Source organism: Hyalella azteca, unplaced genomic scaffold (genome assembly GCF_000764305.2).
Source record: "Hyalella azteca isolate HAZT.00-mixed unplaced genomic scaffold, Hazt_2.0.2 contig679, whole genome shotgun sequence".
In the NCBI taxonomy this organism is placed as follows: domain Eukaryota; kingdom Metazoa; phylum Arthropoda; class Malacostraca; order Amphipoda; family Hyalellidae; genus Hyalella; species Hyalella azteca.
The window spans coordinates 17135-89223 of record NW_025931018.1 but is presented as its reverse complement, the minus strand read 5'-3'; the positions used below and the strand labels follow the sequence as shown (position 1 = coordinate 89223).

Here is a 72089-nt window from a genome sequence, read left to right as displayed (position 1 = left end):
TATTCATTGCATGTATTTGCCGCATCGTGCAGCACATTGTACATACTAGACAATGCATGTTATTCAATTAGGAAAAATTTGCGATTGAAGGTAAGATTACATTTTATGGAAGGATTCAAGGTAAGATTACATTTTAGGGAAGAATTGAAAGTAAGGATTGGGAAGGTAAGGAAGGATTGGGAATAACTGAAATGATATTTTCAAGTTTACCTCGAGTTTTCAAGTTTACCCAAGTTTACCTCAAGTTTACCTCAAGTTACCTCGATTTTGCCAAGGCATTTGACAGTGTCCCACATGAGCGGTTGTTGCGTAAATTGAAGTCTTTGGGAATTGAGATATTTATCTTTCACTTACAACTTATCTTCTGTTTACTTTGGTTAGCAGCATTGTATTATGTTCAAAAGTATCCAGGTTTATTCAAGTGAAATAGTTTTCAATGCGAGCTATAAGTGTTTTTCGCTTTTCTCTACTGTGTTTTTGTTTGAAAATTGTTGAAAATTTTCGAATAATCAAAGAAGCCTAAAAATCAAACAATTTTTAATCTTCATTCCGAATTTTTGAGCAAAGCAAACTAAAGTTCTTTTAGTCACCCTGTTGAATAAATAATTTAAGTTGAAAGATACGAATATACAGTATAACCAGAGATCGGCTATCAAGGCGAAATAGAATTGAGTCTGAACGCAGTTAGCTTTTTAATTAAATAAACACGACAAATGTACGATTGGTAAGAAAAAGTTATATCAATCAATTTTTCCGTTTTGGTATTACAAATAATACAAATTTTGGGGTTGAAGTCGAACGCAGCGTATTTCCCGACACAGACATTGGGTGCGCGTAGAGGCATACCTCCGCCGCTATATTCAGGAGTTGCCTGGCTGTTTACAGATCAATCAGAGCCGCTCGATATCACAGCTTCATACATCCCCGACTCGAAATCTTCGCAGGAATATCGGTGGCCACCCGATGTATTATGGCGGCCACCGATCATTCAAATTTGGTATTCAGTTGTGCACATCAGAGGTCTGATGCTCTGCCAAACTTTGTTTTTGTAGAGATGAAAATATTTGGACTGAAAGCAGATCGCGCGAAGGGTGGAGATGGGAACCTTCAGTGATAAGGGAACCTTGATGATGCTAACACAACTTGGGAGAAAGATTATGTTGAAACAATGGTCGTAAAAACAATCTTGCTATTTTGATGCATGATAACTCTCAGTGGGTAAGAAGACACACTGTTTATTAGTAAATGAGTTACATTCGTTCCTTTATAGTGAGTTATAAACTGCGACAAACGGTAGCGTCGCTTCTGTCATAACAACTGCTATAGGTGTAAACTTCGAAGAACGTCGTCCATAGTTTCTCTTACGTCAAAAAGTCATGAATTACTCAAGCCGTTTTACTTTTTTACGCATAAATACTTCTAATTTCAGTCGACTAATTGAAATTCTTTCACATGAATGTCAATGCGTTAAAAAGTTTATTTTCATGCAATTAAGGCACTAGCGAATTTTATCGTCAACCTCAAAATAAATAATGCCGTAAGCTTGCGGACTCCCTCTCTTCAAAAATTAATCTTTGAACATTTAATTGTGCATGCACAAAACATTATTTTGCATAAAAATAACACGTAATTTAATCGATGGCGAATGATAGCAAATTAGCCAAGCTGAAGATACTGAATGGCTGTGATTAGCAGCCATTGATTAGTTCATTACGCTGGCATAATAGTTAGATAACTTATGTTAATAGAATCTTTAATAATTAGTTCATACGTTCCAATGGAAATCGACGAGTGTTTCATGGTTTAATGATGAAGAGCGCGAAAACTTGCGATCGCTAAACTAAAAACCCTCACTCTACTAACCTGATCACGTTACAGGAGTTCAAAACTGAAAATAATCAGATTTTATTTTAACAAAAAAACACTAAATGAAAAAAATTATGGCACGTCCTACATTAAACCGCATTCGGAAATAATTTCACTGTTACTTTATTGCCTCGTAGAAGTTAATCTTCAGGTAACCGGAATAGGGGCTTCGTTTTACGAGTACTAAATTAAATTGAGCTTTTATCTTAGGTTTAAACGCTACTGTGTGACAAGGCGGTGGGCACACAAACACACATATAACGCTGACGGCAAAGATTAATACATTGTATTCAATACATGTAGTTTCAAATGGCGTAATACATCCAGAAAAGATGGCCACAGATTGGATGCGAGCTTCAAGGCATATAGTAGTCATACATGATTATAATTGTTTAGTTGTTAGCCATGTTTGAGATAGCATATTTGAAACCTTATCGTTATCAAGTTTAAAATTCATGCTGGTACATGAGTATATATTGAGTTATCAAGTTTAAAATTCATGCTGGTACATCAATATAATGAGTTATCAAGTTTAAAATTCATGCTGGTACATCAATATAATGATTTATCAAGTATGTTCCCACCCCCATAAATCTTGTAATTCGAGTGGACAATATTTTATTGTTACTCCTTCCATTGCAACAAAACTTTTAATTCAGGTTGATATTTTATCATTATGAACCCAGCCACTACCACGAAATTAACAATTATTGCTGAAATTATTATCAATTAAATAAAGTTTTTTTTTATAATTCTAGGGTATGTTTTCCAGCTTGAATATGCTAGGGGAGCCAGAACAACAACTGAAGAGAACGAATTAAAATTAAAGTAAAAGGAACGTAGAAGGATGCTTCAGAAGTAGCAAATATTAAATTGATTACATTAAAAAATTAATTTAATTGATTGTTGAAATTAAATTGATTAGAAGAATTAATTAGTTGATTCGATTGCACTTCGACTGACAAAAATGATTATCCCTCATTGTTGCGCTAAATGGCTTAATTAGCTCGCTATTTATGTTAGAATATCTATTGTAATGAGCTACTATCATGAAAAAGCATTCTAAATATAAATGATGAAACCGACTGATGTAAACTCAGTCCAATATATCCTAGAGTAGCTTCAATCAATATCTTAGTTGATTCCAGGTACGCCTACGTAAATTTCACTTTAATTAGTTTGTTTTCTAAATAACGAGGTAATGTTTCGCGACCTGTACATTGTGCACTGTACATTGCGTACTAATGTTATGTACCATACATTGTGTATTGTAAATATTGTACTGTTAACTGAATACTATGCATTGGTGCATAATAATATTGTTCAGTAAAGTTATTACTGTGCATTGTACCTTATATTATATATTATCCAAACAGCAAAGTTATAAGCTTATTACTATACATTGTGGACCGTATATTTTGTATAATCCAAACTTACAAGGAGTAGAAATTGTCAACTCACACGACAAACGCTGCACACTCCCATGGGCAGAACCGGCGCCCCGCTGGATATCTGGAAAATTTGTGGGTTGGGTTGCACTTGTGCGTTGTGCATCCCGTAGCCCGGGTGGGGGGAGTACGCTGGTGGGGGAGGTGGGGGCGGTGGGGGAGGGACGCGCCCAAAAGGGTAGCCCTCGTCGTACTTCTCGCTCTCGGCCGCGGGCTCTTCAGACATCGCGCAAAAACACTGGCGAAAAGCAAAAAATCTTAATGTTAGATATTCGCTCAATCAAGATCTTCAAGTGATAGACTATGAGGGATTCACATCAATTATTAAAGAATAAAACTCGGAGCTGAGTATCTCGAAATGATGTTTATAGTTAAGTTAGCCCATATATAGACTGCGTTAGTTCATTGGGTGCCTTGTAGGGCAGCGGTGAGGCTATATGCAATGTCTAAAGTTAGTTATGGGCTAGTGAGAGGGAAGATAGTGTGAGGAAAGATAGAGAGAGGGAAGAGAGTGTGAGGAAAGATAGAGAGAGGGAAGTCAGTGAGAGGGAAGATAGTGTGAGGAAAGATAGAGAGAGGGAAGACAGTGAGAGGGTAGACTGATGGCGATGTTGACCTTTTTTGGCTTCAAACGGCTGCTGATCATTAACCAGACTCTTGCAAATCAAGTTATTTTTAACGGGCGCAAAGACAGATACATGAGGCGGGGCGCATGTCGGAGGCCAGCTTCGCCCATCTTTACCCTTTAATCATATTGCTCTACGTCGGTAAGAGCGCTAGAGGGGATAACAGCCTATGAAGTCTAGTTCTTGAAGCCATACCGCCTTATGCCCACAGCACCCTTTCAAGAATTCCCAAGTTTTGCATGGTCATACGGCATCTGACGAAACCTATTCCAGCTGAACCTCTTCTGGTCCAACCTACACACGCTGCAACATTTTGCTGCACAAAACGAGTCTGAGCGGACGTAACCTAACCTCATTGGCTGCTGGACGTTTGATAGGAGGAGCAAGTGAGTAGGTAGAGCCAGTCATCGGCTGTAAGAAGGTTGTGAGTCGGGGCAGCGTGTATAGGTTAGGCCAGAAAAAGTTAGGCCATAGTAGGTGAGGCTGGATGCAGAACTGGCTGTCATGAGCGAGCATGCATAAGTTTTGGCTGAAGATCTACGGCGCTATTATCTTTAATCAGTGTTTTACAGATGCGGATCACGGTGTTCCAGCGTAGACTGCGGCTTCTAATTCTAAGGATGACTAGAGTTAATGCATGCTGAGGCTGAGCGTTGGCTCCATGGCTTATAGTTGATGGTTAAATTTTTTGTTCACGGCTGTGCCCCAATGAGGAGAGTGATTACGATAAAGAGACAAGGATTTCATCGAGATAGGATGTGGGTATTGGAGGTAAGTGAGGTTTATAATATAATAGGACCTGAATTATGAGGTTAAAAATTAAAAAAAAATAATTTTCTCTGAATATTATATGCATAGAGGAGCCTTTTCATATAAAGCCACTAGCCAAAATCTTGCTACCGAGCATCAAGGCATTCCTTTGTTATGGACTACAAATCAATTAAGTTCTTTTATTTGATGTTTGGAAAAGGTGCCGAATAAAAACAATTGACAAATTAATACATGAACATCTTCAACGGTTTGAGTAATACTTATTTTTCTTTGTAGGTAAACAAATAGATAAACAAAGTACCTAGGTAATTAATTATCTGTAAAATTAACGAATTTGTAGGTAAACAAATTACCGACTTAACAAAAATAAAGTGGTTAGAAAGTTCTTAATTACTTGCAACATGAATAGGTCTAACAATTACAAATAAACTAGATTGAAACGAAACATTTCTTTTCCAATTCTCGTCTTCCATATTTAATGAAGAAATTACTCCTTAGATAAAGTAGAAGGTTTAGCCCGACTATCATACATGGCTGCATAACCTTGTCCATTTCAATAGAAATTACTAATAAAAAATTAATAAGATTTTAAGATTAGATTTAATAAGATTTTTCAGAATTCCACGGTAGGAGTTATTACCTCAAATAACCTGCTTTAAATTAAGATGTAGATTTCAAGTCAACTTGAATAATAAATTCAAGATCAGAAGCACCACAAGCAAAGATTCAACTCGTATAATTATTCGAGATTATTCGTAACTGAGCTACGGGGCCTGCGTCGATCTAAGTGGCCAGCGTAGACTGGAAGCTTGCTACGGACACAGCCTTAGAGCCCCTCGACTACACGGTAACGTTGACAACATCAACAAATATGTCCCTGGTATGCCAGGGCAGAGGGCGGAGTTCGTCAACGTCACAAATGAGATGAACGTTAACATATAAGTACAGATTTTCTCCTAAATTATACATTTGTTGTTTTTTTTTAGAGCAAATTTCATTATACGTAGATTAAAAGAAATAAAGTTTAATTTTTTGTATAGTTTAAAATCATTATATTGAATATAGTGCGAAGCAATGCGTGATAAAATCGTTATATTTTAGGGAGTTATAAAATGCCGATGTTGCTCACCCGTTCCCTGGCGACCGCGGCGCACAATTGATCGCTGCTGACGCTTATAGCTGCTCCGCGCGCACGTTACTAATTTTTTTGGCTCGTGCGAGTTTCTTGATCACGCAAATGCTAGCCTGGCAATTTACCTGCGATGGCAGCCTTTATAACCTTTGATGTGGATCGATGGATCCAAGTTCAAGCGTCAAACTTTGACCCCCATTAGAAATTCATTAGTTTGTGGTACCTTTATCAGTGAGTTGCGTTTCAGCTTATGAGTGAGCAAGATGAAGTAATGTCGTAAGTTTACGAGAAATATTGTTTTTTAGAAAAAATATATTTTAATCTTTTTACGATCTCACAGCGTCACTTTAGTGAAGAGTGCACGTAGTCCAGTCAATTTTAGAAATCTTCAATCGTACTGAATTAATTTATTTAATGGAGGATCCAATAGACGACTTGAAATTAAAAGTAAATATAATACCTTTTCTAAGGTCTGATTTATAATCACGAGACCGATATAATTTAATATAATTCAGGTTGGAATATCATAGCAAACAGGTTGGAATATCATAGCGCGAAATTCATCCTATTATGGGTTGAACGGAAATACAGTTAGTAATTGTATATTTATTATTACAAAAATTATTATTATTGACAGAATTTATTTATTTTGATTATTTTTTATGCGCTTGGTTAGCTAAAAGTTATTTCAGAGGTTCTTACCGAGAATTTACTTTTCCGAAGCAATATCATCGGTGATGAATGAATCATGAGAATGGCTTGTTAGATTCATTGGTTTACCTGTTTATTACTGGATCACACACTATTAACATCACGGATCACGGACTATAAACATCACAGTGCATGGTATTGCTATTCATTATGAATGCTGACTATTGATTTACGTGGATATCGTATCTCAACGAAATATTTATTCGTCGGTTACAAACGATTATTATTTTAGCTCTAATTCCTAAGAGCGACATATCGGCAGCCATAACAGAGGCTTTAACTTTGATATTGCGGAGGTTAGGCACTTTTAAAATAATTTTGGCACATAATAAGGTGGTACAGAGATGAATTCTGGTGCCTTCAGATAATTTGGCTTATGATTGAATTTATCAATGAATTTTAATTTATCCTTTAGAATCGCATAAATCACCAATAAACATTGGCTACTGACATTCAATTTCTTTCAACCAATCATTAAAAAAATCTAAAATTAAGAAAAGGCGGTATGACAAGCAGAAAAGGCTCACGCCCTCTCAACTCCCACTCGCAGAAAAGGCTCACACCTCTCAACCCCCACTCGCAGAAAAGGCTTACATCCTCTCAACCACCACTCGCAGAAAATGCTCATTCCCTCTCAACCCCCACTCGCAGAAAAGGATCACACCTCTCAACCCCAACTCGCAGAAAAGGCTCATTCCCTCTCAACCCCCACTCGCAGAAGGGATTATCACTCAAAAATTAATCGGTAACGCTAGCTTCTCAATATCTTCATCAATCANACCCCTGCCCCGCACCCCCTCCCCACCGAGGTTTACCGGAGAATTTCACTGTCGCTCGCGTCTCCATGGTTTTGTAGGTTATTTTTTTACTCTATTATTAAGTTAAAATGATATTCAGTGCATTATGTCGTATTTCAGCATTATTTCATCCACCGTCCGCCGATAAATATTACATTACAGATAGAGATGATATTTTAATTCAGTTACGCCACTAACAAATAAAACGGCTGGTTATTATCACGTCCACAATGATAACAGTTGTTATGATATTGAGATTTAGTTGTTTGTTGAACCTTGCAGCATTAGTGAGAAAAGGTTACCAACATTCTCTCACAAGGAAACAAACAGCCCAGGTGTGTAAAATATCTGTGTTTAAGCTATAACGAGAGAATAACAATTCTGGCCAATAAGAGTTCATCAATCAATTACCCAAATATTGATGTCAGTAGCTCAGCTGTTGAACTCTATTATGAAAATAGCATTAATCATTTGGGTGAAACTGTATTCGTAAAGTGAATCAATTACAACTTATTATTTAAAATATCTGGGATAGATATAAGATTTGAAGTTCAAAAATGCAACATCTTAAAATAAGAATGCGATGATTGTAAATATAACTCTCAGTTAACCTTTGATGTTTCTTACTACAGTTGGGACACCTACAAAAACGGTCCTGTAGTATAGAAACGAAGGTAAGAAGGTTTTTTAGAGAAAAAGGTGGTGGTTGCTAAGAAAAAAATTTTTATGGCCTTGCGACAACTGAAGAAATTATTTGTTTGGAAAATACATTGTAGGGGATTCTTTTGGCAGGCGTCCACATAAAAAAATCATAGTTGAATATCGAATTTTCAAAAATAATATTTTTCGGTCCACCCTACAGTGCAACTCTCGCGGATCAGATTGGCATTTACCACAATAGATCTTCTTTCGTGACTCTGCCGATAACTCGTTTACTAATCGTCACGTGAGCTTCTTGATTGAAAGAATTAACTTTTATGCGGTTGCATAAAAGTTTGCGACATTAAAAAATTCTTAGTTAGTGGTGTGGCGATTCCAAGAGTATTATTGAAGTAAAACAGTTTTTATGTATCCTGATGTCTTAATTTTGTATAATTTACCTGTGAACCCGTCTGAATGTCAACGTCAAATAGAGTAAATAAAAGGTAAATATAATCGACATTGTAAGCCAGTTAACTATGGCCAATTTAATATTTATTATATATGATAATTTTGTAATCATTTTAAGCTCTATTAATAATAAATTATAATTATGTAATTCGCAGTAGTTCTATTAAGAGCGCAAATTCTCACCCGGAACTCTGGTCTACGGCCAGAACAATATTAAGGCCGATTCAACTGTCGCCGCGTCCCAGTCAATTCGATTTATTCTATGTGGTGTTAATTCACTGGATGAGTAAATATTAGAACTTTAGGAATATAATAATTATTTCATGTAGAAGTGTATTCGCTCTGTTGTTAAAAGTCAATTGATAGGGATTGTAGTTATATTAAGATCGAATCAGAATAAATGGGGCCATAGTTCACATAGCTTATACTGACCCACTCCCATTGTGTTGTCACGAAAATGAATTATATTTTCTGATTCTGTTTAGTGAAAACAAAATGAATTTGGAGTATTTAATCTCAGTTGATAATTCTCTGGCTTGAGTGAAGTTTTCATCGAAACTATTTGTTATGTTAATTAGGGTTGGATTGAATCTCAAATTCATCGAACACCATTTAAGTTACTTTGGTAACCTTAATAGTAATAACATAACATAGTGATGTCGGCGCTGAAGTGTAGGCCTGATGTGACCTGTCGCCGATTCATGTACTTTTCGTGCCTTGTTCACAGAAGATCTAAACTCGTGTCATTTGACCGGATCTTTTCATGACTGACGATAGTTTGAAATAGCTACTCGACTTCCATCGGGTTCGATATGCATATGGTGCTATGCTAGTCATTTCAAATCTTGAACATATATTTTTCCATAGCTTTATCTAGTCTGTTCTTGAACGCGTTCATACTTGGAGCGCCAACGATGTCATCGGGGAGGCTGTTCCACATGTCGGTGATTCGAAGCGAGAAGAAATTTTGTCGCGTGGAGAAGTTGCAGCGCAGTTTTTTTAGCTTATAGCCGTGGCCCCNGAAAATGGCATTAATCACTTGGGTGAAACTGTATTCATAAAGTGAATCAATTGAACTTATTATTTAAAATATCAGGGATAGATATAAGACTTCAAGTTCAAAAATGCAACATCTTAAAATAAGAATGCGATGTTTGTAAATACAACTCTCAGTTAACCTTTGATGTTGCTTGCTACATTTGGGATATATACCTACTAAAACGGTCATGTAATAGAGAAACGAAGGTATGAAGGTTTTTAGAGAAAAAGGAGGTTCCTAAGAAAAATTTTTTTATGGCATTGCGACAACTGAAGAAATTATTTGTTTGGAAAATATATTGTAGGGGATTCTTTTGACAGGCGTCCACATAAAAATATCAAAGTCGGATATAGAATTTCCAAAAAGCTTGTTTTTCGGTCGACCAGATTGTCATTTAGGTACCACAAAAGATCTTCTTTCGTGACTCAGCCGATAACTCGTTTACTAATCGTCACATGAGCTTTTTGATTAAAATAATAACTATACTGAACAAGAAAAAAATCTCCAGACTAGATCAAGGGGATTCTGCAGCATAACCTGTTACTGCGTCACCTACAATTAACAAAATGCTGAACAGAAATTAGGTATTACCGAATCCCAGTATGAAACTGTATTGCGGTTGCATAAAGGACTGCGACAGGCCACATCAGGCCTACATTTCAGCGCCGACTTCATTATGTTATGTTATGTTATTAAAAAATTCTCCGAGTTACTGGTGTGGAGATTCCAAGGGTATTATTAGAGTAAAACAGTTTTTATACACTTTAATGTCTTAATTTTATACAATTCACCTGTGAACTCGTCTGGATGTCATCGTCAAATAGAGTAAATAAAAAGTAAATATAATCGACATAGTAAGCCAGTTAACCATGGCCAGTTTTAATATATATTATATATGATAATTTTGTAATAGTTTTTAGCTCTAGTAATAACAAATTATTATTATGTAATTCGCAGTAGTTCTAGTACGAGCGCAAAATCTCACTGGAAACTCACTGTCATAACCGTTAAAGACTACGGCCAGACTAACAGTAAGGAGGCCGATTCAACTGTCGCCGCGTCCCAGTCAATTCGATTTATTCTATGTGGTGTTAATTCACTGGATGAGTAAATATTAGAACTTTAGGAATATTATGCTCGGTAAAAGGCTGTTTAGTACTTTATTGTTATCAGAGGAGCTGTTAGGTGATCTGTAAATGACCCCTATGAGAAGGCTATCTTTGCCTTTTAGAGGAAGTTCACACCACACTGATTCTCTAGCTGATTGATGCTCTGCAGATAACTTAACTTGCTTGGTTTTGAATATTGAATATAAATTCTATTTCGCGTGATTTCTGAATATTAATTTCCGTGATAAATTCATGTATTAATGTGTGACATAACTGTCCTTGTTCGCAAGTCTCTTTTTACGCCATTCTTAAAATCTCACATTATTTAATTCGTTGTCACATCAACATTTTGCTCGTCCCAATTCGACATTTTATTTACTGAATAACCATTATACTCCCTACCCTTGCTTAAGTTTCAGAATAAATTAGCATATTTCATTAGTCAACTTGTTTTTCTTACCCTACCTACCACGCCCCAGTCGAACCCTCGTAACTGGTGTAGAGCAGATAACTTCTTCAAGTACCGGTACGCATTATGGTAACGCACATAAAAGTAGCACTTTGTTACCGCATTATGTACGCACAGAACTCAAGACAAAGTAGTAATTGAATCCATGTCAGAAGTACGTTTAGCTTTATGCATTAATCATCTACATTAGGCTATTTTTTTTTAATTCGTACGATTATAAAGTATAGTATTTCTGGCAAGTCCAATAACTATGCGAAGGAAGATATCCCTGAGAATTGTGGAGACATTTCAGGAGAATAAAACACAGCATGTCATAAACTTGAGTGGATAAATATCGTTTTTAATCACAGAATATTGTTTAAATCGTTAGAAAAGCTATATTTATCAAGTCGCACAACTAGGAGTCGTATATTATATGCGATATAAGCGTCAATAATAAATCCCAATACAGCGATACAAACGCGTAAGATATACAAACTCAACTGCCAACATTAATAAATGATAGTTAGATGTTTGGGAAAGAGGTATGGTTTTGTTCCCACATTCAGTGCATGAAACATTCAAAATTACACCACAACAACACAAATAACATAAATGTGCTAAACGGAGCCTTAATGGAATAAAAAATTAATGACTGGGCATTGCAACAGAGCTCTAGCGCTATCCAATAAATAAAATAAAAATTTAAACAATCCTATTCAATATCAACAGATACAATGACTATTGTAACGTATTTCCCATATCCAATAAGTAATTAATACAACAGTTCAACAGTATTAATAACAGTTCTAGGTCTTCTATTGGAACAGTTCTCCAATAAGTAACCGTTCTGTATTAATACAACAGTTCATATATAATCTATTCAGCGTCAACAGATACAATGACTACTGCATAGTATTCTCCGTCAGCAACAACTAGCTCTGTAGTAACTCAATCTCGATTCCGAGATTCCTACTCTGGATTTCAGTTCAAATCTTCCTTCTCAACTGAAAACAATATAATAACCATGAGCTTCAAACAAATACGAATGATAACCAAAACTCGGGGTAGCTCCTCAAATTCTCTGTGCAAATTCTAAAATTTTGCGCGTTTCCGATATAAAATAATTCCAAATATATACGCCCATTTTACACATAGTCCATTCGTCGGCTGGTCTCCATGGAAATGTCCACACGCACAACTTTGTCGAGCTCCTCGTCAGGGTACGAGTCCTTCCCGCTCTTCTCAGCTGCCGCTAGCCACTTGTGCCCGTCAGTCAGAATGGCTTCATCCAGCAGCACCTTTGCTCTATGCCCAATTAAAATGGGAAGTTGCGATATCAAATTATAAAATTAACTTGCTTCAGGTAGATGAAAATACCATTGCACTGTTTATTTGTAACTAAAACCGCCTGTATTTACATTGTACCAATCAACGTGAGAAAAACCTTCCCATATCCCTACGGTTGCAGTGTGGTTTTGATTTTTAACGCTATATTATATGACCAAATATAATCATATTCTCGAAGTACTCACTTGAAAGCGGCGTGGTGCGCGTAGTAAACTGCAGTTGGAATGGAAGTTGAACGAAAGCACCGCGCGTAATTATGGCACTGAGAAAATGACTGCCGTTGGATCTGGTCAAAGCTCATGTCACTGTCGTCCCACAACACCGTGTAGTGCGCCGGCCGGTTGGTGCTTCCCCTTAAGCCTGGATAATGAATTTATTTCAACTCTTAACTTCTGTAACTAGGGAATGGATAAGTCCTAACACATCACATAAAACCTGTCATGGTTCAAATGTGGATTACACGTCAAGTGAATACTTCATAATAATTGATTTAGGGAGAAGCAAGACAAAAAAAAATATTTTAACGAATAAGAATCTTATAATTTGTTCACTGGCGAAATATTGAAGTTTTCAAATGGTTTAATTCGTCATGGCCTGAGATTGATTATTCATCATCTCATCGCGGTTCAGTTCAAATCAGTCACTGAAGCCGAGACGAGTTAGCTTTTCATGGATAGTAAACGAAGAAATATTTTTAAGATCCTAAACAAGGATGAATAAATATACATTGAAATAAATGATTAGGCTCTGCCGTCACCGGTATGCGAGTTGAGGTAGAAGTCCATCAGCCAGGGGCTGGTGATGGTGGTGTCGGCAACGGTGCCTGCTTCGACATTGCCACCTTTTTCTAGGAAGAGACTTCGCAAACGAAAAATACATTAGGAAATTCATAGAATCCAAAGACCCATTTACTTTGGGGGTCAATATTCAAAATTTACAATACAGATAGTTTCAAAAATATTTCTTTCATGTGCATATCGAAAAGAATAATGAAGGTTAAAGTAGACTAAGAAAGTAGAATAGAAGAAAATAATAGAAACTTAGATGAATTATTCTATATAGAGCGTGGATTTAGGGGTAAATATTTTAGATAAACATGGTCTTTGAAGATGATGGATAATAAAATATAACGAAAGCAGGTAAATAACAAGGGTTGACAACGATGATTGATTAATTTGTACGGGACTTGGCAGCGTAGACCGCGGGACCAGCGGTAGTGTGTGAACCAAAATCCACACACCTACTTTCAACCCAGTTACCTATGTGCTATTTTCATCTCCTACTGTCTTTTCCATTTCTCCTTCCTATTTTTGTACGCTCTGCACAACCTTTAGTTCTTTAGTCCACACTTTCCTTGCACCGCAGCAACAACAACGGTACGTTGAGCTTCCCGTTAGCTGTCAGTGAAGATTTGATACATGTCAGAGTGACACAACACGCACAGACGCAAATTACCATGTGCTTGCGTAAAAGAACTTTGCCGTACACAACAAACATACATAGAAATTCCACTCCACCTTCCAAACATGGAATATAGTGCGAACTTGTGCCGATAGGAATTCAGAAAACAATGTAAAAATCCTACAAAAGCAATGAATAACTAAGATCATGGAGTGAAACCATACTAACAAAAACGAAGTTGCAATAGCACTTGCGTACCGAGTGTGATGTTTCTTCTGAACACACAGGAATGTCATGGAAGGCTTGTAGTCTGTACTGATGCTGGTGCAGGCTTCCCTCATGGCCCTCAGCTCCGATGCCAGCACTTGGCTGAACTGCGTTTCACTTACACCGTCTCTGAACATCATGATTTTCTCGGGCAGAATTTTGTTCTGACGCCAGAACTGTTCAAGCAGGTTCCTGCAAAACAACAAACTAAATAAAATTGTATTGACTAACTAATTGTATTGACTAAACTAATCAAAGCTATACTCAATCAACAAAAAGAGCAACTATGGTTTACTGAACTGTAAAACGGAAACTACTACAAGGCCAATAACAGGTAATGTAAACATGTGAAATGATAGTTCCAAGATAAGATACTCAATTCTGTTCTTTGACTACAAGAAATAAACCTAATATGAATAATACAATCCTAAACGACGTAACTCTACTCAATATCAGGAACACGATCTTAACGTGAGAGTAATTCACAGGACTCAGCTGAGGTAATGGTCAAACAATTCTACTCTTGTAAGCATTCACTAGACCACTCACACAGAAATCTTCCCTGACCGCAAAGACAACACCAAAATGACTACATACTAAATCGCAACACCACACTGACACTTGTTTGCGATATGTTTCTCAAATAAGGTATTTTTTGGTCAGAACTACTCGAGATAAGTCGATTTATTCAAATTTGGTTTCTCATTTTGCTCAAGTTACATAAACATGTCGGTTGTACACGAGACAATCGCTACCTCTCGAGCTCACGCTGCTCTGACAGTGCGACATCCGAGTAGGTACACTGAAACAGCTCTGAGCAGAAACGGTAATGAAACGCTCTGAAGTTGAACGGTCGATAATGGTCATGAGTTTTTTCCTCAATAAATAATCGACGGCTTTTCAAGCCAAAAAACACCAATTACAGACGAAAAATCTGCCGCTACGTGCACTTGAGCGTTTTTTTGATGGTACGGCTTCTGATCGCTTGCCTCACTCGTGCAATCGCCAAATTCTCGTCGATAAGGGCGAGAAGAGGAGTTCTGCAGTTACCTAATTTTTGAGGTGTTTTTAGTCATCGATTGTACGTTTAAAACCAGATTTGTATCGGAAAAATCTATGCTACGGCCATGTAAAATAATCACTGCAAAATTATAATAGAAAACATCATCAAATTCCTCCTCTTTTGAGAAAACCAAACACGTCCAACCCGTTTGAGGTTCTTGGGGTTTACGCACTAAGCGAAAGTTTGAGCCGGTGGTGAATGTGGCATTCTTGAGCAACCCGGGCCTCTCGAATAGGAGGTACATTGAAAATTACTAATGCGATTATGAAGCTCTTTCGTCCATAGTAAATATAATCAAACACCGAGAAGCTATGACGACTCACTTAGTGATCTCTTTCATGTCTGTAATGATGTCTCTTCCTTTATGTTCTCTGTTCTGATGACGGACTTCCCTGACGTATTTACAAGCGTGGACATCGACCGAGGCCACCACAGCCACTATCGAAGGGCTGAGCTTATCGCCAGGGTCTGGGTGGTTGACGTCAGCTCCCATCACCATCACCTGAAAAAGCAATTATTCAATGAAGGATGATTAACTTCACTTATTCATCCAATGAAGGATGAATAACTTCACACTGAATATCTTTTTTTTCCCCTACAAGAGATGCGAATTTTCCAGGTGTCGAAAAATACTTTGAGCCGCATTAGGAATATTGGTGCAGAGCCCAAATTTATAAGCACGGGCGATGAAGACACTATCCGATTGAGCAAGGAAAATTAGTTTTATACTTATGTTTTTATGTAGTTATATATTTATGTATTACGCATTTTATATAACTATTCTATCGGGACATTACCGACCTGAAATTTAATTTTTATTATGGGAATCATGAGATATTACAAATATAAAAGGAAGAAGGGAGGTGGTTGGAACCAAGTTTTAAAACCTCGTTTTTACTGAGCGAATTTAATTTTTTTGCAATATACAAGTTTTTTCAAATTTTGAATTGGGATTAGAACGAATATTCCATGTTAAATTCAAGTTTGGAAGCATTTTTCTTTTGTTAACATTAGTTTAGCCAGAAGATTAGCAACGGCATTCTGGCTAACAAGATTCCAAATTCATATGGACTATTTATCAATCTCCGACAACACCAAGTTATGCACCCACTAGAAGTGGGGTTCTGACAAACGACAAAAATTAATTATACACCTGCAAAAATGAAGCATAATCCCTGAGAAACGTTTTCTCTTCTTAAAATTAAGCGCTCAGGATCCAAGATAAAAGCCGAACAAAAGGCAGTTAAAATCTAATCGTGGGTAATGGCCCGACTGAACATAAAATCGACAATGCGGTCTCTAAATTTTGGATTCTAATGGAACTTCAGTTTTGTTTCACCATCTCACTAAACAATTAAACAGCAATCAAGATTTATTTTTTACCACCGTACACGACTTACTTTATTACCGCCAACTCGCTCGTGATCGGGCTGCCGAGGCAGCGCGACATGCGAAACTCCTCCGAGCTTCACATTAATCTTCAGCAGCAAGTTGAGCATAATCGTACCGTCCAGTTTAACAAGGGTGGAATAATGCGCGCACTGAGTCACAAAATTCAGTCGATTTTTTGCCTTCACTGTAGCTGTATGAGAAAAAATAAAATGAGAAGACGAGCACAGATCGGGAATTTTTATAAGAGCTTTGGGTTATGTCAAAATTGAACGGTGAAATTATTACACTGACTCTTCTGACAGAATGAGAACAAAGTTTTAAGCGCTTTCAACGCGTCATTAAGTACCTCAATCGAGAAGGTAAACACACTGTCATTTCACGTATTGCCGACCACACATTCAAGTGCCCTGCAGTTACTAACATGTTTAACAAAAAATACCAGCCTCCTATCACCCTAAGATGCGCCAAGTTGAATAAATGTGAGTCTGTCCAAAAAAGTATAAAATATCAAGAAACTGCATACATACGCATAACTTGATTTCTTCAAACTCGACATTTGTCTACAAGATTCACGTCCTTCAGAACAAACATTGTGTAGTTTGTTTAAATTCACCGTTGTTTATAATGGTGTCTCATCTCGAGAATTAAATCCTCTGACAAAGAAGTCAAGTTATCATCAACATAACAGACTGCATTCGTGTACAATGAGGCTTGATTCACACCACAGTACCGGGCACTAGCCAGTCACGGTGGAGGCCAATATTCTTTAATGCATTCTTATAGCAGCACTCACGAGCCGTGCAAGGCACCTGCAAGGGATAGCCACGATCAAAGTAAAATATAGGTTTTTAGAACGTGCTCGGTGCTTGCCTGGCACGTGATATGAAAGAAACTGCAGTAATAACGGTCCGTGCCCGGACTGAACATGTGGATACACCAGGCAGGGAACGGATCGTGACTGGTATATGCCTTACACCTGCCCCGCAGTGCGGTGTGAATCAAGCCTGAGGGTTTCAACCCTGATGACTCACGGTAGGTTCTTTTGTCGCCATCATCAATAACGAAGACGAGAAGACGCAGACCTTTGCAGTCTTTATTTATTTTTTCCAGCAAATCGCCCACATTACAGGGCAGTGGCTCCGATTTCACGAAGCGGGGGCATTTTGGATCCATGCCAAAATTTCTTGCTTTGTCCATCATCATTTTTTTGAATTCACTTCATCATGAAAAAAATGTTCGGGTGAATGAGAAATGCTCAAATACATGAAACATTGACCTTATATTCAACTTTAATACGAGTCATATCTTTGAACGCCCGGCAAAAATTAAACAGAATAAAAGTACGGTAATCAAAATAATATTATCGGAAAATTGTTGTGGAAACGTCGAGCTGGGATTCCTAAAACCGCCTTTTTACGGTTGATTGCTCACAGAGCCTAATGATTCAAACATCCTTTATGCAGTCGGAACAGACAAGCTTTACAGACGAACAACCTAATCGCAAAGAAGCGCGCGTTTCTCATTAAGGATCAACTTCATATTTATTCATTTATTTTAATTTAGGAAATATGAACAGGAATTCATGCAAACATCATAAACAAAATAATCTACTCGGACGCACTTAATTATTTCATCGGCGTCCTTGGCAGTCGAGAAGTTGATGATGGCCCAGTGGTCGAGCTTGGCAGGCTGCTTGAAGGCATCCCGATATAGGTTGATTTTCCATTCACCCCTTTCAATTTTCGGCTGAAGTTTCTTGCCGAGCTCCACGACTGGCGGTTCAATCACGCGACCCTCGAATTTGACCATCTAGACAGAGCAGGTCAAGCAGTCTTCAAGCTAAACTTTTCAGTGTACAGACAAATTAGCATATGGTTATTGGTTACTGCCCATTAGCTCTCGGTTGTCAGGATAAATTTACCCAAGTCGTGTACAAAAAAAATGGTAGAGCTGGCGAAAATCGACACATAATCTTAACGGTTTAAGTATGTGGTTTCGTTCAAGTTTTATCAAGATTTTTAATTTCATTATTCATTAATTTAATTTTAACTCAGAATTTCAATTGCACACTGCGCCACGCTGCTCAACTTGTCATTTAGTTAGCTAGTAAAAAACACGAAGAGAAAACATCTTTAACAGTTTCGATATCAGTTTATTCAAGAAATGTTCCTGGAAACGGCAGATCCTCGTGAAAAAGATTAAATTGAACCAGGGGAATGAGCTAAAATTGGTTAAATTTTGAAGAAAGTTTCATTTAAAATTCTTCTAATAGCGTAGTAGCAGGCAAAAAGGTTAACTTAGGATTTGAAAAAAATAGCATATACTGACATTGTAACTTTAAAGATCTTCATTATTGAGGATCTTAAGTTCTAAACTATGCTTAAATTTAGCTCGTGTACTCAGATTAGTTTTTTTACCACGAAGCTCCTACTATAAGCCACCAGTACTCACGTTGTGATCAACTTCCAACCCAAGAGACGCCAGCACCTGGACTTTATCCTCGCAGCTTTTGTCAAAAATCTCGGAAATTTGTTTCTTGCGCTGTTGAGGAGGCTGTGCTGAGCGCTTGATGAACTCCCTCGACTCGTCCTGACCAAGCCTGCCTCGCACTCGTTGGTTGGCAACGATGTCGCACATCTGTCAAGCATCGAAACATTTTTACACTTATTCATGATCTTTTCCGTCATTGGTGTTGTTTGATGAGAGTGAAACCTTTTCAAAGAGTAGTTAGAAAATTGGAGCATTAATTTTACACTGTAGCTTCAATATACCGACAAGCCGTAGGTTTCGAAACGGCCATTAGTCTACAAAAATGGAAGTATCAGGATTTTAAACTCTTCTCACACAAAGACAGACATTAAGCTACTATGCAATATGGAAAGTATCAATCGGTTAAGCAATACGATACGAGGCTAAAATCAAATATTTTATTTACCTTGAACAGATCCGTAATTTGACAATAACGAGTACTTTAATCACAAAAGTAACGTGTAATTGTAAATGGAAGAAGCGTGCGAGAAATTTATATTGAATGCGTACTACTTACATACTTAAAGAGTTGGAATTGAGTATGATATTACAGTGTTACTGCTTTCTAGGTATATAAGAGTAAGCTTGTGAAATCTCATAGTACCTCAACCAAAGCAAAATAAAATATTAAAGCAGCATCCGAAATGTTAGCCCGCCCCATAATACCAACACACTAACTTCGATGGGCATGTGCGACTTCTTGTTGCCGACCAGCAGACAGTTCATTCTTGGGTACTTAAGTGTGGTACCATACGTCCGTTCGAAGTACTCGGCCACAGTAATGGTTTCTACCTCACCGTCCTTAGTCACGTCAAAAGTGCAAGTCATCGATGTCTTATCGCTCACTCCTACCACTTTATACTGGCGAGTATAGCCTCCGTGTTTAGTGGAGATCTGCAGGAATGGAAGAATGAAAATCCTCGTCACAACACGTATTCCAAAAGACAACTTTTCGATAAACTTAAATTGATCTCGCCAGAAAATGCTAAGCAATATTTTCTTCACCCACCGTGGCAGGTGATTTTCAGATATTTAAAAATGATATTACTATCTGATTATTCCACATTGATCTTGCAATAAAAAAATTGACTGCAAAATCATAAATATTAGTAACGGAAATATCAACCTACATAGGTACTATCAATCGGATGGAGTTTTAAAGAGTTTCATATTAAGAGTCGCACTGTTGTCTCACTCAATCACTTTAATGAACAAGATGTTTATAGATAATATCCAATTGAGAAGTGCTTCATCAGATCATGTTTCTAATTCCTACGTAACCTTAATTTGTTCCTTCACGATCTTGTCGAGGATGAGACCGATGGCCTCAGGACCGAGCTCTTCGTTCTTGAAATATTCTTGTGCGCTGGGCTGAGAGCGCAGGTACTTCAAAAGACTCTTGCACTCCAAGAAGGGTCTGTGAGCAACTATCCAGACAACAGAGAACATGAAGATTAATAAAGATCCTCATAGAAGCATGATAAGTAAAAAATTGAAAACTTGTAATAAACAAATACAATCATTGATGGATCAAGTAGAAATAAGTTAATGGTCGCATGATTGGAGAAAGCTCCAAAAAGAAAAAGAAAAGAGACTTATGAAAAGAGAAACTACATAAATTTTCATATTTTGGTCAAGTACTGCACAATCAATTGATACAAAGATATCACCATCAATGTTCAGCATGAGGCAGCTGGCGTCCTTCCAACCGCAGGGGCGTAGGGAAGAATGAAATCCTATTACCCCTTCTTTACCGTGACCAATCTGGAAATTTTGGCCAAATCTTTCTTCTTTATGAGAGAAGAAGTTATTTAAAGATGAAGTTGCATACCTGAAATGAAATGGAATTGGTAATTCTCCAACAACTATTGTGGATTTGATTACATTGTACCTTAAAAAGTATTTCGATTTTACACTGAAGAAAAAAAGAAATCATGAGCTATTCAGAGACTGGTTAAGTGCACATCAGGTCTGATAATAGTTCTATAGTTAAATTACCAGCATCATTAAAGAGTTCATTACTTTGCAAAGTAAGATAACTAAGTACATACTTTCTAGCATGCTCATAATTTAGCATCACTTGAAGCATGTGGAAGATATCTTGACATTGATGTGTTAGAGGCTGACACTTGGGAAGATGCTGCAGCAATTCTTTCAATAATGACTTCCCAACGAGCTTCCAAACTATCTGCAAAGGCAGAGCAAATTACAAATTTTCATAATCCATTGGAAGCATTTGTAACAAGGTTCTGCTTGCACTGCACAAAATATTGAAATGTCACTTAGGTGTTGTGCAGCATCAGCTTGATTTTGTAACTGGTACTCTTGAATTGTCTTGAAAAGGAGTTGTCAGTTTAGATCAGTTAAAAATCCTGTGACAACACCGAAGCAAATTCTCTCATAACTATAAGATGTCACTACAAACAAATAGCTCACAGCTAACAAGTTAATTCTCATTTTGAAAATTTAAAGCTTCATAAATAAAACGGTAGAGAAAGAAAAAGTCAATCCACAACGAAATAATCCATCAAGAACAACGTTTAGTGAGGAATTAGTCTTGTGTTACTGAAGTTTTTAATTTACGAACTCTAATTGTAATTAACACAATCAACATCAAATATAAAGATGATCAGATAACAGACACCTCTATTCAACTTGCCAAAACAGAGCAGCCCAGTGCTTAATATTTTGAATATATTAAAAGTAAAACTATGGCCGATGTAACTAGCAGTATTTAATAAAAAAAATCCAACAATATTTATACAGCATTCAATCTAGCGGCAAGATTAAGTCAGAAGAACACCTCAGGAAAAAACTTGACTGATAAGGTACCTACCGTATGTCTACAATAAGAAATGTTATTTATCTTTGTACTTAAAGGTTATATTACAATGAACCGATGTATACCTAGTTGCCTGACAGAAATGTCAGCATAAATTTTCATTCCAGTGTTTTGGTAAAATTCCAGAGTTTTGGTAAATAAAATAGTAGAAACCTCTTGATTTTGGAAAGATTCAAGATATTTATACATGTCAGAGAACTTACATGATATTCCTTTTCTCTGTTGAGAGTTTCATCATAGAACTTGAGTTTGAACCGGATAGGGCCTTTCAGGATTTGAGGAATGGCCGTGCCAGAGGTGGCACAGTAGGCATTGCAAATGCCATCAAAGGTCATCAAGAGGCCCTTCCCGTCATTTGTGGCCTCAAAAATCTGTCATATAATGCGGATTAATGATAATTTGAAAAATCAAATGGGACTGAAAAACAGATGACCTGAAACTATATGATTGTAATCAGAATCAAAACAAATGCTTCTGTTTTTGAAAAAAATTACTCATTACTATGAAGTAAATTTTAGAAACTCCAACTTTCTAGGTAAAAACAAAATTCTCTTCAAATTTCAGTAACCAAGTCTTACTTATCATCTTATTTATTTATATCATTAGAGTGTTCAGAAGCCTCAGAAGATTATGGACCTAAACACTTTCAAATTAAAAACAATGTAGGAGATGAAGAGAAAAAGTGAAATGGGAAGTAAAATGTATATGAACACATCCAGTGAGGAGGGCAAGCCTGTTACAAGACTGTTACAGGTGAGGCCTGCATTAGCTTGTAGGTGAGGCCTGCATTAGCTTAGCTGAGTTTTTTGGTTTAATGGAGGATCTAGTTTTCTCTAGTATATAAGGTCTATGACACAATAGCACATTTCCACCAAAAGGGTGTGTTGACAGGGTGCTTAGATAAATTAGCTTGATAAGCAAGGAGGAAAATTAGAAATAAATAGAGAATGGTGACAAAAAAAGTAAAAGAAGGTATGAGTAGTGGCATATCATTTTACTGTTTGGAGTAACTTCAATTATTCACAGAATATCTGGAGATATAACAATAAGACATATATAAATAGACAGCCTATGCTTGTTGGAACATCTATAGTAATTTTCTAGTTTCATCAATGTCTTGTGATAAGATGCATATAATCACTTTTCTGGAATGTGTTAAAAGTTGCTACAAGGGTCTTTCAATCCATTCATGTTAGATAAGAAAAGGCCCATAAAAACTGCCTACAGGGAATAGGAAACAAACAGTGCATGGAGTTTCCATTAAGAAGTATGAGAATATTTGAAAGGGTTGTTCATTTTTTTCCAACACCAAAATCTTTGGTGAGAAGATTAATAACATTTATATACAAATTACAAGACCACCAGGCAAATTTTAAAAATTCCAATTACTACAGTAATGAATTTACTCAATGCTTCAACTTTATATACATGTCAAGTCCGGAGGAGAAACAGCAGTAAAGAGTCCTCACCTCAGGATGCTCTTTGATGAATCCTGAAAATATTTTTCGTCCAAGCGCTTTTGAAATATGCCTTTTATAAGAACTATTCATGTGAGGTGTGGCAACATTGTCTAAGGCAGAACTCATGTCCCCAAGATCTATTCCAGCTTGGCTGGGCGGCTCCTTCCCAGGTTTAGGTCCTTTTGGGCGGCCCATCCTTCTCTTCTTTTTCTTTTCAGCATTACTTTTTTGAGGTCCAGCAGTTGCTGCAACTGCTTCATACGGAGTTATTTTTTCAAGTTCATCACTGCCATCTGACTTCTTGGCATCCAATATTTTGACATCAAAATGATGAAGAGTAACATTTTTTGTTACATCAAAGGGAACAACTTTGTAATAGTTGGAAAACAGCGTTACTCTTCTGCCCAGACTGCCAGATGCCACTTGTCTAATAGGAGGATTTGGATCTGATGAAAAATAAAGAGATCAATTTTGTTTGAAAAATATAAATTTCATAGAATCAAGTTTACAAATTTAATGATGTCAATCAAACAACACAGTTATAGTTAGTTTTAATACAACTCCATGCAGGGATTGGTTGACAAAATTCAGTGATTTATTTAGAATTAAAATTATTTCCACTAAAAAACTAACTTTCTAAAAAACTAGTTCAACAATTCATTGGGTTTTATGGGTCACGATGAAACAAAGTCACAAAAAATACTGGCAAATGTTTCACAAAGCTTTGGCTGCTTCTCTTATCTCTAGATACATAATGCTTTTTATATTTCAGAATCGAAGTGTCAATAAACTGATAATTGCAATGTTATAAGTTGCAAACGTGAGACAACAAACTTACTCTCATCTAGTGGGTCACTGATCCAAACCATCCTTCTGCCTCAACAATTGAATGTGATTTAATAATAATCCAAAGCTGTTCTATTTATATACAATCAAAACTTTTTGTTAAAAATTGCCTAGTTAGAATCAAAAACTTTTAGTGGAAACACATTTAAAAAATATTAAAATGTTAGTAGCCTAATAGAAAAATAGGAATCAATTCACATGTTATAATTATTTACTTCAAAACTTGTAAATTGTATTCAACTAAAATAGATTTGCAACATTCCTTGACAAGTTGACAAAATATACAAAAGGGCATTAGAAACACTGAGTCAATTGTTCAAATTCTTAATAAAATATAAATTAATACCTACTACCTAGTTTGAAAATTCAGTAAGTCGGTCATTATAGGCTAGGTAAAAATGTAAACTTTGATGGAATCATGGAATGTATGAGATGAGCTGATGAGCATATGTGGTAGAATCTTCTTCCAGAATATATGATTCTCTTGTTATTTTAATAGAAATAATTTCAACTTCTTACTAGGTATAATTTAGGTATTGAATTCCAAAGTCCTTGAAATTTTTTTTGGTTGAATTCTTAGTTTCTCATCTAAAAAAAAGATTACGAGCTTCTAGCTACTTAGAATGTGCAAAATTAGGTAAACCCAAATTTCCAATGACAGATTAGCACTTAGTCGCATCACAAATGAATTAAATACCATATGTAGGTATGATAGGCTAGGCTAAGTTCGTTTAATGATTGTGAAACTAATGCTCTGCTGGAGTAAATAAAGCCTTGGTAAATAGTGATGTCAGAGCAAATCCTGAGTGACTTAGCCCAAGCAAATCCAGAGTGAAGTTAGAGAAAAAACAGAATGAAGCCCGAACAAATCCAGAGAGAAGCCATTAGCCAAAGGAAATCTAGTGCCAAGTCAGAGCAAGTCCAGAGTGAAGCCAGAGGCCCAGAGCAAATCAAAAGTGGAATCAGGGTAAATCCTGAGGGAACAGGAGCAAAGCAAGAGCAAGACATACGTAAAGCAAAAGCCCGAGCAAGGTTGTACTTTGTAGGAGCAAAGCTAGTGTAAACTGTAAAGCAGAGACCTGCAGAGTGAAGTCAGTGAACGCAGCTTAAACCACTTTTCTACGTTCGTTGACTTAGAATCGGTTATCGGTGATCAATGACTAATCATGAAATGGTTCATGCCTTATGTCTTATGAGTAATGTCAGCACTCAGTGATGACTTCATGTTTGAGCGCAGCCAACGCCCAATGTGAGTCACGCTGGTGCTTTGGCAATTGTGAAGTAGTCCCTTGTGAATCAAGTCACGAAAAGTTCAAGAATCGGCAACAGGCCATGGGCCTATGTCTTCAACGCCGACACTTCTATTCTATTCTAATTGGCAACGTCAGAAAACTTTTTGTTCGTATCGTGAGTTTCACCTCCAGTCGGGCACTTTAAAAGTCTAAAATAATTAGTTAAATTATTAGATCCCAGTGCACACATTTTACAACGTTTGCTGACTACTGTTGTAACGTCTACGGCTTAATGGACAGTCATAAGTCACACACAATTACAACGCCTTTTTATCTTTCAATCGTCATCGTACGTGGCAAACAAATGCGAGTCACGAGTCGCGACTGTCGGCTATTGCATGATTGCATCTCTGTTAAAACCTGTTACAAACATGTTCTAACTTTTTACCATGCTCTCAGAGTCGCAGTAACAATTTTATTCTGGTAATGTACCCCAGTTGCGACTTTTATATGGAAGTCGATAAATTGTTTCTTCCATATTTTATGTGAAATGGGAGTCCTATCTTCTGAGAAAAATATGTATTTGCATACGTTTTTATTTGATTATAGTACATTGGCTTTATACAGGGTGTCCCAAAAAAACGAAACCCAACTTTGAATGGCTGTAACTCGAAAAGTAATAGAGTTAAAAAATTTTGGAAGATCAGGATTTGTTTCCTATGTTTTTCTGCATCTCTCCACAAAAAATCAGACAGATCGATGTAGCCATAAGCGTTTGATAGAACTTTCAGTGACATGTGCTAAAATCGTACTTGCGCAAAGTTTTAGTAAGATCATTTTGAATACTTATTACGTTGTCTTGACATGTTTTCTTTTCGCTGTTTGACTTTTAGCGCATTTTCTCATTTATGAAAAAATGCACTATTGTGCTCGCCATGTCCGTCTGTCCGTCTGTCTGTCCGTCTGTCTGTCCGTTCGTGACTTCATGCTTTCGTCGGCGAGAAAATGCGCTCTCTGTCACTCACTGCAGTGAGTACTGAGTTCCATTTTTTGTATCTTTGGTAAGACAAAAACATGGCAATCTTTGGTGAGAGGCAATCATGACAATCTTTGGTGAGAGGCAATCATGACAATCTTTGGTGAGACACAATCATGACAATCTTTGGTGAGAGACAATCCTGTCTCTTATACACATCTAGATGTGTATAAGAGACAGGGGTGTTCCTTNAACCGAACAACTCATAAGTTCTTCAATACTGAACGGATCTGCTTGAAATTTGGAACAAAAGTATTTATTATCAATGCCCTGCGATATGAAAAATTACATATTTTTACATTATTTCGCTTCCAATTAAAACGAATAAACGATTTTTTTAGGCAACCGAGCAACTAATAAGTCGAGCAAAACTGAAGATCTGCTTGAAATTTGGAATATAAGTATATATTAAGAATGCCCTGAGATAGGAAAAATTAGAGACCATTATTAATTTAATTTAATTAAATAATTAATTGCTTAAATTAATTTAATAATAATTTAATTTAATTTAATTATTTATTTAAAAATTATTAACGATTATTAAAGAGTGCATTATTTGGTTTTTAATTAAAACGAATAAGCGTTATTTTTAAGCAACCGTACAACTCATGTCCTTCAAAACTGAACGGATCTACTGGAAATTTGGAATATAAGTATATATCTTTGACGTCCTGCGATAGGAAAAATTAGGGATTTTTACATTATTTCGTTTTTAATTAGAACGGAATAAACGTTATTTTTAAGCAACCGTACAGCTCATAAGTCATTCAAAACTGAACGGAGCAGGCGGCCAATTTTAGATTCAGATAATATCCCGATGGTAGATGGCAGGCATTAGGTAGATTATAGATAGGCCTAGGTAGATTATAGGTATATTATAGATTAGATATTATAGATATAATATACATAGGCATATTATAGATTAGATTATAGATAGGTAGATAGGCATTATAGAGTCGTGCATTAATAACCTCGATATGTGTCTCGCGAAATGATATAAAATAGCTAATATTAGCACAAATGAACATTCTTAACTAGCTCGGTGATGAAAATTTCTGGGAAAATTGCATTTTGTGCTGAAAACCAAAAGCGTCCATCTGAAAATGTACAATTTTTTATATATCCATCATATGATAACCAGGGAAACATCCAAACATCCTAACACTTCAAAGACACGTGGATATATATATATTATCTATGCGTAAATCGTCAGTGGCACAATTTCACATATCTTGAAACTCATAGGTGATTCGCTATACAACAACTTTTTCAGTGCACTTGATTCCTGTTGAAATGTATTTTCCGTGCTGCCGTGCCAACGCCATCGACCACAGCCAAACAGAGCTTTAAGTCACCATAGCTACAACTAAACCTTCACAAAGACATCACATTTCAGTTGCGTAGAAGAGTCGGGCTCGGTCGGTCTTTAACAATACTGTTGTACGGATTTGTCGTGTACACTGTACATCTCTATCGTGCACAGCTCGATCAGGTTTGAATGTCTTTCTGTGGCCTATTGAATTAAAATCATTGTAAAATGAGTAAATCTTATATGTCACGACGAGATAATAATGATTCTAAAATATATACGCAAAATTAATTTATTGACGTACATACAATATTAACATCTTGTGTGAATTTAATTTTCGAATGTCATTCCTGTCCCGCATTTCCAGTTAATATTATTCTTTTGTGAGAAGTTTTGTGCTTCCGAAAAAATATTTTACTAAATAAATTAGAGGCAGAAGATATTTCTTTGGGTTCATACCTTATTAATGATAATATTTTGAACCATACAATTTAATTAATTCGGTTTCAGAGAAAAGGAGATGATTGAAACTTATAACATTATTTCAGTTGAACTTTGAGTTGATGGCACTTCAAAGTCCAATTTATTCCAAAACTGTCTCTGAGGTTTGATGGTGTGTTTCAGTCACAGTCTTGATGTTTACACTATTTTCAGCTATTTTGTTCGTCCATTAAATTCGTCATGGCAACGACGGGGGACCGCGGAGCAACCAATGGTGGTGATGGGTGCAGCGACAACATCGGTGACGGCAAAATGCCCCCTCCCTCTGACTCCATCGAAGCGTTGTATGGTAAGCATCCCTTACATCACAATTTTGTTGTAAAGCACGTTGCACACATCTTAAGTGGCTGCTAATAACGGTGTTTTTTTTTGCGGATATTCACATGAAGATGGTGCAATCGTAGTATATGCTATAAATTGCAATAAAATGAGTATAACTTTCTTTAGGCTTTATCCGATTATTATTTACAACTGCATCGCGGATCCTCAATTGTGAAAAAGTTTTGGATGTGAAATGTTTGCCGTGCGCTTGAAAAATCATTTAAACCACCCATAGGTCATTTTCTGCTCTCAATTTCAACTGAGATACCACTCAGAAATTTATTATATTTAAGAATTATGAATGCTATATTGAGCTCTACAATGGCGAACTGCAAGTCAGACGGTAATTTCAATCAAGTTGAGCATAAATGGAAACTTTTTTCGAATGCAGGCATTATTCCTTCGTTTTTTGGTAGCTCATGAGACATGAACTTGTAGTCAAATTGATTTTGTCTGTTTATAATATTCTATAAACTTAATTTGATCTTCATCAAAACAATACTTATTTTAAGTGGATATGGTGCAGTTAGTACCTATTGTTTTCATATAAATTTACTTTAGAAAATATGAGAAACTGAACAAAATCAACAAATATTTGTCCCCGTAACTGACGTATGATTCGATTGATTAGGTTTGGCCTATAAACGAGAAAATATACTCGACCTTCAAAACATTTTTTTAAATCAAAGCTTGAGTTGACACATGTGTTTTTAACCAAGTAGTTTGAGAACTCATGGTGCAAACGTCGACAATTAATATAAACAAATATAATAAACAATTTGTATTGAGAATGAAATGTCCGAAATACCTTTCAATACCGAGACAACTAATCATTAATTACTTATGAATTGTCTGGGAATTTATTACTTTCGGAATTTTGAATCCTAATTGGAAAGAATGCAAATAAAAAGAAAGTAAATAGGAAACTGTGTATTCAGAGATTCCTGAAATGAAATGCCATTAACGAATCATTTGTTACCACTTTTTCAATGATAAAAATTTACTTTTATTTAGTTTAAATGCAGATTGAAAAAATTAGTATCATGTGTTACATTACTCCATGTATACGCAATGTGAGTCACTGAACAGAGTTTTTAACTGGCGAATTATTAAATTTTCGAGAACAAGGGCCAAACATACGCTCACATATCTCCTGATTTCAGATTCATGCATCACTAAAGAGGTGAGCAAAGTTTGGTTCTAATTAAAATATTGTCAACTATTTCATGTTTCAGATGAAATGCGGAAAATGATGCCAAAAAGCCCGCTTCCCCAGCATTTGTGAGATTTTGCTCGGCAACTTCTTAATAACCCGGACAATGGTTTGGAAAATTACGACTGGAGCGAAGAATAATGAAGACGAAAGATATGTTTTTGATGCATGTCTACAACATCATCTGGATAAGAGCAATTGTGGAAGGAAGAATCGATGCCTGTAGTTGGATGTTGAATATTTCCAAATGAATTAAAAATAATAATAACAATTAATAATGAAGGTAATGAATTAGTTATTGGCTGATAATTTTCTTCAATTACTAAGAGAATCACTTAAACGCAAAATTTCCCCCAATCAAATATTTAGTTAATATCATTCAGCTGCCATTAGATTTGTTATAAAGAAAAGAAAATATAAACAAAATTTTCGACGATGATAGACTTACTCCGTTAATGTAACACAAAATACCATAATAGCTCGGCCATCAAGCAATGCCTGTAAACTTGCAAATTCTATACTAACTCGGACGCAACCTCAGCCGAGCTTCTCTTTGCAAGGACCTCAGTTTTCTCAGTTTTCAAAGACCTCAGTTTTCTACACTAATAAATACTACAGCAATAAATAAAGAGAATAACGAAAATACCTCAGCATAAGACCGTTGGAATAATATTGAACGATTGCTCTCCTTAAATGCGTCATATTCTGAAGTCATTGACCAACAATATATACATAACAATGACAGCAAATTTAAAATCTCACCCTGCATTTGAGATAACACTTCCAACTTAAGAATTAATAATAATTGTGCTATGTGTTCATTTCATTACCAGCGAGAAGTGAAATTTATTATTTAGAAATGACAAAGGTAAATGAATTGACTGCAAAAATAGATAGTTTTCAATCATAAAAGAAGTTAAAAGGTTAAAACAAGCTTGGCAACTTTAAACATTATTATGTACACGTATCTATATCAGTATTCATTAGATATTTTCAAGTTTATTTTTCAATACTTTTTTGCGGTCTTTTCGAGTGGCAGAACAGGCCGACGACGATGGGTGGCTAGGCCCATGGAGACGACGCCTTCGTTAAAGTCACGGCGCTTCATCTATTACAAATTTCAATGATTTCAGATTGTCAGTATCAAATAAAATATCGATCATTGTTCAACAGAATTTTAATTGATTAATAACGAATAATAAGTATTTTTGATGTAATGGTTTGATATATCTCGGCTGCTGTCTGACTTCCGTGTCTCGGAAACCAGCCAGCCTAATTGGGCGAGTTTCTTTACAGCTGTTGTTCATTTTGCTTTAAAATGACTGGTCTTCAAACTTTAATACACCGCGGCTACAGTATTTGTTCCACCTTTCATTACATAAAATATGAATATAATATGAATGATTTTGTCAAATTTCATCTGAATGGGTTTCTATAAAACCAAGTATTTAGAAAAAAAAGAAAGTTCCTGGCTCAATGATATTCTAAATATTTCATTGAGGTTGATGTTAGGAAAACTAACTGCTGTACTGAGGCCCACTTTAGTAGCTGGTCTGAAACAATATCCAGAGAGTTGATGTCCTTATCCATAAAGTATTTTTCGAGTTTCAACTTATAAATTAAGTGGAACCGGAGAATAATATGATAATTAGTTCAGTCTTCATTTATAAGGTTATAATTTCTATGTAGCAGGATGCGATCTATCCTGATTTATGAATTCTGTCAGCGCATTTAAGAATGACGTGGCGTAACTTTGATATCAGGGTTGCCGAACACCGACAGGAGTTATCTTTCTGATCTTCTGCTTGCTCATTCGCCGCACTCTGCCGTGTGCCTTCACTTTAATATAATAAATAAACGATATGCACACAGACTGTGCAAAACAATATATGCAACTCAGACCGTGTGCGAGAGCGATTTTAAGCTTACTGATTAACACTCTTTTTCTTCGAATTGAAGGATTTTGCAATTTGTGCCGATGTTTTTACAGAAACCATATCGCAAAAAGGCTTGCAAGTCTCATCCATTTGAAATTGACAATCGTGTTGTTTTTTTGTCCCGTAGTGATTTTTCTGGAAATTTGGTTTCATTTCGTGTAAATTAATTTTCTTCCATGTAAATTTGGCTCTTCTCGAATTAATCGTACATATATTCTCTAAATTTTTTATCTAATGATGGGGCTAGTCTCCGAAAAGTTTTCGATGAAAATGTGGTGAATTTATTTGGCGCTTTCTTTGCTATTAAATTCTTCGTGAGGCAGACCAATGATGCAGATACTCGCTACATTTGTTTATGCACCATTCACTTTGGCTTGACATGGCTGTCGTTGTACTAAGTATATATAATTATTAATGTAAACAGTGGTGCAAAAAGTTTTAGTGTGATATTTCACTGTCTTAAATACGTTTTTCGACCAAGTTGCTCAGTCGATGAGTCCCTTAAAATTTGTGCAATTTTCGTCTCTATAGAATAAAGAATAATTAAAATGATTACCGAAAAAAGGAGCTTATTACCCTACAGTAAAAATCAATTAATTATTGCATTGTAGACAGTATTTAGTATTCATTATCTGTCAGGGTATTGGTATCCCTCTAGTACGTGCGCCGTGTGATCAAACGAGTCAATCCTGTAATTGTAGGAGTAGCCAATGTGGGCACGGAGACCGTATGCCTCCTTCACAGGGGCGCTAGGGGCGCTAATACCTTCGTAGGTGCTGCGCCGTATCTTAACCAAGTAAGGTCGCGCTGACTTGAACCATCGATATGCTGACAAGCCCTGTTGAGGCCGTCTCCCCTCTAAGACCATTATACAATTTTAGAGTTTCTGGATATCTCCGCCTACAAGGTTTCATTACACCTTGTAAAACAGTTTTAGAAATTTTTTAATAAGAAGCACTGACATTCATCGTTTGATTCGCCTTGAGATTAGGTCAAGCCTAGTAGCGAATGACAAACGGACCAATATAGTGCAGAGCCCCAGCTCTATATGGTGCACTTGAATTAAATATTTAATTTTCATTGGAACATATGTTGCACTAGAATTTCTATTTATCGCCTGTAGTGAGCAAATAATGAAACCATACATCGTTTGTTCGCAGTGCACGATTAAAGAGTGGAATGAATTTTAATAATCTTGTGCTGAAGGGGGCTAGCGGAATGTGATGGAATTAAAATTTATTCCTCGATTTGTTCTACAAGCCGTTTCAGGTTTGACCCCATCTAACATAAAGGTTGATGGCCTGGGTCGGCTAACAATTGGCAAGGGCTAACAATAGGCACATAAAAAAATTGGCAGCATGATAACACACGGTAAGTAATCATGTTTTGAATAATTTAATCTGAGATACAGCTCACAATCATATTATATGGTTTTATTTGAACTATTCTTTAAAGATTGCTGCTTAATTTACATTACAATTCATTGAATAGCCTTCGTAATGTGGTAGATGTTGATGAGTTTGATGGTTACACCGGTGACCGTCGTCGCGATTATGAAGAAGACACTGATGCACAAGCAACACGTCCTCCTGCGGCACATCCCGAAAACCATCTGAAATGTGAATAAGCGAATAATATACAAATTGGAACCTAACTTTATGTAACACTGTCGGTTGATTCTCCGTCATGCGTCATGTGAGCTCTTAATAAAATCCACAGGAGTACTAATTACGTACTTTCGTCTACTTTCTATTAAAATAAACAGCAAGCAGATGGTTGAAATCATAACTGATGGTCAGAGGGAGAGACTTCCGAGGAGAATGGAAGTTTCGAGTCAACAGCCCTGTAATACATGAAATAGCTATAGTTCGTGGTAAGTTCCGGTCCGCATTTCAGTAATACCGTAATTGTTGTCGGGTTATCCGCTATTTTGTCATTTAAAGACGAATTCATTACTCTTTACAAATGTAAGTAATTCATGCTCGTAAAATTGTATATAGCCAAAATGGCAGATATTTTAAACTTACAAGAACTTTAAACTGGAGAACTGTTTCCTTATAAGAAGGTGATGACTGTCGTTCTCACCTTATTTTTATATAATTTTTCTTATTTGAGCTAGTTAAGAGGTCGCTCAGTTCCTTTCAAATCTATTTATATGATTCCTTTCTTGGTAAACATCATCTCGCGATGAAAGTGAAGTCCTCAAATGACAACTTTTGAGTCAGAAACATTTCTAGGAACTGATGCTAATTAAAGTTTCTTCTGTTTGGAGAAATTTTTAAAATTGAAGGAATCTTCCTTAAACATAGGTGGCCGCCAAGTCTTCAAAGCCGTCCATTCCTCCTTCAACCCTCTCAAATACTCGTCCCAGGCCTATACAGTACTTTCAAAAAAGTTACGAGATCGTAATTTCTTCAGCCAATCATTGACGGCCTTTCAAGCAAAATCCACCAATCATAGCCAAGAAAATATATCGTTAGTACTTACGTTCACTTAGCGATTTTTGAAAGTATGGCCTCTGGGTCATTCCGCATTGGTTTACGATGGCTTAGCACCGCCAAACTCGTGGGGTTAAGGTTATGACGTTAAAATTGAGGTTAGAAACGTTTGGGTTACGTCCTGACAAGTCAAGTTCAATTCGTTCTTAATTAATTTTTGAACCACATTGTTCTATCGAACGGGTAAATCAATTTGTGCTCCTTTACCCATTTTTGTCCCAGTCTTTTCCCGGTATAGAGAAGTGAGTCACAGTGACTCATTTATTTGATAGTCGTTAAGCGCAATGCATCGCCGGATTAGCTGAAATTCAAATTACTAAAAAGCATATTACACGCAATAGCAATATTTACGCACGTGTGACACTGTGAAGTTGATGAACTATAACGAAGGCACCGAAATAATATGCTTACTACTAAGTTCAATAATTGCTGGTACATACATGTGAGAACTGCGGATGTACAACTGCATGGGTGCACAATAACTAATGCAGCCCGAAGTTATGTGTAAGGGTAGTGCTTGTTGTTGATGAATATGTCAGATGTTCTACAGCTGGTGATGGGGTTAGTTTTAAACTTGTTAAGTGTTAGTTTATTTGCTAAGACATTTATTTTCGAATGTATTTAGCTCTTTGAGGGCAAGTTATATATATGTTGTGCTGCTTTTATATGCATGGGTTATAATGTCCTGCGGTAATTTGTGTTATATCATCTGCAACTGTAATGTAATCTGTGCTAGGGAGTGGTTGGAGGTCGTGGATTTAGAAGTAGTATAATTTAGGGAAAGACAAGCTACTTGGGGGTCGCTCGTGTGTAGTTGCAAAGGAGGACCTATTTGGTTGCATATCCTATGGATGCTGTTCTGTTTGTGTTAGTGTAATTTGTAAAGCAACATTGGCGATTGATTTGTATTGAAGTTAGGTTCAAAACTGCAAGTGCACGTCTTACCTCCATTACGACAATATGCCAAAGACTGCAGGACCAAGCAATTACTTTATTTTGGGGGTTCTGGTTGCGACCAGAAGAATGTGCCTCATTCCACGCGGCGTTGGGAGGTTGCACATTAAGAGGATTGTTTGAAGAAGCTCCACCATTATCGACACCACCGAATTTAGCGCCCCCGCCGCCTTCGCCACCACCGTCACCCACATCACCGCCTTCGCCACCACGATTAGCGGCCCCACTGTAGTCCTCCATCGATGCCGTGAGAAATTTGATGAACTGAAAGAAACTACAAAAAACTAATTGGAACATTTCGAGTGAGACTGCCTGGTCACAATTTAATCATCGTGCTTAACAGCATGAGGAAGAGTCAGTCTTGCAAAAAGTTAAACACCCATTACTAGTCTACTTTAAAAGTAGAGTTTAATTACAAACGTACAAATCTCTTCATCCTGAACAGAAAATTGAATCTATTGAATCTTCTGACTTTACAAATGAAGCATTATTGATTTACTTGTTGAAAATTTATTCAAACCGTTATTGAATAAAATACATTTATTCGTACATTCGTAAATGTCTTATTGAATATCTTAATGATCCGATTACTATAAGTGGCCAAATAGCTGGACAACAGAAAAAGACATTAACTCTTAATAGTTCAATTAATAAGGCCCGATGAGTATACAAGAGTAGACGGGAATTTTTTGGAAAGAAGCTTAAGTGACACCATTATTCAAAAAAGGCGACACGAGTAGCCCTGGTAACTATCGCCCGTCAGTCTTACAAGTGTTGTTTGTAGGATTGTGGAATCTGTTTTCTGTTGTGAGGAAAATTTGATCCGATCACTTGACAGTTAACCATCTTTTATCAGACTTTCAAAATGGTTCTATACCAGGCAATTTTGTACCACTAACCGCTTGTGTGACTTCAATGATTAGGTTCATTTGCTGGACGAATGGGAAGCAGTGGATTAAGTGTTTTTCGATTTTGACAAAGCATTCGACAATGTTCCGCACGAGCGGCTGTTGCGTACAGTAAAGTCCTTGGAAATAGAGAGCAATGTACTGCAATGGATCTGACAATTTTAGTACATATACAATTCGTGTTGGTATTAAAAGTACCATATCAGACTGAGCAATAGTGCACAGCCGCGAGCCGGGCCTATTCTATTCGTCATCGGGCCTCTTTTATTCGTTGCGTTGGCAAACGATCTGCCAAAAGCCATGTCCAGCTTGTGTTCGATGTATGCTCCATGGCGTCACTAAAGTTTAAAATACAGTGAAGGGTGCGCCGAAAAAGTATAGTTGCAAGACGCTCTTGACAGTTTAGCTGACTTGGCTGATACGTGGCAGTTGCGTTTTAATGCTAGCAAGTGTAAAGTAATTCACTTCAGTCTTTTATTTGTATATATATGTGGATTATTTTTGAGATTGGCAGATTAAAGTAGACATCCGTGTTGGGAAGGTGAAACAAAAATAACTGTCAAAAATAACTGTAAGCAAACTGAAACATGAAAAAATACCTACCTGTAAGTGGTAACTGGTAACAACAAATAACAACTAACATGTTGACACTAGTAACAGGCTGAGGTTGACAACATTACACTGTAATCTTTCGTACAGTTTTATTCTGTAATTTATATTCTGTATGTATCATGCTGGTTTTTAAATAATATTTAATACTATTAAGTAAAATCTAAAGGCTTCATCTATAAATGTAGCGGTAGCGCTGTAGCGGTAAAACCTCGTATCGCTACTTAAATATGTAGCGGGCGCCACCGCTACCGCTCCATTGCCTTAAATGTAGCGTCGCTACCGCTACTGAAAATGTAGCGGCCGCTAGTAGCGGCCGCTACATGTTGTGCGCTACTGCCCACCTCTGTCTTTAGGCTATATTAGATTAATATTTACAACTTCATCGCGGATCCTCAATTGTGAAATAGTTTAGGATGTAAAATGCTTGCTGTGCGCCTAAGAAAAAACTTCATCTAAACCACCCATAGGTCATCTCCGCTCACAATTTCGACTGAGATTCTCTCTCAATGCTAATTATAGTTTGTGAATTATGAATGCTATATTGAGCTCTACAGTGGAGAACTGTAAAGAAAGACGTTTATTTCAAGTAAGTTGAACATAAATGGGAACTTTATTTGCCTTGCTCCTTTGTTTTTAGAGCTCTTGAGAAATGAACTTTCAATCAGCTTGATTTTGTCTGTTTATAATATTCTATAAACTTAAGTTGACCTTCATATTCTATAAACTCAAGTTGACCTTCATTAAAACAATCCCTAGGTTAAGGCTGCTAATAACGGTGTTTATAGTCAGCATTAGTCAGGATGTGATTTAGTAACTAATGCTTTCATATAAATCAACGTTAGAAAATATTAGAAAATGACCAAAAAATAAATTTCCTCGTAACTCTATTGATTAGGTTTGGCCTATAACCGAGAATATAAATATATTCGACCTTTTTTGCGCATTTTCTCATTTATGGAAAAAAACGCGCTGTTGTCATGTCCGTCTGTCTGTCCGTCTGTCTGCGACTTTACGTTGCCGAGTATCCATGATACTCGGCAACGAGAAAATGCGCTCTCTGTCACTCACTGCAGTGAGTACTGATAAATTTTATATATATTTCGAATATATCTAATAATATATTCGAAAACATTTTTTATATCAAAGCTTGTGTCGACACTTGTGTCTTTAACCAAGTAGTTTGAGAACTTATGCTGCAAACGTCGACAATTAAAATAAGCAAATATAATAAACAATTTGTATTGAGAATGAAATGTCAGAAATATCTTTCGAAACCGAGACAACTAATCATGAACTGATTATGAATTATCTGGGAATTTCTTACTTTCAAAATTTAGAATCACAATTAGAATGAATGCATTATTAAATGCAGTAGCTGATCGCATGCGTAACGTATTAAATGCAGTAGCTGATCGCATGCGTGACGTATTAAATGCAGTAGCTGATCGCATGCGTGAAGTGTACTTAAGCCAACAACTCATGCAAGGCTCTATCGTCAGCGCATTCAAGGTCTTCTGCTAGACTCCTGCGTCTTGGAATGATTTTCTCGAAATGAACCGGGAGAACCGGGATGCGACTAGAAATTACCGGGACAGAGGGCAGAATATGTCCCTGAATAAACGTATGAACCGGGACATGACATGTGTCCCAGACTTTAAAACTTGTGTCCCGGTAATTATGAAACGATACGAGACGATTGATATGAAGCGATCCGTGACGTAACGAGGAGAGAATTGTCAAGAAATATCAAGGCAAAATAAGGTATTCCTTGCTACGCAAAAATAAAATAAAACATTCCGAACGCGCGGTTGAGGGATAACAAGGTGACCCTTAATTGTTAATGAGCAGTAGCCAGTCATGGGCAAATTCGGTGACATTTGGCTGTCAAACTAATTTGTCAGACAAATTCGTGGGCAGATTTGGCGATGAATGGCTGAATATTTGGTGGATGATGTTTTTGTTGGATGATGTTTTTGCATGACTAGAACCATACAAATTCAGTACGCTTGATGGCATCATAGGCAGTCGGTGACGCATTCTCGATCGGTTAGCCGCACAGTAGAGGGCGCAAGCCGGAGGCCAGACTTGCCCAAACTTAAACGTACTTCATATTCCTTTCCGTAGGTAAGAACACTAGAGGGCATAGCAGCCTATGAAATCAACTGCACTAAACCGTAGCTTCGCACGCCCACACCCACCAGTTAAGCATGTTCAAGGTAATCATGGCCATACTGTATCTGGCCAAACCTCTTCCGGCCTAACCTTTTCTGGCCTTACCTACACAAAGTGCAATATTTCTCAACTTAACACCAATCTGAGCGGACCAAACCTCAATGGCTGCAGGAAGATAGAAAGGCGGTTCATAGTGTGTAGTTACATTCAATCATTGGCTACAAGATGGTTGTGAGCCGGAACAGCGTGAAGATCGAGGTTAATCCAGAAGAGGTTAGGTCGGAGTAGGTGAGGCCGTATGCGGAATCGCCTGCTTATGCGCGAGCATCGGTGCATGCTTATGGGCATCGGCTGAAGACCTACATCGCTATTGTCTTTAAGCAGTGCGTCATTGGTTTGGATTACGGTGCTCCAGCGACGTCCGCGACTTCTAGATCTGTGGCCGAGTGTAGTTACATATTGCATCCTGAGGCTGGGCGTTGGCTTCAGTGCTTTCATGTACAAAAGATAAATTTGTGACCAACGTTACAACTATCTTATTGTGTAAAAAAACTTTTCATCATCATATTAGAACCATATTGTGACCTCTCAATCCATTTGCAAACTTATCACGAATTGTTTGAACTTATGGACCAAAGTTGCCTCTAACAGGATAAACTTTGTCTCACCGTTTAAAACCATTTGAAGCCTATATGTGTATTGACTATTGTGTGCTGTAAAGGGGGCTCTCACAATAAGAGTAAAGGAGGCCCTCACAATAAAATATATTATTAGATCTTTGCTAAAACTACGTTTTAAATACAGATCCTTTGCGTGCGTTGTTCCCGTTTGACACGCTATATGCAACTAAAGCTTTGAGTCATTAAAGCATGCATCCGGCAGATCGAAAACCTTATCTCCCAGTCGAGACCTCGCTGCCATGCTATAGATTCTCATGTAAACATGGAGCTGCTTAATTAGTGCATAAAACATGTGCACGAGATAGCTAGTACTAATTCCCACCATTGCAAAACTGGAATGAATAGCTGAATTGATTTGTTACTTTCATAATAAGTACTGAAATTTGTGCAAATAATCAGTATTATATGTGAGCTCTATTTGTGGAATAGATAGATATTAATAACGAAACACTCGTTGACATGTAAACTAATGTGTCGAATCAGTAATGAAATACAAACCTATCTGCAGCCACACAATTTTCTCTCTGTGCTAAGCGAAAACTTCCTGTTAATATCATTTAATTCCAGTTAACATCTTAATGTAAGACCTGAGAAGCCAATATAAGGCCCCCTGCTTCGTACGCCGTGAAATCCCCACAGCAGCTTTATTGGTCTTCGCTTTGAATCATGTATAGGAATTGGTACAAATTTTAACGTTGCAAGCAGTGTAACTAAGGGAAAAATGTGAATACTTATATATACTTTATAAAATGTGAATCCGCATACTTCATTTAGTAACAATATCGAGTAAGTTGCTTTTCCATCAGGCTTCTGTCATTGGGTTGATTTTCGGTTTCAATTTAACGAGTATCCCTGGAATTGATTTCCAAATACATTTCAGCGCTGAAGCTGCGCCGTGAGTAATACATCTCTCCGATGGATATAATGTGAATATTTACCTCCAAATATGTATCGACGATGCAGAAATCCTCAATATGATCCAAGCTTTGAACATAGTAGCATTGATTTCCGGAAACTTGGTTTTGCTCGAGATCTGATCGGTTTGCTGATATAATTACGAAGCAGTAATATGANACATGTAGATGTGTATAAGAGACAGGTATACAAGAGTAGACGGGAATTTTTTGGAAAGAAACTCAAGTGACACCATTGTTCAAAAAAAGTGACACTAGTAGCCCCAGCAACTATCGCCCCGTCAGTCTTACATGTGTTGTTTGTAGGGTTATGGAATCTGTTGTGAGGAAAATATTGATCGATCATTTGACAGTTAACCATCTCTTATCAGACGGTCAACATGGCTCTATACCATGCAGATTTGTACCACTAACCGCTTGTGTGACTTCAATGATTGGGCTCATTGGATGAATGAGAAGCAGTGGATTAAGCGTTCTTCGATTTTTGACAAAGCATTCGACAATGTTCCGCACGAACGGCTGTTGCGTATAGTAAAGTTCTTGGAAATAGAGAGCAATCTACTGCAATGGATCTGAGAATTTCTAGTACATATACCATTCGTGTCAGTATTAAAAGTACTCTATCAGACTGTGCAAAAGTCAGCACAGCGGCATGGCAGGGTGGCCCAGTGGTTACAGTTCAGAGTACCAAGATTGGCGCAGAGAGGCGCGGGTTCGACCCCAGCTCTGTGCGCCAGTTTCTGGTCAGAAACGGCAAGGAGGCCGGGCGGTTAAGCACAGCAGAATTGGAGCTGTGAGTTCGAGACCGCAAGAAGCTGTGGATGTTCTGCAATGTTAAGAATCGGCGACAGGCTCACGGCCTACTAACGCTGAAACCGCTATTATTATTATTATTATTATGTCGGGCCTGTCTATTCGTCATCGGGCCTCTTTTATTCGTTGCGTTTACAAACGATCTGCCATAAGCTGTGTCCAGCGTGTGTTCGATGTATGCTGACATTACACAAGTTTGAAATACAGTAAAGGGTGCGCCAAAAAAGTATAGTTGCAAGACGCTCTTGACAGTTCAGCTGACTTGGCTGATACGTGGCAGTTGCGTTTTATAGTGCCAACAAGTGTAAAGTAATTCACCTTATTAAGAATAATGAATAGCAAGCAATTACAGTATGAGAAGTATGATTGTAGCAGGAGAGTGCATGATGTCTGAAAATTCGACAGTGGAAAAAATCTGGTAGTTTATGTCGACGAGGATACTGTAAAGCATATTGAAACAAAAAGTCAGCGAACCCAATAAAATGCTGGGACTGATTAGACACTCGTGCATGTACCTTGATGCAGAAATGATGAAGCCGTTGTTCGTCACTGGCGTGCGTCTATACCTTTAGTTTGAAAACGTCGTATGGACACGAAAATTTTTGAAAAGGACAAAATCTAACTACTAACAGAACAAGTACCTGCTGGAGGAATGGTTCAGCTAGAGATAGCTAGGCGGTGACAGAATTGCGACAGCCGGGCGGTCCATCGACCTGAGGGCTTATATAGTCTCACCACCGTTTCGTCACCAAGCGTGATCAGCGATAAGGAATAAGCTAAGGTGATGTGTGATGATCAACTGATCAACATCGTATATGAAAGTAAATTGCACTTACAGAAAGAGTTCATTTAGAAATAATCATAAATGAGAATTTCTTACTCGGAATGCATTCCTACTGCAGTTTTACCTTAACTTTCAAATCAAAAACGTAGTTATACTGCTAAATGTTGGATAATCTGACTATACAATTCAACATGACCAAGCTTATCAGCCTGTTATTGACTAGTATAATTTTTCCGTCACGGGAAAATAACGTTTGGATATTTGGATTATCACAAAAACTTCATCTTAACTGAATCGCTTGCTCGCGAAAACCGCGGAAAAAATATTATTACGTGAAGGATTATTTTGAATTTTAAATAAGAAAACTTATGTGATTGATGTATGAAACCATTTTCATTTTTCATATACCCGGGAGTGTCAAAATTCATGCATTAACCTCGAAATTTTCCCAAAGTGCCACGGAAAAAACATCTATTCCAGTCGTGGGTTTGGAACTTTCCATCACACAGTTAGCCTTTGCATACAAGGAATTTAAAAGCAAAGAAAACGACAAGAAAATTCACCATATCGATACTGACAACGATATTATCGATATGGTTAATTTGTTTTCAATATCGATATGGTGAATTTGCTTGGCGTTTTCTATGCTTATAAATTCCTTGTGAACTTGCGATGTAAGCAGACTGATAATATAAGTGTCTTAGTATATGTCGCGGCACTGGTATGCGAATAAACGTGACTATACTGCCAGGTTCATGATTGACTATACCAACACAAACTATGTTACCCCGGTCGATGATATTGTCACGGCAGCGCAGATAACGGAACATGGGTGGAGTTTCAAGGTGAGAGATACAAACTGTGAAATTTCTGGGGTTCTGTAAAATAGGAAGTACTTCAAAGGTGTAAGTTATTTGAAACAAGATATTATGAGATTAGTACTTGCTTAATTAAAAAATTGATTTCAGTAAAAATTGAAATGAATGTTAATGTAAGTTATACATCAGATTAAATTATATTACAGTATAATAGATTAAATGATTTAATTCGATTCATTTTTACTTAACTGAAATTTAATTTAAATTGATGCTGTCATAGATCGGACTACGCTGACTGTTCAGCCACAAACATGACGATAGGTAAATTGAACTTTTTTTAAACTATTAATTAAAAAAATGCTAGTCCATAACTCGTCGCAAATTTCCTCGTCGGGTTACAAGTCAGAAATATTGTTGTTAAGAGTTTCCAACATATTTATGCTACCCCAACGTAATAGTGAGAAAGAAAAGCAACTGATCACTAAATTAAACTGGCGAAACCATGCCATAGGGCATAGAATAATACTGGAAAATGCCAAAAAAACTAACGATAAAAATAAAACATTATACCAATACAATACTGACTAAAATTAAAGTTGAACCCAACGAAAATTCCTGCGAAGCTTCAATTTTTTCATTGATAAAAATCAGAACTTGTCACAAACTAGGACGGCTGTCGTCAGATGAAGTTCCCAATTTGCACATCTTCCAGTAGACCGACCAGGCTCATCAGTTCCTAGGCGACGATCTAAAACATTCGGGAGCTTCCGAATCCACCTAAAATGAGATGATTATTTCGTAAATCCCTAACATTTTAGCCTAGCCTATAACTTGCTTCCCATCAATCAGCTGTTTATTTGAATGTAACATCCCATACACTTGGTGATCGCTTTAGAAAATAAAGGATGTAAAACAAGACGCATTAAAAAATTTAACACAGTTTAATGCCGGGACAGTTCACTTATACAGGGAACAGGTTAAATCGACCAACTGTTCAAAATTATTTTGGGTAATACTAGATGTACAATAGTCCAAAAAACTGGAAAATATAAAAGACTAACGAAGTAATGCGTTTACTACAATGTTGACAGTTTTGATTGCTTATATATCATGCCTTTGATATTTGTCTACTTTGTAATGCATAGACGCTGTTTGCCCTAATTAATTAATTTCCTATCACTTTTTAAAAACAAAAACATTATTCTTATAGTGGTAAAATAATATACATTAATCTTATGTAGCACCGTAAAAAGTTTATTTCCATGTGGCCTCGCAGCCATCGTTATTTCAATGGGCATTTTTAGCTGTCACTGATTTTCCAAAAGTTTCCAAAAATTTTCCAGCCAGACATTTTTGCTATGCGAATGGCTTGTTATATAAATATTCATTCCAGCTTCAGGCGTCGAGGCTTTCAGCTTTCTTATTTTTGAGACAATTAACCGAAAAAAAGTCGAACCTACAAATGCTCATCGAACGTCACTGTTGTTAATCGTTATAATTCGAAATCATTTAGCGTCGAGGTCGAGTAGCGAGGAATATCACGAATATAATCCAAATTATTAAAATGATGCTGTAAATAACGTACACTGTGCACGTCCAATCGCTGCTCCCATCCTGAGCCATCTGAAACGTAATTTGATTAAGCATATTTCGATGAAAACTAAGTTTGCTTCTCTCGTAAGCACTTCGTTCCTTATTTAACTACTGGGCGAACAGAACTAACATTGATACTTTTGAAATCTTTCGAATTGGAAATTTAAGCTTTTCATAAATATCATCAGAGTTAGCTGTTTTATTTTTAAAGATCACAAACTTCAATCAATAATCGAATGTTTAACTCGAGTTACGAGAGGAAAATATGCTATAGGCTTTTTCAAGTGCCGCATAGCAGTTGTGTGGCAAAACGAGCCATTCCAGCCGAAAGCGAGTCAAAGTGACTCATTTCTTTGACGACCATAAAATTTTATTTGACGGCAGGCAACATTTAAACATTAGCAATAATTACACACAATTGGCAATATATACTCGAGTGTGACGCAATATTGAGTTCAAAATTTAATTTAGGAAGTTATATCGATTTACTTATAAAGAGGGCACGCCTTATGAGAAACAGCATTAAACAAAATTATTCAATCAATGTACAAAAATTGTACATGCATCAGCTGGATTTTCCTGAGCGTGTTAGAATAACTTCAGAATAGCGCCTGATCTATGATGAAATTTCAGTGTACGAGAAAGAACCAATCAGAATTCTGTAAGATATCAAATTTTGAAATTAAAAACTGTTTTGACACAATGCCGAACCAAATGTTAGGCTTTCAATGGCCTACTATATAAAAATACTTATTTGGGATACAGAAAAATTTAATTCCTTAATCTCTTGCCTCAGCATTGAAATCTCTATTAAGATCTCAACAAATTAAGCCAGAAAAATGTCATCAGGTTCTCAAATGCCAAAATTGATTATTATTGAACTATCCATAACCAGGAAAGTAGTCGGAAAGTATAAATTAAGCCAGAAAGATGTCATCAGGTTCTCAAATGCCAAAATTGATTATTATTGAACTATGCATAACCATGGAAAGTAGTCGGAAAGTATGCGGCTCTGAACGATCACTTACTTTGTTCTCGTTAAAGTAGCCAGGATTTGCGGGGATCACCGCGGCTGGAGGCACAAAAATGCGGTCAACAAAAATGCCACCGACATCATCGCCACAGCGATGGCTGCCACCGACAGCACCGCCACAGCGATGGCTGCCACCGACATCATCGCCACAGACATGGCTGCCACCGTGATGGGAGCCACCGCAATCAACCCCGACCGCCATCGATACTGAGAAGAATTTGACGCTGGAAGGCAGTAGCTGGAAAATAATTCAGAATATTAAAATGAGCTAAGCCGACCAAGTCAAATCGATGAAACTGAACTTAAATGAAATTCAACTTATATGAAACTCAACTTCTATGAAACTGAAGTTAAATGTAACTCAACTTAAATGAAATTCAACTTTAATGAAACTAAACTTAAATGAAACTAAAGTAAAATTAAATTGAACCTAATTAAACCCCAAGTTAAATGAAACTCAACTTAAATGAAACTAAACTTGAAGGAACTAAATTAAAATTAAACTGAACCTAAATAAATCCAACTTAAATGAAACTCAACTTAAATGAAACTCATTAACAAGTGTAGTAATTAGTTGGACGAACGAGTGAGTTTGACGACTGATAAACTCAATTAAAATGAAACGCAACTTTAATGAAACTCAACTTAAATGAAACTGAACTTAAATGAAACTCAATTAAAATGAAACGGTATTGCGGGATTTTTTATATGTCAAGAAATGTCAAGCCACCGTATGTCACCTAACTTTAATGAAACTCAACTTTAATGAAACTCAACTTAAATGAAACTCAACTTAAATGAAACTCAACTTAAATGAAACTCACCAGAAATAGAACTTAACTTAAATGACACTAAGCTTAAATGAAACTCAACTTAAATGAAACTCTACTAAAATAGAACTCAACTTTAATGAAACTCAACTTTAATGAAACTAAACTTTAATGAAACTAAACTAAAAATGAAGCACAACATTAATGAAGTCTTTAATTAAGCTCAACTTAAATGAAACTAAACTAAAATGAAACTGAATGTAAATAAACCCCTACGTGAATGAAACTCAACTTTAATGAAACTAAACTTAAAAGAAACTTCGCAACAAGTGTAGTAATTAGTTGGACGAACGAGTGAGTTTGACGACTGATTTGATATGTTATTAAAATTTAACAACGAGCTAGTGTATAAAAATAATAAATTTAGAATAAAAGACTTTTAAAAATAACACCTACAATTATTATTTTATACTAATTTTGATGCGCAATTTTCAGAGGTGATATTAGGGGGCAATTTATCACTCATAAATCTTATGCTTTCTTAATCCAAAGTACTCTTTAAGAAAATAAATACCAAGTTAATAACCATAGAACGATTTTATGCGATTACACCAAGATATGAATTAAAAAAAATAACATATTCATTATTTAGTTATTTAAGTTGATCGTAACATTTTTTCATAATATGTACCGCTATTGTTTACTTTGGCATTGACGTTCTTAACGCGCAAAAATTTGATCCTAGTAATCAATATACTGAATAATACTAGGAAAAATTCATATAGTTCGTCCTCTTGCAAATTGTTGTTAAGCTTTTATCTGTCGATCGCCTCTCTACCAGGAATAATGAATTTTTATAATCAATTTCTAATTTAATACCTAATTTAAATAAATAATGTTGATGCATATATCTGAAATTCATCAAGCATCATCTTTCATTCTTCTACTCTTTAAAGAAAATAATTAATTAAGTTAAAAAATTGTCAGAAATACAATTATATCACTTCTTATATTTTTTATTATGTTAGACACAATGAAACTCTTACAACTTTATTTTTCAATCCCGAGTTCAGTATCTTTACTCCCGAGTTTAGTATCTTTATAAAGTGATACATTTAGTATCACTTTCGACCAATTCCACACGATGACACAACGCTATATAGAGCTCCCAGAGCACCGCCCTTACCGAGAGTTCTTTATTAAATGCAGTATAGCAAAAATACAATTATATCCCTTCTTATATTATTTATTATCTTAAACACAATAAAACTCTTACAACTTTATTTTTCAAGCCCGAGTTTAGTACATCACTTTCGACCAATTCCACACGATGACACAACGCTAAAGCTCCCAGTGCTCCGCCCTTACCGAAAGTTCTTTATTAAATGCAGTATAGCTGATGGCTTGCGTGACGCTACTGGAGCCAACACCTCATGCGAGGTATGACTGCTAGCATAGCGTACACTCAGAGGAATGAGTGACCCTTCGTCCTAATAGTGATACACCTTTTGCCTTATCGTGGGATATCGTCGCCCAGTCTGGCCCGGCAAAAAGACGCATCAGTGTAACGTCCGCTCTCAGATCGTTGTTCGTGGATAAGAAAGTACGTGTGTCTAAAATTTTGACAAAATAAAATAAAATATTCCTGTTATTTTTGCATATTTTCCCCGATATTTACAGCGGATTTCATCATATATAAGCATGAGCCTCCCACCAAGTCCAGTCCTTAACGTTAGGAAGTCCCCAACACGCATGAAAAAATTAATGAACGCCATAGCGTGACTCCGGATGTTCTGCCATTAGCAAACAAAGTAGCAATTATCAATTAAATTACACATGAGTAGTATAATATTTTTACAACGAATGTTCAGGAAAGAAATAACAGATTGATCAAGTATTTTATGAACACACTATAGTTCAAAGGCCGCCATTATTCCAGTTTCATTATACGATGGAACTGACAGCGTTCGCTCCGCAGATATTGACTAATTTGCTCTAAAATAGCTTGGGTTTATTAAAACGAACCCACGCTACAAGTGGGTTACGTCTTCTCTGCTTTCACTCACTGAATATGATCGAGCTCAAAATTTTCATCTATTATTCAGACAATATTCATTAATTATATGGTACATACGTTACTAACGTCACTGAGCTATAAATATGTTATTTTCTAACTATTTAGGCGTTATGAATGTTGCGAACATTTTCTGTAATGCATTATTGATTTTCGATTCATATTTTAATGTACCCTCATCCGCAGCTGCACTCCTGTTGTCTACGTCACCTTTCTTCAGCTGGGGTAAGATTGGCCCAAATGTAGCGTTTAGTTATTGTAGTATCAGCTTTCCAACTATTTTATATAATTAATACTAACTTATGTAATTGATTTACAACTATCTTATTGTGTAAAAAAAATTTCATCATCAAACTAGAACCATATTGTGACCTCTCAATCCATTTGCAAACTTATCACGAATTGTTTCAACTTTTGGGCCAAGTTGCCTCTAACAGGATAAACTTTGTCTCACCCTTTTAAACCATCTGAAGCCTGTATGTGTATTGACTATTGTGTGCTGTTGCTTATGTTTAAGTTGGACGATATGCAATTACCATCAGACATACTATTTTTCTGTTTTCCATTTTATTAGGGAAAACTAACATAAAAAGATAAGAAATGAAAATGGAGGAAACAAATATAACTTTTTTGCGAAAAAAATTTATTGTAAGGTATATGAATGCCATTTTACATACCTATAGTTGTGCCTCATGTTCGGGCACATGAAACTCATTGCGCTATTTAGGGGGTATATTAATCATCTAACATCCGATCAGTAGTAGGTCAGGCAATCTCGTTTTACTGACCTGCGTCAAAACTTAAGTCTCTTTTTATTGCATTCAAATTCTTCAGATGAGCTGACTTTTTACCAGGGCATTTATAACAATTATATTAAAAAACTTCAAAGTTATCAACACCAGCGTCATTAAGGGGAGCGTCTACCCTAAAATTGAAAATTTTCACTTTTTCGGTTTTTATACTCATTTTAAAGCTGACATTCTGCCCTATCCAACGGTACCACTGCCATATCTGTACGTTGATTAATGATTTCACGACATTTCATGAAAGGGGGGCGGGTGGGGGAGTTCTTTAAGTAATTAGATAGGAACTAATTAACTGCTGAGCTCTTTAAATATAGTGTCTACTTGAGTCGTGCTGCAGTTACGTGTTTAGTCTCATCTTAAAGCTGACATTCTGGCCTATCCAACGGTACCATTACCATCTCTGTACGTTGATTTGTACGTTCACGACACTTCATGAAAGGGGGGGGGGGGGGGGGAGTTCTTTCAGTAATAGATAGGAGATAATTCGCTGCCCCAGCACTACAAATACAGTGTTTTTATGAGGTCTGACTCAGTGTGCCTCCGGGCGTTGTACGGAGAGATGTGCATGTAGTCGCTCCCATCATCCTTGAGTGGAATCAAGCTCCAGAAACGTTTAGTTTGGTATCTATGCTACATTGAGCGCATATTGTTGTGCGCGCGGGACTTCGTCGCGCTCTCCTCAACATTCACACTTATTGTCACGGAAAACCTATCTCCTCCTACAGTTTTGAAGCTACAGCGATGAGACATATACCATTCGATTTGCAATTGAAATATCTAGAGATTCGTCGTAGCTTTTTTTCAATTTCGTTATAGTTTTGAAAATATTTTGAAAAAAGGGAAGGGAAAATGGGGAAAATCGAAAAATTTTCGAAAATTTTGGGAAAAATGCTCCCACATCCACAAAAATTCGAAATTCAAAAAAAGCTACGACGAATCGATAGATATGGTCCTTACGCATCGAATGATATGCGTCTCGATGTTGTAGCTTGAAAATTCTAGGAGGAGATAGATTTCTACAGTACCCCCTTTTTTGGCCGTTTTCTAAGAATTTCACGTTTTCTTTTATTTTTTTCGAAAAATTGACACGAATAAAAGCTGTCTATTTTTTGATTTGACATATGTGTACCAAGTTTCAAAGTGATCCGTCTGTAAATAGCCGAGATAATTTTTGGGGTAGACGCTCCCCTTAACTGAACTTGTATTTCTTCCTTATTCGGTAAGCTAGCTTTGGACAGCCAGGCGCCTGCTTCTTCTTATATTTCTTCTTCCAGATAAGAAGAGGTTTCGTTTTTCAAATCAGTCTCTAATATCACCTCAAGAAGTAGAAGCGTTACCATCAGTCTCTCAAATAATTTTCATTTGAAGATAAGTTGCACTTTTTTGTTTTCATTATTCGTAACTTTGTTGATATAAATATGATTTGCTTCATTCAGGGTGAAGCAGTCAGGAAATTGTGAAGTAGTAGTATTCTGTGAATAACACATGTAACAGCCTTACTGCACCAAAAATACTTGAAATAATGATAATTGTATATTACACACTTGACTGACATTCACGAGCTCTTCAATAATCAGTGTTTACGAGTAAAAGCTCGGTGTAATCCAATTTTACGACTTCCCTACTGTGAGCATTGAGTAGGGCTGGAGTGGCCGAGATATATTGAACAAAACCTAAACATCATCAACAGTCAAGTCAGTGCTGCTACCTATCCAGCTAGTGATGCTCAACAGCTCCACATCCCCACAAACTTTGACTAAAATTGGGCTAATTTTTCCTTAAAGGGACAATCTTACCTCAGCTGACGGGGCTTTCATTTTTAACTTATACCGATTCAATTTCAAGCACAGCCAAAATGTAAAAATTAATTATTTTATCTGTAGATAAATGGCTTTATTTGCCGTCACAAATTCCGAGCTATGTGATAATGCTGATTGCTGATTAAACGCTCAATAAACAATAATATTATATCATATCATTACTCTTTAACTTACAATGGCGTTTGACCCTGATGGTCAAGAAGCTTCATGCCGCGGGGTCTCTCATCGGGGTCTCATTTGAAAAACCTGTCGGCCTCCCTCCCTCCCCCCACATTTTTAATAAAAATCGATACGTGAACTTATCTGCTGTTGCATTTTCCCGTATATTATACATACGTTCACCTTTTTTAAGAGCTGAGAGAAAAAATCTAGAAAATCTCAGGTAACGTGTCTGCCTTGATTCGTTTTTGAGGCTATTTTTCTTATTAGATGAACGAAGTGAACCCAAAGAAACACAAGTAACAATTTCAGATACGTATCAACGAATGAAGATTGTGACCATAACCACTATCAATATAACTGTAACGATAATTGCAACACCAAAACATAAAATCTTCCAGCACGTCCTCCGGCTCGATCCGTTCTGGAATATGAAGAAATGGACAAGATTTAAACAAACTTGAATTTACTTTTCTCTTAACTGATTTGACTGGTTGAAGGACATGGCCCATAAATTTTTAGCTCCATCAAATTGAACTTTTCTGTTAGAATATTAAATTTTTACCGGAAGATGAGCGAAATAAGTGGACTGTTCCTTTATGGAGAAAATATATTCTGGGCGAAGTAATTTTGTTTTATTTGTTTGCCTCCAGGTACAAATAAAATAATTTCCTATCCGAATGTAAAATGAGACCTGCCGATGTTATTAGAGGTTAGTATCCGTTAAGTTCTCGAATCCAACTACCAAAATAAAACTTAGAGACAAGAGCTATTCAGTTGACTCACTTTGGCAAATTCAGTGCTTGTTTACAAGTAGTGCTGTTATGCGAGTCATACTGACACATGAGGGACTCAATTTCAGAAACATATACTCACTTGATGAACTCCTGTAATGGAAATAAGTTCGAAAAGTAAGAACTTCGTTGACTCGATCAGGTTTCGTTGTTGTTACCTAAACTCGCTTTATTGACTGAAAATAAGCCTCTGATAATGTTGACTGCCATTCGGAAATTACGAGTATTCTGAAACTAGAGAGTATCTAAACACACAATTAACACGGGTGGGAACGAATTAAGATCATAACATTAAATTGAAAGGTCAAATCAATCTGTTTTATGGATAATAGATTTACTTTCCTATGAAGTAGAGCTAAAATAAAAATGCTTAAGGGACTGTGCATTGCATGACTTCCTTTTATGTTATTCCGGATGTATTTCATAATTTTCAACCTAATTTTGAAACAGCATCGAGAATTTACGTCAGACCAAATTTTAAGCTTGTGATGGCCTATACATGGGTCCACGCTCAATTATTTTGAGGAAGATTCAGGAAAGAATTTCACACTTAACAGTCTACCGCCTTATATGCCACTCTCCGGCAACATGACTTTTAATTTCAAATTATACGTAAACTATTGACAGCTGAAACTTGAGGATGGTTGTCCGCTACTGAGAACATTTTAAAGTTATTGTACACAGCAGCAACCATCCATGCAAGTCATTTGTGCTCACTAGCAACATATCCTTTTAGGGAAGTATTATTTTAGGGAAGTATAAGTAGTATTAAAAGGATTATTTTAGGGAAGTAACATATCCTTTTAGGGAAGACAATATTGCTCCGGTTTGTAATCTTCAAATGGTTATGGACGAAAGCAATGGTAAGCTACAGTACTGTTACTTTTTATATGCTTATCTTCTGTATTATGGTCATATTTGACATCTTTGGTTTCATCTTAAAGTTTATAATGAATTTGTTTTATACGGTTTATTATTGTATGTCACTGTGACGGAACACCAGGCAGTCCACTGCACCTATTGGCTATTGTCTGTCGATGAGGGTGAATAACCGTAATGAGATTTTATTGTACGACATTTATGATAAACAATATGATATATGCCCACATTTTCGGATAAATTGATCTTTTTTAAATGATAAGATGTATAAAGTTTTAATTATTATTCCATGAAATACTTGTCGTGTGGTATAGAGTCGATATATAATTCGGATATATTCCCAGATACAACATTCAAATTCAACGCTCTATTTCCAAATATTTTCAACCATGCTCATTCTATTGACGGAAAATAAAGGTGAGCCTTCAAACTACAATGAAAATACAGGAGTCTGCCATGGACAGACGCGTCGGGCAATTTTACTGCCGGACTCGCGGCCGGTCTCCCCAAATTCAGTGAACAAGGAATATCTCGCAAAATAATGAACGTAGCTCAATGAAACTTGGTACACACATTCATTAGGACTTAACGGTGATGTTTAGCTCGTGACGATTTTTAGATTTTGCCTTCGTTCGCGAGTTATACGGATTTACAGAGAAACGACCGGCATTTCTCAGGCCGATTTTCAAATTTGCTTTGTTTACGTAAAGTAAAGCCGAATAACTCGCAAACGAAGGCAAAAGTGAACAATTTTCACAAGCTAAACATCACCGTTGGGAGATTAGCTATTCATATATAAAGTTTCATTCAAATCTATTCAGTATTTTAGAAGAAATGTCTTACATGTACATTCCGAATTTCGGCACGCACCGCCATATAACTCACGAATGAAGGTGAAATTAAAATAAATTTCACGAGCTAAACATCACCGTAATGTCCTAATAAATACGTGTACCAGGTTTCATAGCGCTACGTTCATTACTGCGGGAGATATTTCTTGTTCACAGAATTTGGGCAGACCGGCCGCGAGTCTGGCCGTAGTATTGTCCGAGACGTCAAGGACAGTGATGTTCAGAGAGAATAACACACTGTTAGAAAAAACGGTGAAAAAACGGTCCCACTGGCGTTCTAGTGCACCGGTCGCCCCGTGAAAATAAACTGTTTCGCCGTTTTTATCAGATGTTTTACGGATTTATAGTGTTGAATTAGAATAAAAACGGAGACATGGTGTTTCTTTCCACGTGCCGACCGGCCACTGAAACGCCGGTAATACCGTTAACGGTCATTTTTCTAACAGTGCATAAATAAAAGTGACAGGAAAATTTCTAGTCGGTGAATGCAGTACATTTATTTTGTTACCTTATTGTTTATTTGTCCTCACTTTATAATAATCCTGATCATAACAGAATATACCATGTAATATTTTAGCTGTGTGCCTGATGTTCCTTATGAGTGACACGTATATACGGTATATTATTGACTTATGATGACGAATGTTCCCCCTGAGGGACACGTTATCTATTTTTTAAAGATGCAATGAAATTCGGAAACTGTGTGGAGATGGTGCTATTGCATCGCAAATGACACGAAAACAATGATATAGAAATTATTTTTTCACGACTTCGTACTTCAGGCGGAAGAGGGTTATACCAATAATTTAATATATAGTTTTATTAATAAATTTTTGCACGAACGAATGATTTAAGCCAAGTAAAGTAGATAATTAGGAAGTTTGAACACCTAGACATAAATTGTAATTTACATTTAAATATCTGAGTTTACTAGCATATTGCAAACAACAGGTCCTATACTTTCAAAAAAAGTTAAGAGATCGTAAGTTCATCAGCCAATCATTGACGGCCTTTCAAGCCAAATACACCAATCATAGACAAGAAAATAGAGCGTAAGTACTTACGTTCACTTAGCGAGTTTTGAAAGTATGGCCCCAGGAAAGGGCGCGGCTTAGAGCTAAAACTTACTTCGTTTCCAAATTCGCATCCACAGCCGTCATCGCAATTACCGTCACCGTAATCACCGCCACCAGCACCATAGTCACCTCCACCCATATCGCCGCCACCGCAATCGTCGCCACCGCAATCGTTTCCACCGCAGTCACTCATCGAAGACGTTCAGAATTCGAAGCGTAGAATAATATCTGGAATATTAATGGGAATATAATCACAAACAAGAGTTAGAGGAACCATCCGAACGCCCAAACATCAGAGAGGTCGAAAGAAAGCTCAATTTCAGAAAGCTTCTCTTGTTCTGAAATACGTTTTCCATCAATCAGCTTCTATACTATTTTAGATCTTATTATTTATTATATTGATAATTCAGAGCATTAGCATGCTTGAGATATGAACTATATATGGCAATCATTTCCTCACTCTATTCTTGAATCACATTAATTTTTTCGTCAACAGAATAAAATTTCGAAATTTTCAACTTCTTGCGCCATGTGTGAAGCGGTCAGAGGCGAAAACCAGTGATGATTCATCAATGAATCATTCATTGCGCGATGGACGAAATTTCGTTGATTCTATTACGTCCGCTGTCGGAAATAAATTGAATTTCATCATTCAAAACTATAGAGTGAAGTACTAATTCAGATTTTTATTGGGTTCAATATCTATGAAGGATACTTTTCTTGCGCAGAAGTTCACCACAAACAAGATACAATGAAAGGTATTTAAGAACAACACCATTCTTCACTCGAAATCTCTACTTAGCACATGCGCGGGTTGGACTCTGTGCTCCTTAATTCATGTGCAACACCGGATTTAAGTTTTCTCGGTCGCAAAAAATTAAATTACTGTACCAAATACCTTACACAGAAAGTATCAATTATTATGTTGCATAATTTTTTGCATCAGCACTGTTGAATCTCAGAAAAGCTGGTTCCTAAATTAAATCTACACACAATAAATATCTCCTATATTTTACTTATAGGCTTCAGTTGTACGCTTCAATTGCAGTGGTGAATATGGTGGGATTATGAAGATAACTGACTTGGGTCTTGCATTATCAAATGAAACAGTAAAAGGGGTTCTCGCAATAAAATATATCATTAGATCTTTGCTAAAACTACGTTCTAAATACAGAACCTTTGCGTGCGTTGTTCACGTTTGACATGTTATAGGCAACTAAAGTCTTGAGTCCTTCATGCATGCATCCGGAAGATCGATAGCCTTATCTCCCAAGTCAAGACCTCATAACCATGCTACAGCTTCTCATGTTATCACAGAGCTGGGAGTGCATATACCACGTACAAGAGATATGTATTATTAATTTACAACATTGCCATACTGGAACGAGTAGCTTAATTGATTTGCTACTTGCATAGGAATTACTAAAATTTGCGCAACTAATCAGTATTATGAGCTCTATTTGTGGAATAGATTGTAGCAGGGAACCACTATAAACATGTACTGCATGGTCGCAATCGGAAGTCTACTGTACATTGCGTTAGCGAGAAAATCTGAGGTGGTCATGGTGCAAGTTATGAAGTCGTAGGCATGAACAAAATACGCTGAAACCAAAGGTTACTGTGAGGCCTCAGTAATCAACATTTATTGCAAGAAAGAATAATTATTTTCAATAATCACATTTGCTAATCATCCTATTTAATCACACTGAAGTTCCACACCCAACAGCAATAATATTGTCTTATAATGAAACTGTTATTGTCGTTTAAGTGTTCAATTTAACTTACAGGGGTTATACTCTGACGTCCCCAGAGTGGTTCAGACGCTAGCCACGAAATAATACAATGAGAAATAGGTATATATACGGATTGCTGTCACACAAAATTTACAAGTAAATATTCCACTCTTCCACTAATCGCGATGATTTCATATGATGAACTGGGGCCGTTATGAGTGATGGGTGTTCAACGAAACCTGCACCGCGGCCAAATAAGTCTATTAAGCTCTCTTAATATTCAAGAGGTGCAATCGTACATAGAGTTGATTCAATTCTAAATTCAGCACAATGGATTCATGTAGAAATAATTCACGTCATCGAAGGACACTTCAGCACCGTCTGTCTTTACATGAGTTGCATTTTTGGTTCGTAGTAAGGCAATCCTTTTGATTGATCATTTCAGCAACACATCGTTATAATTGATCTTAGGCCTTTACGGATGATCTAGTCATTCACGAAAGAAGTCTCAAAGGAACTGGTAGACATTCACGTAGATTACTGTTACCTCATTCGTCTCTTGTCCGGTGCTATCTGTCTTCTCCCGCCCGTATCTCTACCCCTTCGAAAAACTACAAACGACGTGAGAACCATCGCACACCGGTGCAGAACCCCACAAAACGCAGAGTTCACCTTCTACAAAATATGAGCATGATAATCTTAAATTAAACAATGTGCTACAAATGAAAATAATCTGAAGAATTGAGTATTAAAAAAAATTCTGATAATTTTTTGCTATACTAATTTGCGATGAATAATTATTCTTTATAATTGGAGTCTATACCACTACAAGATAGATATTAATAACGAAACACTCGTTGACATGTAAACTAATGTGTCGAATCAGTAATGAAATACAAACCTATCTGCAGCCACACAATTTTCTCTCTGTGCTAAGCGAAAACTTCCTGTTAATATCATTTAATTCCAGTTAACATCTTAATGTAAGACCTGAGAAGCCAATATAAGGCCCCCTGCTTCGTACGCCGTGAAATCCCCACAGCAGCTTTATTGATTTTCGCTTTGGACCATGTATGGGAGTTTAAAAAAATTTCAACGTTGCAAGCAGTGTAACTAAGGGAAAAATGTGAATACTTATACTTCATAAAATGTGAATCCGCATACTTCACTTAGTAACAATATCGCGTAAGTTTCTCTCCCATCAGGCACCTGCCATTGGGTTGATTTTCGGTTTCAATTTAACGAGTATCCCTGGAATTGATTTCCAAATACATTTCAGCGCTGAAGCTGCGCCGTGAGTAATACATCTCTCCGATGGATATAATGTGAATATTTACCTCCGAATATGTTTCGACGATGCAAAAAATCCTCAATATGACCCAAGCTTTGAACACAAGAGCACTGATTTCCGGAAACTTGGTTTTGCTCGAGATCTGATCGGTTTGCTGATATAATTACGAAGCAGCAATAATTTTTCTAATAACTTCAACAGAATAATAGTCTGGTGAAAGAATGAACCGAGTGAAAATAAGTATAAGTACAACTTTTGCAATGAAGTCCGTTTACCAGTGCACCCTAAGTAGTTATCTTTAACTTCAATTCTGCACAATAGTCGCGTAATTATACCAATTGTTGATAAGTTGTAACCACTATTATCAATAAATTGAATTTCCTTATTATTCATAGTACCCTTATCTCGAGTTTTGGACGTAGCAGTCCAAGGCCGCGGTGGGGCGTCGCCTCTTTAAAATATGGAACACTTCACGATTTTGCGTGTCATCCTTGTACAAGGCAATGCATAATCGTCTCTGTATCGTTCCAAACTTGGGATATGTACCGCCGAAGAGGGTACAGGCAACTTCTTTTTCATGGCAATAGTTCATGGAAACTTCTATTTTGAGCCCAAATTTATTCTATTATAATCGTCAATCACTACTACTTCAACGTAACTCTAATATAATTCAATCAACTGGAAGAGCATCAAAATCACGAGCGTTCTTTCCCGAAGTACTACGTACCGTCCTAAATCATGAAATTATTTTTCCGCAATTTACTGTATGTAATTTCCAGCCTTCACCCCAATTTTAGGCTGATTTACGGCCGAAGTAGTCGGATCTGACTTATGATTTATTCTGGTTACTTTTCAGCCTACAACAAAACGTTTGATTATTTCTAAATATACACTGCCGTTTGACAGTGATAGAAAAGAAATATCAATTTACAAGCTTTGTCATCAAGGCGTCAACTCAGTATAACCAGTCGGGTGTTACCTAATTATATATTGAGCAATTATAGCGATTGGTAGCATGAGCGGCCATGCGTTTTATTCTGTATAAATGCTTTTTGGTGTATTTCTGTCGACTCGATTTATAAACCATCTAAAATAATGCCATTAGTCTTTGACTTATTCACCGTATAGTTCGTTCAAATGGTTAAGGGCACGACTGTGGCCAAACAAAAAGAAGCTCACCTCAAATTTCGTCTCGTTGATCATTATTTTAATAAGTTAGGTCAACAATATATCAATTTTACCAACAACATTTATTACCACGAGGAATCCTGCACAGAATTTTGTTATTTTGAATATTATATTCTATTTGAGTGTTTTGATTTAACTCGCGTAAACATTGCCATGTAAAAAATGTTTTAAAACTTGTATAGGTTTTGAGCAAAGGCTAAAAAAATTAATTCCCATAAAGCTACTATTTTTTGGATGTCGCATACTATATATACAATTTGAGACCACCTTATATAGAGAGGATCTAGAGCATGACGCAATAAATATGTACAATTCTACATGTACATGTTTTCTATCTACATGTACATTTTTCATGTACATTTCTACATGAAACGAGTTAATTCAACCTATTGCTCAAAATCATTAGGCTTAATACTAGAGCTACAACATTCTGAATATATTGTAGATATTCTGTATTGTAGATATTCTGATGGACTGTTATAATTTAACGCCTGAGGGCCAAAAAATTGACATTCTGAGGTTTCACAATAATTTTATTCCGCTCGGGGAATGAGCAAGCCATGTTCTCGCATACTCTCATGCTACCGCTCATTGGTAGAAGCGAGAAACCCAAAATATTTTTGAGGGATGTACATAGGCATTTTTATAATATACTATTATTACTATAGCAGCCCAGCTTGCTGCTGCCCGGTTTATGACTTCTATATGAGCTGCGCTGACAATCTAATCCAGATTTAAGATGTGATGATCCAATTGAGATTCCCTGAACCTCAAATCACGTTCTTAATTTTTAAACTAAAGTACTAAATGACACGTGAGATGACAAAGCCGATCCAAATGATACAAATCACGAAGAAGATGCCGTAAGCAATGAACATAAACTCTTTGCAGCACATCGAATTGCTGCTTCCGGCGTTAGAGTTCTGAAATGTGATTAAAGGAATGATATTTTAATCATAGCTTGGTCTTACTTCTCTTGTAAGCTATTCATTTCGTTGAAGAACTACTTAGCCAATAGAACATTCATATATATACTTACAGTATCTTTCAAATAGAAAATTTAATCTTTTCAACAATATGATCAGTAATAGATATTTAAATTTTTGATTATACAATACTCCAATCAATAATTTAATCTTTAATATCTCTCATGAAATCGAAGCACACCAAAGGCTTGTATAGAAGTGCCTTCTTTGTTCTTTAGAACGAATCTTGGCTTGTCGAAGTAATTTAAAACTGATTCCTTTATTTCACGGATATAACGTACTCCCTCATGGCCGGGTTAGCTGACATTGAAAAATAATGTCCAAATACATAGTTAATATTTACTGATGTGTGACGCAGAGTTTAAAATCATATTTAAAAAGCTAAATTGATCGGCTCAGAAAGAGGGAAGACCGTATGAGAAATATTCTGAAATAAACTTAAGCTATGACTGTGTAATGTATAATGCATTATACATCAGCTATAATTTCTTCCTAAGCAGGCTGAATAAAGTTGACAGTAATGTCTGGTCAATTATATATATTGACAATGTTTTCCATACTGTATATCAAATTCAGTAATTTTAAATAATTTTGCCGCTATGCCGGACCAAATGTTAGGATCTAAATTTCCTCCTTGACGACGAGCGAGTACTTTTTATGGTTACAGAAAAAATTTCAATTCCTTGGATTCATGATATAGTCATTTATAATTATATAACATGAAAAAAATTTGGTTGAGTAGGATATAGTCAAGGCAATTTTTGAAACTCAAATGTAAAGAGAAACACTCATTGGTTAGACTATATACAGTAATTGAAGAGGATCATGTAAATAACCGAAAAGACAGCGGCTCTAAACTGTCACTCACGTCGCTCATGCCAAAGTGGCCAGGATCTGGGGGAACCATTAAAATGCCAGGGTCGGCAACATAAATGTGATTAAAGGGGGTATATTTTAATCATAACGTGATCTTATTTCTCTTGTAAGCAATTAATTTCAAAATTAGCCAATAGAACATTCACACTTACAGTATCTTTCAATTAGAAAATTTAATCTTTTCAACAATATGATCAGTATAAGGTCTTTAACTTTTTGATTTTACAATACTCCAATCAATAATTGAATCTTTAATACGTCTCATGAAATCGAAGTATACCAAAGGCTCATCAGCACTCATTGAGAAACACTCATTGGATAGACTATATACTTGATGAGGATTATGAATATGACCGAAAAGACAGCGGCTCTAAACTGTCACTCACGTCGCTCATGCCAAAGTGGCCAGGATCTGGGGGAACCATTAAAATGCCAGGGTCGGCAACAATGCCACCGACATCACCGCCACCGCAATGGCTGCCACCAACATCACCGCCACCGCAATGGCTGCCACCAACATCACCGCCACCGCAATGGCTGCCGCCGAAATCGCAGCCAATAAGCGCCATCGACGCCGTGAAGAGTTCGATGCAAGTAAATATCTAAAAAAAAATGCAAGATTTCAAATGAGAACAACCTGCAAAATCAAATCTCTGAAGCGCTACAATGGAAAAGTTTAATAATTAGTTGGATGATAGAGTATCTCTGACGGCTGACTTCATTTATCGTAATTTAAATTTGAGTGCAAGCTATCCTTTTAATAAGTAATTCGATCTCATGGGCTTAAATATGAATGCTTAATGATTTAAATGATATGACATGCATTTGAATGTAAATGATATGACATGCATTTGAAAGAAGTTACTCATCATTTGGAGTTGCAATTGAACTTATGCAATGGCAAATTACTATGATGTAATTTTTGAATGACATACCCAAAATATAAATTACAAATATAAAATCTCGATTATTTAGTTCTTTGGCGTAACGGCAAATTTTTCATAATATTGACCACTCGTTTCTAATGTCGTATTGATGATGTTAATACAAAAAATTTGATTTTGGTCGTCAATATAATGAACGTTAACAGAAAAAATGATAGATTGTTTCATGAAGCAAAGCGTCGTACATCTTCTATTTTGTTCAATATTGAATTCCTTCCATCAAACGATTCAATACTGTTGATGCATGAACCTGAAGAATCTTCAATCAATTGATACGCCTCGGAGATGTACAGCCTCGAACCTATTCTAGTATCCATGGAGTAGAAGCTTAACTTTGGAAGCCTCGCCCGAGTACGGCTGGGATTTGGATGTGAGCGTTGGGCACGTGCTGGATTTGGTGTCGTCAGCACTACGATGACCTCTTCCGGCACTTCTGGTTACCACGTTGGCTACGACTACGTTTTTTGGCCCCGGCAACATCTGCGCGGGTGTGTACCAGCCGCTGGACCAGCTACGCACCGACGTTCACCGAGGGATTTTTTAGTACCTCAGGTACGTCACCCCACCTTCGTAGGCACGGAGTGGGTGGTAGTGAGGTGCTAAATCCTGTTCCCTTTCACTTATGACCCGAACAAAGAATAAGCCCGTAATTATCAATTTTGAAACTTTTCCTTAAAACATTTGTTGAATTATTAACTTTATAGCAATAAAAACCTTATAACTTATACGAACGTGTGGTAAACCCTTTTAATGACTCGGATTATCTTTTTGCTACGATGCGCAGCCCTCTTTCACCTTTCCTTAAAAAGGACCTTTTTCGCATTGAGCCCTTTTAACGTCCGAGCATTTTTTTCATGATCACTGTAATCACCGTTTCGTTTTTGATTGTCCAGGATTTACGGGTTGGGCAGACGCGGAAGCAAGGCGCAACTCCATTGCCTCTTCACACCCAGTGAAGTGGAGTCGCTACCGCAAATTTTGGAGGCAGTACCGAACAAGTTTAGGGATGATGGCATTAATGCCATTTAGTCATTTTCATTAAAGAAAATACTATTTGAAACTTGCTTGTAATCGTGTTTTGTATGACCTCAATTCCTATTGATTAGTTTCCTTGCTTCCCAAAGTTTTGTCCACCTAATATTCAAAGCAAGTTGATGTCACGGCGTGGTTAATCCGCGGCTGATTGGTGATCATCCGGAAATATGCTAGGCGTTCCTTTCAAGGCTGATTGGTGCACAAATTTAGTGATGCACGGCTGCGTACCCGAAGAAATAAGTTCATGGCCTGTTGCCGATTCTTGCCTTTTTCGTGAATTGATTCACAAGGGATCCAGCCTTTGGAACCCGATCTTTCCGGGAGCGCAGCCGTGCACCACAAATTTTGTACACCAATAAGCCCTGAATCGAACGCCTTGGATGTCTCCGGACATCCACCAATCAGCCGTAAATGGAACCTGCTATCCGTAACCGATCCTTGACATCCTTCTGCTTTGAATATTTTGAGCTCTACATCCCCAGACACGAGGTCGAATAGCCTAGAGTCGAATGGCCGTTCACCACTGAACGTTGCGTCGAAGCATCACTTCATACTCTGGCCAACGCTCGAATTGGAACTTGCGCGCAACAGCCTGCGACCACTTGGCTTTGCCCACCTCCGGCCTCGCATAAAACCTGCCGTGCACAACCAGGCCGTCTTTCGAAAGAGCCGTGCGACTGGCTGGCTTAATCCGCGTGGCCAGTGCTGCCAGCGCTAGGTTTAAAAACCTAGATTTAGGTTTTTAAGCTTTGGCGCTAGGTTAAAAAATCTAGATTTGGGGTTTTAAGCTTGCAACTATGTTTCTAGCTTTCTCATTCACAAACTTATGCATATCTAAGTTTTTTGAGAATGATGTACTCAAAGCAAAAACCAATCAATAATTATTGTCAAGAAATTAGTCGTGGCACGAAACGTGTGCATTGTTTTCTTCAATATGTCAAGAAGAAAGACAATTCGCTCAACTTGGAATTTCAATTTGAAGTACAAATCAAACACAGATTTTCATTTGAGGATAGAAGCATTATCACTCAACTTAGAATTATAAACCCACAAGCTTTGTCAGCCAATTATGCACCTTTTTCCATCGCAACATTAGCGGCACAGTTCAAAAACCTGGGCCTATACTTTCAAAAAAAGTTAAGAGATCGTAAGTTCATCAGCCAATCATTGACGGTCTTTCAATCAAAATCCGCCAATCATAGATAAGAATATATATAGCGTAAGTACTTACGTTCACTTAGCCAGTTTTGAAAGTATGGCCCCTGGTGTCTGAGGAAAAATGTAATGATCTTGACAATAAATTCCGAAGCTTCTTATAGTAACCAAGAACTTACACCTCACAGAGAACAGCCTTTGATCCGTAAAAGATAGTCTTGGCCAACCCAAATTTGAAATTTTATCAAAAATTATTACAAATTTGACAGTTTTACTTTCGCATTCAGTAGCCTGCGTCGAGAGAATTTTCTCGCAGGTTGATAGCGTGAAGACTTCAAAAACAAACCCTTTGAAAGCCACAACTACCCGAGACCGAATTCTCGCTTGAAAGAATACTGTCAATGGGCCGGCCAGAACGGCTGCCAATTCTTTGAGCAATCTGGGATGGAAGCAGTCTGGTCCACATGACTTGTTGGGATTTTGAGCTACCAGGCGCTTGAGAACCTCTTCTTCGTGTATTTCAAAACCTGTTCCAGTCGACTGGGCGCTCCCCAATATCTGGAATACTGTTCAAGTCTTCATTTGTGAACCTACCGCTGAAGTACTGATTAAAAACGTTAGCCTTGCCCTCAGCAGAGGATGTCTTATGTTGGTCTATTTTCAAATCAGCAGAGCTGGGCAGCGCTACTTTGAAATGTAGCGGCGCTACCACTATCGCTACATGCTCTAAACGTAGGGGGCGCCACCGCTACCGCTACACCCACTAGATTATAGCGAGCGCTACCGCTACCGCTACAGTAAAATGTAGCGCTAATAGCCGCTAAAATGGCCAAAATTATTGGAAATCTCTAAATATGTATTGTTCTGCTATTGGGATTTACTAATAAACATTTAATGATAATAAAACATTTTCAAAACATATCAATGGAACTTTATTGCAATTAACCTAACCGAACTAGTACGGGTTAGATACAGTAAATAAATATTACAGTTATTTTTATGTTTTACCTTCCCTACATGGATGTCTACTTTAATCTTCCAATCTCAAAAATTATCCACATATACATATAAAAAATCAGTCTTTTCTTTGTATATACAGTATATGTGGATTATTTTTGAGATTGGTAGATTGAAGTAGACATCCATATAGGGAAGGTGAAACATAAAAATAACTGTGTAAAAACAACTGTAAGCAAACTGAAACATGAAAAAATACCTGTAAGTGGTAACTGGTAACAACTTAACAAGTAACAAGTGAGTGAGTTTATTTATTTACTGTCCTCACTAACAACTAACATGTTGACACTAGTAACAGGCTGAGGTTGACAACATTACACCGAAATCTTTCGTACAGTTTTAATCTGTAATTTATATTATATATGTATCATACTGGTTTTTAAATAATATATAATACTATTAAGTAAAATGTAAAGGCTTTATCTATAAATGTAGCGGTAGCGCCGTAGCGGCAAAACCTCGTTTCGCTACCTAAATATGTAGCGGGCGCTACCGCTACCGCTAAATTGCCTTAAATGTCGCCGCTACCGCTACTGCTACTGAAAATGTAGCGGCCGCTAGTAGCGGCCGCTACATGTAGCGCACTACTGCCCACCTCTGCAAATCAGATATACCGTCGTTTGTCTTACTCTTCGAAATAGCGTACAAAAAGAAGGCTTTCGGATTATTTTTTGCATTTTTAGCAATACTTTTTCGAAGTTTTTCACTGCAGTGCGACAGACTTTTTAGCTTGATTTCGAGCTCTTGCATACAGGTTATATTCAGAATCGCTGCGAGTTCGTAATTAACGCTTGTAGGCTTCTTGGTCTTTAGCTGAGCTTTAATGGTTAACTATAAACATTGTTCATTTGTTAATGGTTAACTGTAAATATTGTTTATTGGTTAATGATTAACTGTATATACTGTTTATTGGTTAATGGTTAACTAAATTTTGTTTATTGGTTAATGATTAACTGTAAATATTGTTTATTGGTTAATGGTTAACTGTAAATATTGTTTATTGGTTAATGGTTAACTAAATATTGTTAATTAGCTAATGGTTAACTGTAAATATTGTTTATTGGTTAATGGCTAACTGTAAATATTGTTCATTGGTTAATGGTTAACTGTAAATATTATTTATTGGTTAATGGTTAACTAAAAATATTGTTTATTGGTTAATGGTTAACTAAATATTGTTCATTAGGTATTGGTTAACTGTAAATATTGTTCATTGGTTAATGGCTAACTGTAAATATTGTTCATTGGTTAATTTTCTAACTGTAAATATTGTTCATTAGTAAATGGTAAATTATAAAGATTGTTCATTTTTATTTCCACTAGACTATGAATCATGGAGTGCATGAGTCAGTCTGAGCCCATTGATGCAGAAAGATGACGAAATTCCCAATGGAAACTTTCATTTCAAACTTGCGATTGCGAAGTCTATAAACTGAGGAAGTCCATTGAACCCGCTGGCAATGGGTGGAGAAGGGAGGGGGAAGCTAGGCGGTGCAATACCTTTTCAATTCATAAGAGAAAGTTCATTTTGACACAGGCAAATATTATTCATTTACAGCCACCAACATTACAAGTGCACCAACACTTGCCATCAAACTGCAAACCATGAGTCAGCCCGCCGAAATGTGGCCGCTTAGTTCGAGCGAAGTTGATCATTTTTTCGCGGACTAATTTTTGACATGCAAGAATTATTACTTTCTTACTTAAATTTTCACTTTCCCCCTTGCAGAATTATTATTTTATTACTTTCTTACTTAAATTATTATTATTTTCTTACTTGAATTTTCACTTGCCTCCGGAATCAGAAAATACGGTTAACTGAGGGTGAATGCCCTCAGATTGAAATCGACGATTTCGAAAATATCCTTTGGGCGTTAGAGCGCAGCGAAACGAGGCTTGAAACACACTGATAAGCAATCCCAATATAATATTTGTCTTGTAATAAATGAATAATGCAGCATATTTTTGTGAAAAATTTTCTTTGGGTGCATGCGTATTGCGTCACTCCTGTGCCGATCTTAAAACCTGGACCCGAAATTAGATTTTTAGAGATAGATGAGACAATAATTAACAAATTTGACAAAGCATTTTTATTAAAAAAATTAATTTTGGTGATTCGATTTTTGTTGAGAAATCAAAAATTTAATTTTCGAAGCACGAATTACATGAGAACTCTATACGGTATAGGTGGCTGGAACGAGTGTAACTCTCACTCAAATTACATTAGTTTGATAAGTAGAAACAAGATTCGGGATAATGAGATGCAGACTGCTCTTATTCGGAATTAAGGGATTTTCAAAGTCAATGGATATTTTATTTACATCATGGCCGGGTTGAGCTGCTAGAATTATATTAAATACCCAGGTTAGCATCAAAATTTAGAATATCTGATGCAAAAGCACTACCGCGTGGCTGCTAGAATTATATTAATTATATTATTAAGTTCGAGTTGATGTTGACGAGTGAATAATTGAATCGATAGATCGTTGAGAGAGGATGTCATTTTAACAGGTCCGTCCAAGTTTGTATCAACTGCATTGGGTCGTAAAAGAATATAACATGTAAATGTACATACTACAAGAGCATGTAGCCGAAATTTAAAGCATTCCCAGACTCGCTCTTCTGGTGTGTCTATATACATTGGCCCAAAGATACGGGTAACTGATATTTACGAACTGTGAAGTCTACAATGAGGTCAATGCACATGATGATCTGGGGCCATACTATCAAAACTAAATGTTCTTAACTCTGTCAGCCAATCAATGACTTTATTTCAGGCTAAATCCGCCAATCACAGACGATAATTCAGCCGCTAATTAATGATATAACCACAAATTCAAATGCATATTGTGGCATAAGGCTGAATTGCTGAAGCGCTTGGCTCTGCGCAATTAAAACATAATAAATGCATTACTAAAGTTCATTAAACAAGTTTTTTTATATTACATTTTCAATTGACTAAAATAATCTGTAATGACGGAAGAAGGAGAATAATGACTTGATTTTAAAAACATAAATAAAACAAATAGAAGTAATGCAGGTTTTCCAGATTACTTTTTTGTATGAAAGTAATTTGAAGTTTAGTACACGTGTAAGTACAGCGGTAAACACCTGTGAAAATATTCTAACTTGTGGCCGCGGGGGCGAATGCGCCGCCAGTTCGAGTGCGACTCTCGCTTGAGCAACAACGTCTGATGGCAACGCCTGCCTTACTTCTTACGCTGCTGGTGGCAGTCTCGTCTGCCACTGCAACGGTACGAAATACAGACTGTTATATTCATAAATATATGTGCTGTTTTCTGTGATAATTTTTGGGACATGTTATGGGTTAATTTTATTTAACTATGTATGTGTCATTAGCATTTTCTCTATAACTTTGATTCACCTCTAAAATTAATTTTCATTAGGTTTTTACCTAATGATTTGATTTTTGATTACCTAATTACCTTGATTTTTTTTCAATAATTATGTAACCGCCTAAATGTTAATGAATAATTCTTTTCGAATTATTCATTAATTCAATTCACTAATTTTGTGAATATTCAGTTCGCGAATCTCGTGAATATTCAGTTCACGAGTTTCGCATCCAAATTTTTAATATCGAATTTATTTACATTCTGAGAAATTATCATGCAGATAAATTCTGGATCAATTTAGCTTACCTCTCTATATGATTATCGCTAGGTTATACTATTTTATTAAATTACCTCACCGATCGCCATATGTTTATCCAATGATTGCATAGCTGCGAAAAATTTCTCTGATAACAATATTTTCTTGTGCCTCAGGAACTGACTTCTCCTCGCGCCAACGAAGTCATGGAAACGGTGAGTAAATATGTGCAAATTATGATTCTGATCAATGAGATCGTGTTATTTGATTATATAAATTGTTCATAAGTCACCTAAATAATAATCAAACTTTTAGAAAGAGAAAATAGACTAATCTCGAGCGTTATCCGTAATCAACTTGCGAAATAATAACAACGAATGTAAGAATATATGGGAACCTCGCTCGGTTTCGGCGCGGATTAGTCCGTCCTTCTTTTAAATTATTTACTCATATGGTTACACTATTTATTTATTAACAGACAGATTTACTTCTTAACATTTCTGTTCGTATTCATCTGCTCAGCTCATATAGTATGAATTAGAAGGCAACGTCATCAAACCATCAACTAAAAACAAAATACCTTGCAATTTTACGTGCGTTACACATAACACGAATTCATAACTAATTAACATTGAAAATTTTAATCACATACAAATCGCTTTTTGTATTAATTTGTAAAAGGATTTTTCGTTTGTCATCAGTATGGCTTGGAAACTTCTCTGAGAAGCAGCCTGTTCTCGACGTGCATCAAGCAAGCAGCCTCGCTGACGGGAAGTCTTTGGTTGGTAGTCGTAGGGCAACAAGGCTTCTATCAGGTCACAAGCTCAAGTGCTCAGAACATCACATGGCAGGTCGCTGATGGTGCTACGACTCTCTTCGCTTGTGCCCAGGCCACCCTGGACGCTGGTAATTCTTCTTATCCGCTGTCGATGTGAAATTTTATGTCTGAGATACTTGATTTTATTATTTTAAATGAGAGAGAACAATATTACTGGCTTTAGTGGATGTGATTCCAATCAGAATTTGAAGCCAGTAATATAAAAATAGGTAATTTTTTATTTAAAATTTAATGCGGGACTAAATCGAACAACGAGAATATAGAAATCCTGGCAAAATCTTCGGTTAATAACAACATTTGTTCAAAATACATTGTAAAGAATTGCTAAATAAATGTTAATATATTCACACTGTTATAGCTTCGTGCCATTTATTTTACGTAGCGTTAACCATGCTCTGTATAAACAGCCAAACTGATGTTCAAGTTCAATGGAGGGTCCTGCATGATCGCCATGAATGGTTTCTATGATCCTGCGAATCAAGCGTGCGATGGTCAGACGGTCTATATCGGCTCTGATGGTGAGTAACAGTGCTGGGCAGTATTGTGTTTAAAATGTTTTTTAATATCGTGTGGTTTACAACATAATTAGAATTTTTACTGTAATAAATGTAGGGATCATTGAGTTGTTATGCCTCCCTGTTACGTGCAAGGTGACGTCAGATACACTCAATATTACGATAGATCACGATGTATACTGTATGCAAGATATACGTCTGAGTTAAAGCAGGGTTAAGTTTAAAGTGGACAGTCTTGCATCACTTTATGAGATTACAGTTACAGTTCTGTCTCTTTCTTCTCTTTCCCATTCTAACTAAGTTTACGCAATTAGCTGCATTGTTCCTCCTCGCCACCGCCACGAGGGCTTCGTCCCTTCTCGTTGTAGGTGTCCTCGCCCCAATAATATATATATAATTTCAATAATATATCAATAATTCACAGTAATTATTCCTCTTCAGGGAACAGTGGGTGCGTCACTCCTCTTGGAGGATTTTTGGATGGCCAAAACATAACGAACGATGGAATGTGCTACTCGACGTGTGTAGGAAATAAGGTGACACTTCAAGGTGAATAAACGACCGGCAATAACATAACATAACATAACATAACATAACATAACATAACATAACATAACATAACATAACATAGTGATCTCGGCGCTGCAGCTGTCTCTTATACACATCTAGATGTGTATAAGAGACAGGTTTAGTACACGTGTAAGTATCGCAGTAAACACGTATGAAAGTAATTTGAAGTTTAGTACACGTGTAAGTATCGCAGTAAACACGTATGAAAGTAATTTGAANGCCACGAAACCTGGTGAGAAAACAGTGGTATTTTGCTATCTTTTTTCAGTTCTGTGGAGGCAATGCAGACATAAACTATGCAAATCTCATGTACGCCTCCAAGATGCATGAACTAAAATGCTTATTGTTCACTTTGTAATTGTGTTACTTTTTTATAATGACATCTAGCAGACTTTTGGGCTTGTTCCATTGAATTCATGTCATAAATTCCATGAATTGTGTTGTAAAGGGAAAGTAAAATATCTTTCGAATCATATATATATATCATTGATTTTTTGATATATAATGATGCATTATAATCTCAGTCAAGGAAAGATTTTTTTTTGTAAATATCAGCTTGTGAAAAGAAGGCCGACATTTCTTATAGAAAAGTCCATTCGATCACTATAAATTTATTTCTACGTCAGATTCAACCGAGAAACTAAAAGCAACAGGCCTTCTGGTGTGAGAGAATATGTTTTGATCTATTTTTATGACAACATTCTATAAATTTCTAATTTGAATTCTAATTCCGGGTAATATTTCTCGGATTTTCCAGATGCACTGGCTTTCTGGGTGAACGTGCAATACATCGACGGCGCTTGGGTCCACATGCCGAGCAGGACTCCCGTGGCCGCTGACATGTGGAATAGTATTATCGACACCTCCTCCTGCGTGGCCATCATGCCGTCCGGGAAACTCTTCTCTGCGACGTGTAAAACTTCATTTCCCTACATGTGCGTCGACACCACTAAGACCATCAAGCCGTGTGAGACTCTCTCAGTGACGAATGAATGATGTGCTACGGCTGAGTTGTGAAGAAGACGCCGAATCTTGTTGGAGATAAATGACGCCAAACTTGTATAATAAACAGCTTTGAAAAATGTACTTTGTTGTTAGTTTTACGGGCTTGCACTAGGAAAAACCTTGTCAAAATTTGATAGATTTGCTGGTAAGATTATCATAAAGAAAAATATTATTTTCACTCAAATTATTCGAGAGTGGTTAGAAAAATTTTGTAAGCTTTCGAGAGAGATCCTCATCTAAATTCCTTGATAATAATGGACATACAAATATTTGGAGCACATTTACACAGCATTATATGTTTTCAAGAATATTCCAACAGTCTTAAATTTCATCTGATGTTCATTTGGAATCAAAATAAATGTTTGGCGTTAAATTTTATATCATTTATTATCTTACCTTATACATGTATTTAAGTTAAGCACTCTATGATCTGTTATCTAGAGGCTCTTAGCCTCTTGCTCATATTCATCTTCTTCAATTGACCGCCATAATAATTGGGTAGACCTTATTGCGGAAGAATCTAATATAAAAAATAGCGGTTTCAGCGTTTATTAGGCCGT

General features: G+C 36.7%; 4 protein-coding genes, 3 long non-coding RNA genes and 1 other non-coding gene across 9 annotated transcripts; 3 read left to right on the top strand and 5 right to left on the bottom strand.

Moving 5' to 3' along the window:
- Positions 1-11389: 11389 nt before the first annotated feature.
- LOC108677879 (protein argonaute-4) lies at positions 11390-24342 on the bottom strand. 2 transcript variants are annotated; one of them, XM_018166180.2, is made up of 16 exons: positions 24200-24342; positions 23371-23807; positions 22105-22272; positions 21111-21247; positions 20730-20890; positions 20341-20486; positions 19738-19953; positions 18982-19167; positions 18152-18339; positions 17562-17746; positions 16539-16720; positions 15462-15640; positions 14067-14267; positions 13159-13265; positions 12593-12767; positions 11390-12365 (listed from the first exon to the last, which is right to left on the bottom strand). In XM_018166180.2, exons 1-16 carry the CDS (start codon positions 24228-24230, stop codon positions 12206-12208), a joined length of 2859 nt encoding a protein of 952 aa, XP_018021669.1. In that variant the 5' UTR covers positions 24231-24342; the 3' UTR covers positions 11390-12205. The 2 variants fall into 2 exon arrangements, with proteins under 2 accessions (XP_018021669.1, XP_018021670.1); XM_018166181.2 differs by having other exon boundaries at positions 13165-13265.
- Positions 24343-27884: 3542 nt separating this feature from the next.
- LOC108677875 lies at positions 27885-30981 on the top strand. Its single transcript, XR_001931286.2, has 3 exons — positions 27885-27967; positions 28439-28574; positions 29842-30981. It is a non-coding gene; the product is annotated as an uncharacterized LOC108677875 (long non-coding RNA).
- Positions 30982-33195: 2214 nt separating this feature from the next.
- LOC125177958 (protein no-on-transient A-like) lies at positions 33196-41949 on the bottom strand. Its single transcript, XM_047880706.1, has 3 exons — positions 41823-41949; positions 35245-35482; positions 33196-33368 (listed from the first exon to the last, which is right to left on the bottom strand). Exons 2-3 carry the CDS (start codon positions 35446-35448, stop codon positions 33237-33239), a joined length of 336 nt encoding a protein of 111 aa, XP_047736662.1. The 5' UTR covers positions 35449-35482; positions 41823-41949; the 3' UTR covers positions 33196-33236.
- A 2450-nt stretch (positions 41950-44399) lies between these two features.
- LOC125177938 lies at positions 44400-45795 on the bottom strand. The gene is made up of 2 exons (XM_047880676.1): positions 45531-45795; positions 44400-44532 (listed from the first exon to the last, which is right to left on the bottom strand). Exons 1-2 carry the CDS (start codon positions 45735-45737, stop codon positions 44419-44421), a joined length of 321 nt encoding a protein of 106 aa, XP_047736632.1. The 5' UTR covers positions 45738-45795; the 3' UTR covers positions 44400-44418.
- Positions 45796-50344: 4549 nt separating this feature from the next.
- Positions 50345-55974, bottom strand: LOC108677878. The gene is made up of 3 exons (XR_001931287.2): positions 55942-55974; positions 54817-54992; positions 50345-51588 (listed from the first exon to the last, which is right to left on the bottom strand). It is a non-coding gene; the product is annotated as an uncharacterized LOC108677878 (long non-coding RNA).
- Positions 55975-58242: 2268 nt separating this feature from the next.
- On the bottom strand, positions 58243-58349 carry LOC125177960. The gene has a single exon (XR_007156731.1). It is a non-coding gene; the product is annotated as a U6 spliceosomal RNA (small nuclear RNA).
- Positions 58350-62056: 3707 nt separating this feature from the next.
- Positions 62057-62766, top strand: LOC125177953. The gene is made up of 2 exons (XR_007156729.1): positions 62057-62334; positions 62676-62766. It is a non-coding gene; the product is annotated as an uncharacterized LOC125177953 (long non-coding RNA).
- Positions 62767-68156: 5390 nt separating this feature from the next.
- On the top strand, positions 68157-71491 carry LOC108677871 (the record flags this gene model as incomplete). The annotated part of the gene is made up of 6 exons (XM_018166175.2): positions 68157-68243; positions 68778-68816; positions 69303-69507; positions 69847-69957; positions 70396-70503; positions 71282-71491. Coding segments are annotated over exons 1-6 (733 nt in total), but the record flags the coding sequence as incomplete, so codon positions are not given.
- Between the last annotated feature and the right edge of the window lie 598 nt (positions 71492-72089).

Bases quoted from the DNA above. Each gene is read 5' to 3' on its own strand.
- LOC108677879 (XM_018166180.2), bottom strand. From the start codon at position 24,230: ATGGTTTGGATCAGTGACCCACTAGATGAGA. The intron at 20,891-21,110 runs GTATGTACTTAG...ATTTCATTTCAG, and splicing joins AATTATGAGCATGCTAGAAA to GTATGCAACTTCATCTTTAA. The intron at 15,641-16,538 runs GTAAGTCGTGTA...TTGCTTTTTCAG, and splicing joins AGCGAGTTGGCGGTAATAAA to GTGATGGTGATGGGAGCTGA.
- LOC125177958 (XM_047880706.1), bottom strand. From the start codon at position 35,448: ATGGAGGACTACAGTGGGGCCGCTAATCGTGGTGGCGAAGGCGGTGAT. The intron at 33,369-35,244 runs GTAATTGCTTGG...TTCACATTTCAG, and splicing joins ACCAGAACCCCCAAAATAAA to ATGGTTTTCGGGATGTGCCG.
- LOC125177938 (XM_047880676.1), bottom strand. From the start codon at position 45,737: ATGGCGGTCGGGGTTGATTGCGGTGGCTCCCATCACGGTGGCAGCCAT. The intron at 44,533-45,530 runs GTAAGTGATCGT...ATTACGTTTCAG, and splicing joins GCTACTTTAACGAGAACAAA to ATGGCTCAGGATGGGAGCAG.